The sequence below is a fragment of the Muntiacus reevesi genome, chromosome 9, assembly GCF_963930625.1.
Source record: "Muntiacus reevesi chromosome 9, mMunRee1.1, whole genome shotgun sequence".
In the NCBI taxonomy this organism is placed as follows: Eukaryota; Metazoa; Chordata; class Mammalia; order Artiodactyla; family Cervidae; genus Muntiacus; species Muntiacus reevesi.
The window spans coordinates 49,338,943-49,409,348 of record NC_089257.1 but is presented as its reverse complement, the minus strand read 5'-3'; the positions used below and the strand labels follow the sequence as shown (position 1 = coordinate 49,409,348).

At 41.1% G+C, this 70,406-nt stretch overlaps 1 long non-coding RNA gene, 1 other non-coding gene and 1 pseudogene across 2 annotated transcripts; 1 reads left to right on the top strand and 2 right to left on the bottom strand.

The window, feature by feature from the left end:
- Positions 1–10,550: 10,550 nt before the first annotated feature.
- On the bottom strand, positions 10,551–63,805 carry LOC136175265 (uncharacterized). The gene is made up of 3 exons (XR_010664443.1): positions 63,652–63,805; positions 16,822–16,901; positions 10,551–10,582 (listed from the first exon to the last, which is right to left on the bottom strand). It is a non-coding gene; the product is annotated as an uncharacterized lncRNA (long non-coding RNA).
- On the top strand, positions 41,723–42,669 carry LOC136174061 (COMM domain-containing protein 8-like; annotated as a pseudogene).
- A 1,491-nt stretch (positions 63,806–65,296) lies between the features above and the next one.
- Positions 65,297–65,356, bottom strand: LOC136176118 (U7 small nuclear RNA). Its single transcript, XR_010664496.1, has one exon. It is a non-coding gene; the product is annotated as a U7 small nuclear RNA (small nuclear RNA).
- Between the last annotated feature and the right edge of the window lie 5,050 nt (positions 65,357–70,406).

Here is a 70,406-nt window from a genome sequence, read left to right as displayed (position 1 = left end):
TGCCCTCACTCTCTCCGAGTTCAATCCAAGTTGTTTTCCTGTTAGCTGTGATGACTATCAGTTTCAGGCCCATTTCTGGTTGCAGAGGCTACAGCCTTCCATAGACTTCACCAGCTTTCTTTTGTGATCCCTGGTTAGTTTCCTCTGGCCCTCATAGAGGATCCTCTAAGCATGGAGTCTTAACCACTGGACCACCAAGAAATTCCCCCTCATAACTTTTTGAAAGGACCAACCCTGCTGTTAGCTTGATCTTGTGTTTCTAGCCTCCAGAAACATGAGATAATAAATTTCTGTTATTTAAGCCACCAGTTTGTAGTACCTTACCATGGCACCGCTAGCAAACTAATAGTGTTGGACAAAAGGTTATAGCTGGCAAAAAGTTTGGCAACACTGTTAAATGGCACAATGTAAAACATAGAAAGAGTATCTAATGAAAAATAGTATGGATATTTAATGATCTTATGGATCTGGCTAAGGAGATTTTCAGTCATAATGCTGAAATTGCCAACTGGCTTCTTCAGTTTGTCTAAGATAAAATACATGAAGGGAGTTGAACTAAAGATGGAATTGTTCAATTTGGAAGCTGCATTTAGAGGGACTGTAACAAAGCCAAGATATGCTGGGTTCAAAGATAAAACTGTTTCTAATTCCCAGTTTCTCCTGGTAAAAGACCTTCAAAGCAGGACATAGCCTAAGAGCAAAGATTAAATCCAGCACACTTCAAGAAAAGTAGAGGTAAAAATCATCTCAGGATTTTTTTCAGTTCAAGGATCCAATGCAAGATTGAAAGGTATGCTTCACAGATACTCCCAATTAGACAAAAAAAAAAAAAAAGCTTTAAGACTTTAAAGAGCATTATCTCAGAGCATCTTGACTCTAAGACTAAGGAAGAGAGGGGATTATATTTAAGAGACTTCAATGCATTTAATGGGCTTCCCTGGTAGCTCAGACAGTAAAGCCTGCAATGCAGGAGACCTGGGTTTAATCCCTGGGTTGGGAAGATCCCCTGGAGAAGAAAATGGCAACCTATTCCAGTACTCTTGCCTGGAAAAGTCCATGGATGGAGGAGCCTGGTAGGCCACAGTCCATGGGATCCCAAAGAGTCTGACGTGACTGAGCAACTTCACTGGTGGTGGAATGCATTTAATAGAAAACCCACAATGTTGTTAAGAAAATGATATTGGTAGAAGCACCACCAACTTGGACAGAAAAAAACATAGTTCAGAATGAAAAGTGGCCTGGGGGAGGGACAGCAACGTTATAGGAACAGGAAGATGACTGAGAGAGCAACCCATTTGCAAACATAGGCTATTTCTTATGCAAAAGGAATAATGACTGACTACAGAGCCAAGAACCCAGAGGGAAAAGCCAAGAATTACAGAGAAACACTTCTAAGCAGGACCAGGCCTTAGTCAAGGAATTAAAACATATGCTTGAATGGATTTCAGAACTGCTATGAACCAGTGACTGCTACCCGCCTTTCATCCCTCTCCCCTCCACTTTTTTGAATGGGAGTAGTTGTTATAGTTTTTGTGTTCCTATATTACCATTGCATGTTGGCTAGTGTACAAAAAAGAGGTAACATAGCAGACCTGACTGCTTAACCTTATAAAAGTCTGCATATAAATTTGACCTTTGGGGAAAAAAAATGGTTGGTCTTTGGCTGGCAACTGGGAACCTAGATTTCAAGAAGGCTCCCACCATTACTTGATTAGAGTGGCTCTCTATGCCTACTAAACTGGTCAAACAATATGGTTCATGTTGAATATTCGTCTTCTATCTGGGTGTCTATGATTCAGGTACAGGTCAGAGAGAGGCTACCTACTTGATTAACCCTCAATAAAAAATCTGGGCATTGGGTCTCTAATGAATTTTCTTAGTTGGTGACATTTCACATGTGTCTTCACAATGCATTTCTGGGGAAATTAAGCACATCTTGTGTGACTCCATTGGGAGAGGACTCTGGAAGTTGCCCCTAGTTTTCTCTGAGCATTGCCCCATCTGCCTTTTCCCTTTGCTGATTTTGCTCTGAATTCTCTTGTTGTAATAAATCTTAGCCCTAAGTATGACTATATGCTGATTCCCCTAAGTCCTCTTAATGAATTACTGAAATTCACTGGGGGTGGTCTTGGGGATGCCCAACATAGGAAGTAATAGGACAGATAACTTGTCTGTTTCATTCACAATTCTTCAGATGGAGAGGAGTTGCAATTACCAGGATTTTTATGAGATCCTAGACTTTAAGCCAATTCCATCAAAGGCACATGAATTGTGGTAACTGGGATGGGGTGAGGGTTGTAGTGGATGGTCTCCAAGATGGCTGCTAGTAACTCTGTCCCTCCCTATAGAAGCATACTGCTCCTCATATCAGAAGGTGAAGTATGAGACTTCCCGGGTGGTCCAGTGGTTAAGACTCCACACTGCCAATGCAGGGGACCCAGGTTCAGTCCCTGGTGAGGGAACTAGATCCCACATGCCACAACTAAGTGTTCGCATACTGCAACTAAACATCCCACTTGCTGCAATGAAGATCCCGTGTGCCCAACTAACACCCTGTGTAGCCAAATAAATACGAAAAAGAAAAGAGATGCAGTCTAATTCCTCTCTGCTTGGATATGGGCTGGACTTAGTGACTTGTTTGACTTACATGTGCTCAGTCAGTCAATCGTGTCTGACTCTTTACGACCCTGTGAACTGTAGCCCTCCAGGCTCCTCTGTCCATGGAATTTTCCCAGGCAAGAATACTGGAGTAGGTTGCCATTTTCTTCTCTGGGGGATCTTCCTGACCCAGGGATTGAACCCATGTCTCTTGCATCTCCTGCATTGGCAGGTGGATTCTTTACTACTGAGCCACCTAGGAAGACCCTTTGATTTACAGAATGTGTTAAAAGTGGCAGCCTGGGACTTCTATGGTCATATCATTAAAAACCTACACCTTTCACCCAATTTCTTGGACTTTTACTCTTGAATATGCTATCTTGGGACTTACTGTTGTGCTATGAGAAGCTAAAGTCACATGGAAAGGCCACATGGAGAGAGGAAACAATGCCGGCCAAACCCCAACTGTTTCAACAATCCAAGCCCAGATATCAGACATGTCAATGAAGGAGCCATCTTGGACATTCTAGTCTCAGCAAATACAACGTGGAAAAGAACCAAAACCCCAAACATAGGACCCCAGGTAAGCTGTTCCTGCCATCTCCAGCCATTTGAGACAATGTAGCTTGAGGTCCCAGACACTGGGAAACAGAGCAAACGATCCCCTCTGTGCCCTGCCCAGACTTCTGACCCACTAAATCATGAGCATAATAAAATGGTTGGTGTTTCATGCTGCCATGAAATACCATGGTGGTTTGGGTGATTTTCTGGGTAGCATTAGATAACTGAACAGCAGGGACAAGATGATGTTCCCAAGATGTTTCCTTCCACTGCCCACTGATTAAGATTCTGGCTTGGCCTACTCAGGACGCTTCCCCTCCCCCTGCCTTTCAAGGAGAGTCCCACTTTCCCAGACCAGCTCCTGAGCTCTTTCTTATAATGGCAAATTAGGAAGAAAGGAAGAGGGAAAAGAGATCACAATGCAGAATTTGGGAGAAGGGGTAATGTTGAGAAGAAAAGAAAAGCAGTTGTACGTAAAGGCAGTGGGTGGGAAAAGGTGATTCTAAGAGATCTCAGGAAAGACTACATAGCCCCATTTGAAAGGTACAAATAAAGGACGTGAAAACTTTCAAAATTAGCTTTGGCTGGGTGGACTGTGTTCCTTCATTCAGGAATACCGTAGTCATGGTTAACACTTACCTTTCTAAGTGTTACAAATAGATGGCATTCCCTCTCTTTGGACTGTGTCCCAGGACATCCTGTCTTTTTTTTTTTTTTTTTTTTTTTTTGCTAACTGCGACAAAGGAGAAACACAGGATGGTCTGAGAGTGTAGAGAACACACTGCTCTGTTGGAAGCAGGGAAAGTGTCAAATGAAGAGTGACAGTGAGTTGAGTCCTGAAGGATGAGTTGCAGTGAGCTAGGCAAAAAATGGGAGAAGAAATTTCCAGACAGAATGAAGAGTGTAGATGGAGCATAGTTCAGTAATGAAACCCAAGTGAAGACCAGTGTGGCCTGAGTGTGAAGAACAGGGAGACAGTGCTGAGCTAAGAGGAGAAATTAGAGAGGCAACATTGGAAGAATAATAAGCCAAGAGAAGCAGCCCTGCCCATGAGCCCTGTCAAGCTCTTATCTTGGCCGAGACCTATGTTGAAGAAAAAATCAATCGACAGTCAATCTAAGAAAGAAATGGAAGTGACTTCCCTGGCATTCCAGGGGTTAAGACTCAGTTCTTCCCAATGTATATGTCCATTGACAGATGAATGGGTAAAGAAGTTGTGGTACATATATACAGTGGAATATTACTCAGCCATAAAAAGGAACAAATTTGACTCAGTTCTAATGAGGTAGATGAACCTAGAGCCTGTTAAACAGAGCAAAGTAAGTCAGAAAGAGAAAAACAAATATCATATGGAATCTAGAAAAATGGTACTGATATACCTATTTGCAGGGCAGGAATAAAGACACAGACATAGAGAACAGATTTGTGGACACAGCAGGGAAAGGAAGGGTAGGACGAATTGAGAGAGTAGCATTGAAACATATACATTTCCATATGTAAAACAGAGAGCTAATAGGAATTCGCTTTGTAACACAGGGAGCTCAGTCAGATTCTCTGTGACAGCCTAGAGGGGTGGCATAGAGTAGGATGTGGGAGGGAGGTTCAAGAGGGAGGGGACATATGTGTACTTATGGCTGATCCTCCTTGTTGTATGGCAGAAACCAACACACCATTGTAAAGCAATTATTCTCCAATTTAAAAATATTTTTTAAATGGTATCATCTCTCAAAAAAAATAAAAAGACTCCATGCTTTCAGGAGTGCCTCATGCAGGAGGCACAGGTTTGACCCCTGGTCAGGGAACGGTACAGCCCAAAAAAGCAAGAAAGAGGTGGAAGATTTTATTCAAGCTTCCCTGGTGGCTCAGAGGTTAAAGTGTCTGCCTCCAATGCGGGAGACCTGGGTTCGATCCCTGGGTCAGGAAGATCCCCTGGAGAAGGAAATGGTAACCCACTCCAGTATTCTTGCCTGGAGAATCCCATGGACGGAGGAGCCTGGTGGGCTACAGTCCACGGGGTCACAAAGAATCGGACACGACTGAGCGCCTTCACTTTCACCTGAAGATTATAATGTGGGAAGCAGTCATTTAGAAAGCTCTGAGGACTGCTCTGCCTGTTAGAGGTCAAAGCACAGCTATCTAAGTTTTTGAGACAAAGGGTTTTATATCAGAAGATATACTGACAGTGGCCACAGTCAGATCTGCACGTACAAAGTGAGTCATCATGACCCCTTATAAGATGAAGATGGAAAACATTCTCCTAGGAGGTCTGGGTAATGCAGATGCAAGGAGAAGGAGAAGGCCCAAACAGATGGAGAGAAATTTTATGTTTAAATTTTCCTTACCTTGCCATAAAATATGAATTTTACTTCATCACCTGAAATGCCCTGTAATCAGTGGACACAATCTAGAAGCAAAAAGCAGAAATGCTGAGCAACTGTGCCTGATGTTGGCAGATCTGGGAGTGGTGTCTGGCCCCAGCCACAAGGCCGCTGATAGCATCTTTGTGACTGCCGTCACCCCGCAGCTTCCTAAGACGAAGCTTCTGGTTCCATGGGAAGTTTCATAAACCGATGCCAGGATTTACATTCTCAGAACCAGGACAAATTACAGTCTCTTCAACTGGTAAAATCAGCTCTCAGGGGTTATTGTAAGGATCAAATAAAATTAACAGCTGTGAAAATGTGGCATAGTCACTAAAGTCTATCTAAATGGGATGGACAATCGTGATAAACAGGAAGGAGGAGAATAATGGAGTTCTGATGCCAGCAAGAACAAAATCCTCTGAGGCCTTAGGGTTGAGTGGCTTGCTCAAGGTGCAGAAGCAGCAAAATCTGATCTTTTAACTGTAAGAACTAAAAGCCTTCTCTGACATCACTAGCTGAAGCCTAGGCTGAACCCTGTGTTCCACAGAAAATCCTTATTTAATCATCTTTCACTGAGACCAAGACCGGATCTACTGCCCCATGGAATAGATCCATGTATGAAAAATCCATATCGGCCTAACCCATTAAGAATAGGGATGGAAAAAAAAAAAAAGAATAGGGATGAGGGCAGAGTCGAGAGAAGCTTCACAAACATGGAGATTGGGTCTTTTTTTTTAATTGACCTAGGGTTGATTTACAGTGTTGTGCCAATCTCTGCTATACAGCAAAGTGACTCAGTTATATACATATATAATTCTTCTTCTATAGTCTTTTCCATTATGGTTTATCACAGGATACTGAATATAGTTCCCTGTGCCATACATTAGGATCTTATTGTTTATCCATTCTAAATGTAGTAGTTTGCATCTGCCAACCGCAAACTCCCTGTGCACCCCTCTTCTTACCCGCATCCCCTCTCCCCTTTGACAACCACAGGGCTGTTCTCTATAAGTCTGTTTCTGCTTTGTAGATAGGTTCATTTGTGCCATAAATTTAGATTCCATATATGAGTGATATCATATGATATTTGTCTTTCTGACTTACTTCACTTACTTCACATCATACTATGTTGCTGTAAATGGCATTATTTCATTCTTTTTTATGGCTGGGTAGTATTCCATTGTGTATATGTACTACAGCTTCTTTATCCATTCATCTGTCGATGGCCATTTAGGTTGTCTCCATGTTTTGGCTACTGTGAATAGTGCTACTATGAACATAGGGGTGTACTCTTTAAATTATAGTTTTGTCTGGGTATATTCCCAGGGGTGGGATCACTGGATCATATGGTAACTCTATTTTTAGTTTTCTAAGGAACTTCCATACTGTTTTCCATAGTGGCTGTCCCAACTTACGTTCCCACCAACAGAGAGGGGGGTTTCCTTTTTCTCCACACCCTCTCCAGCATTTTTTATAGACTTTTTTTTTAAATGATGGCCATTCTGACTGGTGTGAAGTGGTACCTCACTATAGTTCTGATTTTCTTTTCTCTAATAATTAGTGATGTTGAGCAGCTTTTCATGTGTCTACTGGCCTTCTGTATGTCTTCCTTGGAGAAATGTCTATTAAGGTCCTCTGTCCATTTTTCCATGGGGGGTTTGGTTTTCTGTTGTTGAGTTGTATTAGCTGTTTGTGTATTTTGGAGATGCAGTCCTTGTCAGATGTGGAGACTAAGTCTTGGGAATTAGTGAAAGTTCATAGATAGCTAGAGAAGAGAAGGTAGGGCATTCCAGAAAAAGCTGCACGTGCAAAAATAGAAAAGCAAAAAAAAAAAAAGAAGAAGAAGGATGGTGCTTTGGCTATATGATATCATGATTTATAACAAATAGACATTTAATCTTGTCCCATTCTGGCATGTGGAGAAGGAAATGGCAACCCACTCCAGTATTCTTGCCTGGAGAATCCCAGGGACAGAGGAGCCTGGTGGGCTGCCGTCCAAGGGGTCGCACAGAGTTGGACACGACTGAAGTGACTTAGCAGCAGCAGCAGCATTCTGGCAGGAGCTCCTAAAACCCTTAGAATTTCCTAAGTGTCGAGAGCCGTAACAGTGTCTTTTGTTATGTTAATGAGGTAACTTTTATAAAGAACCTAAGGATATGGGCTCCTTGCCAGAGGAACCAACCATTTAATTGGAGAGTTGGAACTTGGAGTCCCACCCCTTTTGACCTCTGGGGACAGGAGAGGGGTTAGAGATTAAGCTCAATCACCAATGGACAATGGTTTAATCAGTTGTTCCTATGTAAGGGAACTTCCATAAAAACTCAAAAGGACACAGGATTTGGAGAGTTTCTTGGTTGGTAAACCAGAATGCATCCATATTACAGCTCCCAAACTCCACAGAAACAGAAACTCCTGTTTTCAGAAAACTCACCCTATGTTATCTCTTCATTTGACTCTTCATTCATAAGCTTTAATACCTTTTCTGATAAACTGGTAATCTAATAAGTAAACTGGTTTCCTGACTTCTGTGAGTCATTCTAGCAAATCAATCAAATCCCCAAGGAAGGGGTCATGGGAACCTTTGAGTTAGAGCCAGTGGGTCAGAAGCACAGGTAACAGCTTGTACTTGAAATTGGCATCTGAAGTCAAGAGTCTTGTGGGACTAAGTCTTTAACCTGTGAGATATGCTCTTATCTCCAGGTAGATAGTCTCGGAATTGACACCAGCTGGTGTTGGAGGATTGCTTGGTGTAGGGAAAACATTCACACATCAAAATTGAAATCAGTATCTTGAAGAGATATCTACATTCTCATGTTGCTGGCAGAATTATTCACAGCGGCCAAGATACGGAAACAACCTAAATGTCCATTGATGGGGCGTGGGTAAAGGATACAGCATATACGTATACATATAAATGAAATAGTATTCAGCCTTTACAAAGAAGGAGATCTTGACATTTGCAACAATACAGGAGAACCTGGAGGACATCATGGTAACTGGAATAAGGCAGACACAGAAAGTCAAATACTGCATTATCTCATTTATATGTGAATCTAATATAGTCAAATTCATAGACGATAGGAGTAGAATGATAGTTGCCAGGGGCTGCAGGGAGGGAGAAATAGGGAAATGTTGGTCAAAGGGAGAAAGTTTCAGTTTTGCAAGATGAATAAGTTCTGGAGATCTGATGTATAACAATGGGAATAGAGTTACCAATACTATAGTATATACTTAAAATTTGCTAAGAGGGTAGATCTTAATTGTTCTTACCACCACCAAAAACAAAATGGTAGCTAGTAATTATGTGAAGTGATGGATATGTCAGTTAGTTTGATTATAGCAATTAAAATTCGCAGTGTATACATATATCAAAACATCAAGTCATACCCCTTAAATATATACTACTTTTTAAGTATTTATTTGTCTGTGCTGGGTCTTCATTGTAGCACACCAGACCTTTAGTTGTGACTCTCAAGATCTTTAGTTTTGGCATGTGAACTCTTCATTGTGGCATGTGGGATCTAGTTCCCTGACCAGGGATTGAACCCAGCCCCCTCCATTGGAAACAATGAGTCTTACTTAGTACCATGTGCGTGCTGCTGAGCACCACTCTAGGATTGTTCACTGGGTCCTCAGAATAGCTTCCTGCTCCTTCTCATATTTTCAATCTTTCCCCATCTCTTCCATCATCTAACCTTTGATACCTTGGTAGAATCATCTGAAAACTTTACTTCCCTGAAACAAAGGACCGAGACAGTAGAGTCAACTTTCTTTATGATATTTGATTGACACACCATCTTGTAACATATTATCAAACTCCCTTTTTAGCTGGTTATTATGTGACCATCAGGTTAAGCTTATTTTCCTGTTCTTAGTACAGTTTCTGCCTTTTACATAATTCTTTGGCTTACTTTTGTTCACTATATACATTCTTCCCTCATTACACTGAAAGAAATAAATACTTATACTTTATACTGTTGGGGAAGTGGAAATTTGCGCCTTCAGTTCAGTTCAGTTGCTCAGTCGTGTCCAACTCTTTGGACCCCATGGACAGAAGCACACCAAGCTTCCCTGTCCATCATCAACTCCCAGAGCCTACTCAAACTCATGTCCATCAAGTTAGTGATGCCATCCAACCATCTCATCCTCTGTCATCCCCTTCTCTTCCCACCTTCAATCTTTCCCAGCATCAGGGTTTTTTCCAGTGAGTCAATTCTTCACATCAGTTCAGTTCAGTCACTCAGTCATGTCCAACTCTTTGCAACCCTATGGACTGCAGCATGCCAGGCCTCCCTGTCCATCATCAACTCTCGGAGTTTACTCAAACTCATGTCCATTGAGTTGGTGATGCCATCCAACCATCTCATCCTCTGTCATCCCCTTCTCCTCATACCTTCAATCCTTCCCAGCATCAGAATCTTTTTTAATGAGTCAGTTCTTCCCATCAGGTGGCCAAAATATTGGAGTTTCAGCTTCAGCATCAGTTCTTCCAATGAATATTCAGGACTGATTTCCTTTAGGATGGACTGGTTGGATCTCCCTAAAGTCCACGGGACTCAAGAGTCTTCTCCAACACCACAGTTCAGAAGCATCAATTCTTCAACACTTAGCTTTCTTTATAGTACAACTCTCACATCCATACATGACTACTGGAAAAACCAAAGCTTTGACTAGACGGACCCTTGTTGGCAAACTAATGTCTCTGCTTTTTAATATGCTGTCTAGGTTGGTCATAACTTTTCTTCCAAGGAGCAAGCATCTTTTAATTTCATGGCTGCAGTCACCATCTGCAGTGATTTTGGTGCCCAAAAAAATAAAGTCTGTCACTGCTTCCCCATCTATTTGCCATGAAGTGATGGAAGCAGATGCCATGATTTTAGTTTTTTGAGTGTTGAGTTTTAAGTCAGCTTTTTCACTCTCCTTTTTCACTTTCATCAAGAGGCTCCTCAGTTCCTCTTTGCTTTCTGCCATTAGGGTGGTGTCATCTGCATATCTGAGGTTATTGATATTTCTCCTGGAAACTGATATTTCCACCTTATCCCTCTTGAATTCCTGTGGGACTAATAATAAAAGTGAGATAAAATAGATTAACAGGCAAAATGAAACATTGTAATTCATGCACATGGAGATATGATAGAAAAGGAACCTAAGAATTGGCCAAGGCAAGCAACTTTTATACTTTTTAGATAAAAACAAAACAAAACAATAAATTTGTGCAGTGACAGGACAAAGAATTTTTGGTTTTGGATGCTCAGTTAGTGAAGAATCTAAACAGAGTTTGGGCTTGGGGTAGTAAATTAAAGAAGTAACAAGGTTTGTTTAGGATTTGTCTGTTCAGGATTCTTGGCCTGAATTCCTTATCTCTAGGGATAGGGTCTCCTTCTGCCTCCAGATGCAGGGAGGGCACCTTTCACATGAGAGATCTATTCCCTGCTTTCAGGGAGAATGATGGGGAGGTCAAAGTGTCCCTCTTATGTTGGCCATTTCTTATGTAACTTTATTCAAAATAACCTATATGCTATGAGGCACATTTTGGGGTGGCCTGCCCTAAGCCCCAGAAATACACAAAATGTACCTACCAGAAGAATCAAAGCAGCCAAAAATATTAACACCTACTTTGAAAATTAATAAGAATTTAAATGTATTTTATTATATTTAGCCTCCTTTGGCATTATAATTACCTTTTTATGTGCTTCTTTAAAATTTTCACTTTGAATCATGGACTTTAGAAATGTTAATTAACTATAATTATTATTCTTTTTTGATGGTCAAAGAGACAACATGGCCTTTGAGAGCCCTGTTATATTGGCTTCAATGTCCAGTCAGTACTATTTCAAGTTTTTTTGGAAGTATCATTTTCTCAGATATTATGAGCCCTCCTTGGTTTTTCCCTGTTCCAAGACATGGAATTAACTATGCTTTAAAAAGTCTTGGGAACTTCCCTGGTGGTTCAGAGGCTAAGACTCCATGTTCCCAATGCAAGCAGCCCGAGTTAAACACCCTGGTCAAGGAACCAGATCACATGCCACAACTAAGACCTGGAGCGCCAAATAAATCAATATATATGTATATATTTTAAAGTCTAGGCTTTTTTAAAGGAGCATAGTAGAACCCAAAATCTGGATATTGGGTGTGCAAATCAATTTGGTAGTGAGTAAAGTTGTTTACAGGTGACAAACTTGATAAGTAATTTTCTTCCTGAGTCCCCATCAATTTGCATTAAATCTTTCCACTTTTATCCAACTCTTACTTATTCTAATATATGAATATAATAATTTAATATACATTCTACTTCCTTAATTTTTAACTCCTTACCAAATCTATGGTTGTAAGTTCTTCTCTTTTATAATCTTTATGTGAATCATCCATCACCACTCAGAAGTCTCCTCATGGATGCAAATTTGTTTGCATTCTTTTTTTGGTTCAAAATGATTTAGGGCTCAATTGTAAGAAAGATTTTCTTAGCTGTTAACATCTATACCTTGGTTATTTAGAAATGACGTGCTCTGCTTCAATTTTGATCCTTTTGGGGAATAATGTAGGTATAAATATGAAACAAAAATGAACAGCTTAGTGTTGTAATCAAATAAAATTTGGTAACAAAGCAAATCTGATACATATTTCATGAGTTGTTATTGTGATAATAAGATAATTAACCATGTATGGAAAAGTTTGCATAAATGGTGGTAAGTATACACCTGAAGATTGTATGTCAAAGCTTAGATGTTAGGAGAGCTAAGGGAAGATTGGACATATGAGAGAGATCAGGAAGCTATTCTGAGGACCCTGAACAGTTCTCAAGTGGTGCTCAGCAGCACCCACATGTCATGACCTTTTCAAGTCATCAGCAGAAAGGACAACTTTCTACCCAACTCTAAGTCCATGAGAGGAATGGTTTACCCACATGTTCTGTGTTGGACTTCAAGCGACTGCCATAATACCTGACACAGAGAAGATGCTCAATGCTTATTCGTGGAAGGAAGAAAAGGAAGGCAATGAAGGAAGAAAAGAAGGGACTGAATGCTTATATTTCCAGCCATTCCAAACAACTGTGTAAATATGTAACAAAGGCAGCACAACTAATTATATAATACAAGCATAACTCAGAGATACTGCGGGTTAAATTCACTTCTGGCTATCACAATAAACTATATACTGCAATAAAGCAAATATGCAATAAAGGAGAGTCTATGAGTGACTATGCAATAAAGCAAATCACATGAATTTTTTGGTTTTCCTAGTGCATAGAAAAGTTATGTTCACACTATACTGTAGTCTATTTGTGCAACAGCATTGCAAAAAAACCCCACTGTACCTACTTTAATTACAAAGTACTTTATTGCTATAAACTGCTGTCACCTAAGACTTCCGTGAGTCATAATCTTTATGCACTAGTAAAGAGTAAATAATATAAAAAAATCAGTGTTCACATATCACCATAAAAATATAATAATAATGAAAAAGTCTGAAATAATGTGAACCGATAGATTTGTTCAGTGTAAGGTCGCCACAAACCTTCAATTTATAAAAAGCACAGTATCTGTGAAGTGCAATAAGTAAAGCACAATAAAATGAGGTATACCTGCACTAACTAAGCAAAACTACATCATTTCAGGAAATCCCCCTATGAAAGTGATGTGTGTGTGCTAAGTCACTTCAGTTGTGTCTGATTCTTTATGACCTATGCACTATAGCCCACCAGGCTCCTCTGTCTATGGGAATCTTCAGGCAAAAATACTGGCGTGGCCTGCCATGCCCTCCTCCAGGGGATCTTCCCAACGCAGGAATCAAACCCACATCCCTTACATCTCACAAGAGGATTGGCAGGCGGATTCTTTACCACTAGTGCCACCTGGGAAGCATGTGAAACAGATAGACATGACAAATGTCACTGATGGAGCATGTGAAGTGTTTAATGATTAAAAGGGTCCCACCTCCACACAGTAGAGCCTCCACAAATGGTTCCATTTGAACAAAGTGTCCAAAATAGTCAAATCCATAGAGACAGAAAATGCCGTCTCTGCTGGTTGCCTGAGGTTTGGAAGAGGAGGGAAGTGGGGAGTGACTCCTAATGAATTTCCCATCGCCATGATGAAAATGCTCTAAAATTGATTGCATGATGGTAGCACAACTCTGTGAGTATACTAAAAGCTATCAAATTGTATACTTTAAATGGTGAATGATATGGTACGTAAATCTTAATAAAGCTGTTACAATAAAAGGGAGGAGGGCAGACTCATGCACACTAGCTCAAGTTTAGAAGATGTCACCAAATCCTCTGCTCCAGCCAAGAATCAATTATAAGTAACCCCAAGACTTCCCTGCTAGTCCAGTGGTTAAGATTCTGCACTGCACTTCCAATGCAGGGGGCCCAGATTTGATCCCTGGTCAGGGAACTGGATCCCACATGCCTCAACTAAAGGTCCTGCATGTTGCAATGAAGATCGAAGAGCCCATGTGCCATACTGAGACCTGGCACTGCCAAATAAATGAACTTTTTTTATTTATTATTTTTTTAAACTTTTTTTTATTTTAAATAACCCCAACCTACATAAATAACCTACCACCTGGCCAGTATGAAATAGTATTATTTTAATTTGAGGTCTAGTAAAATCACTGTAACCTAAAAAAAGTATCTAAAGTATTATATCCATGAATAAGTATAGAAGTAATGAAAAAAAATTAAATCCATAGTTCTAACAATTCAGACTTAAATGTGGTAATAGCCTTTGTGAGTATTTTGTTTTCACGTTTCTGTCTGCTATTTGGTGTATTGGGATGTTTCAAATGTTTGAGGAATTAGTCTTACTGGATTTGTGATTATTACTCAGATTGGTTAAGGGAATTTAAGTAAGTGACATGGTGATCGATAGAATGGACTTCTCAACAGTCATTCCACTCTGGGATAATTAGTAAAAGCCAACTGGCCATCCCATTCTCCTCACCAGTGACTGGTTTAGGAACAGGCATGTGACACAACTCTGGCCAATGAGATGGGAGTTAAAGTACCCAGAGAGCTTCTGGAGTTTTCCACAGTTACAAATAAGGGAAGTAAGAGTCTTGCTTTCTCTGAATTGTTGTGTCTGGATATGACAGTGTCATCGCAGCAGCCGCAATGCTACAAGCCTGTGGGTGGTGCCAGCACACGGAGAAGGGCAGAACCAAGAGGATCGTAACACAGTGGAGCTGCAGCCCAGGGGCACCATGCCCGCAGCCCACCCCCCTTCAGGGATTTCTGTTATTTCCAGCCAAAACAAACATTTTATAATAGGATTTAAATGTAAAACTTTATTTTGAGAAGCTTTAAAAATTTATTAGTTTTGTCCATTGATTAGGCATATAAATTTGATAAACTGAGCATCAATTAGACTGGAAGTTGTAGAAAATGTTTCTCTGCACAGAAAGAAATCCCCTGGACTCTGAAGAACCTAGAAATAGTGTGGCAAGGCAAATTGCAAAGAGAGCTTCATACCCTTGATCCTTAAGAGGACCTACTGGTAACATGACACATGTCTTCACCTGTAACATTTATTATAAACTCAGGGAAGGAATCACAAACAACTGATTTCTGCTGGTATCTATAGGAATCACAAACACTGGTTTCTGGTGTAGGGCAAGAAGTTTGAGAGCCCAAAGGAACAGATCACTAGCAGCTATGCTCTTTTATCAACAACCAAAGGGGACTTCACAGACCAGGAGTCCCCAGTTCAAATGCCTTTAGGGCCCAGAGAGGGTCCATACATGAAGGAAAATGAGTGGAAATGAAGCAGTAGGGAATGGTGCTCCCATCTACAGGAAGCATCGCTACTCAAACGCAGGTGATGCTACAGTGAGGAAATGCAGCCTTATTGTTGCCAAATCTTCCTTTTTTTCAAGAAAAGCCAAAAAACTGAATCATGTGAATCATATGAAGTTTTAGATTAGGGCAACCAATTCAATTTTTTAAATATTTATTTGTCTGTGTTGAGTCTTACTTGTGGCATGCAGGATCTTCATTGCATCATTTGGAATCTTCTCGATGTGGCACGTGGATTCTCTAGCTGTGGCTCTCAGGCTTGGTAGTTGTGGCATGCAGCATGTGGGATCTTAGTTCCCCAACCAGGAATTGAACTCACATCCCCTGCATTGCATGGTGGATTCTTTATCATGGGGCCACCAGGGAAGTCTCCAAGCAATTCAATTTTAAAAACAAAACACTGTGGGGCCAAATAGAATACATCTACAAGCTATCTGTGGTGCATAGAGTATCAGTTTGCAACCTCAGCTGGTAGGTTTAGAGCACATGCATAGGATGGATATATGTGGAACTGTGCAAACATTTCCTTCTCACAGGAACCACTCATATACTGAGATTTGGGGCCACATAGCTGAAAAGATGTAATTCGTAATAATAGCCCAGCAAGTATGAGCTGCAAAATGCACATGCACAGTTGAACAAAATAATCTGTTGCATGCGGCTGGTCAGTGTCATCTGCTTAAATATCAAACACGAAGACAAAATTTTTATTTCTATCCTTGCCAGAGTCAAATTGGGTATTTATGATTAGTTACCAACATGATCAGTCCTACTAAATTCCTTTATTGTGTTCCCAGATTTTATAAATCAGGATCAGTCATTCACTTGCAACCGAAAAATTAAAAGGGAGAGAGAAAGACTTTGACCACTGGCCCAAATGGCACATGAGTCTCAAGAAAGTCTTGTCATACCTCTCTGGAGCTTCCAGCATAGCCCAGCACAGTCCCTGGTCTGCAGGAGTCACACAACAAGCATTCCCTGGTTTCTTGAAGATAAGAGTAAATCCAAGGCCCGTGAATGCCTCTGACTCATAGAAAACTCTGCTCACTTTCATGAGTCTATATGTGTGTCATTTTTTAAAAACTGTGATATGACACATGGTAGTAGGAGGAACTTAGATATTAAGAACAATTTCCGGACCAACAGACTGTGAAACATTAGAGCAGGTTACAAATGAGGAAGTGGAGGCTCCATCTATGCAGGAAGTTTCCCCCCGTGTACACGCCTGATTCTGTTGGTCAGATGCTATCACTGGTGAGACAGAGGTGATGTTTGTGCAGTGCGTCCCTGCCAGTCTGCTCTTCCCTTTTAGTAACAGCGGCCACTGACCAAGGGTCAACCTGCTCACTATCCTAGGTCTTTAACTTATCCAATCCTCACAGAAACCCAGTAAGATAAATTATCCCCATTTCACAGATGAGGAAATTGAGACTTCAGAGAAATGAAATATCTTGCTCAAGTTCATCCTGTTAAATAAATGGCAGAACCAGGATTAGAACCCACCTCTGTGTAGCTTCCAGGTCTAGGCCATTTCTCTCAGGCCATGCTGCTACAGGTCCCGTGGGCCGAACACCTGGGGCTACCTGTGGGAAGGACAGACCAAGCAGCAGGTTCAAGCAAGAAGACCATTATGCAAAAAAGTCATGAGAACTCTGCCGGGACCAAAGAGGAAGCCAGTGTCAGGAAAAGAGAGAAAATGCCAACTGGGGAAGTGACAGAGACATGAAGGGGTGGTAAGGTCAAGGGATATCCTTCTAGAAATGAATGTGTAGTGACTTGGAGAGTCCAGGAAGTGAAGAGGGAGTTCCTTTTAAGCTACACCTAGCCTGTGAACTCAAGCTTGCCAAGCAGCAGACTGGGAGCTACTGACTCATCTGCTCAGATTTTCCTTTGGTGACTCCTAACCTACTAACAGCGCCCACGGACAATTTTCATTCCCACTCCCCCACCAACCAGCAACTTTCTTTGATATAGAGGAGCGACAACACTATTTCCAATAATGATTCTACAATTTAGTCAAGTGCTTATGTCCATATTCAATATACATGTAATCCTGTAGCTTTCCTTCTCTAAAAAACTGTCCCTGTTGTTTCTGCCATGATAGGGCCCAAGTTCTTGGATTAGCATTATTGCTACAGTAGAAGAGGGCCAGCTTGAAAATTAGTGGGTCCCTACAGCTTCCATATATTTATATGTTAAGCCATATCAAGATTCAAGGGATTAGATCTGATAGACAGAGGGCCTAAAGAACTATGGATGGAGGTTCGTAACACTGTACAGGAGGCGGACCAAAACCATCCCTAAGAAAAAGAAATGCAAAAAGGCAAAACGATTGTCTGAGGAGGCTTACAAATAGCTGAGAAAAGAAGAGAAGCAAAAGGCAGAGGAGAAAAGGAAAGATATGCCCATCTGAATGCAGGGTTTCAAAGAATAGCAAGGAGAGATAAGAAAGCCTTCCTAACCGAACAATGAAAAGAAATAGAGAAAAACAACAGAATGGGAAAGACTAGAGATCTCTTCAATAAAATTAGAGATACCAAGGGAATATTTTATGCAAAGATGGGCACAATAAAGGACAGAAACAGTATGAACCTAACAGAAGCAGAAAATATCAAGAAGAGGTGGCAAGAATACACAGAAGAACTATACAAAAAAGATCTTCATGACCCAGATAATCACAATGGTGTGATCACTCATCTAGAGCCAGATATCTTGGAGTGCAAAGTCAAGTGGGCCTTAGGAATCATCACTACGAACAAAGCTAGTGGAGGTGATGGAATCCCAGCTGAGCTATTTCAAATCCTAAAAGATGATGCTGTGAAAGTGTGGCATTCAATAAGCCAGCAGATTTGGAAAACTCAGCAGTGGCCACAGGATTGGAAAAGGTCAGTCTTCATTCCAGTCCCAAAGAAGGGCAAGGCCAAAGAATGTTCAAACTACCACACAATTGCACTCATTCCACATGCTAACAAAGTAATGCTCAAAATTCTACAAAGTAGGCTTCAACAGTACATGAATCGAGAACTCCCAGATGTTCAAGTTGGATTTAGAAAAGGCAGAGGAACCAGAAATCAAATTGCCAACATCTGTTGGATCATAGAAAAAGCAAGAGAATTCCAAAAAACATCTACTTCCACTTCATTAACTATGCTAAAGTCTTTGACTATGTAGATCACAACAAACTGTGGAAAATTCTTAAAGAGATCGGAATACCAAACCACCTGATCTGCCTCCTGAGAAATCTGTATGCAAGTTAAGAAGCAAAAGTTAGAACCGGACATGGAACAATGGACTGGTTCCAAATTGGGAGAGGAGTATGTCAAGGCTGTATATTGACACCCTGGTTATTTAACTTATATGCAGAGTACATCATGAGAAACGCCAGCCTGGATGAAGAACAAGCTGGAATCAAGATTTCAGGAAGAAATATCAAAAATCTCAGATATGCAGATGACACCACCTTAATGGCAGAAAGCAAAGAGGAACTAAAGAGCTTCTTGATGAAGGTGAAAGAGGAGAGTGAAAGAGCTGGCTTAAAACTCAACATTCAAAAACTAAGATCATGGCATCCGGTCCCATCACTTCATGGCAAATAAATGGGGAAACAACGGAAACAGTGACAGACTTTATTTTTGGGGGGCTCCAAAATCACTGCAGATGGTGACTGCAGCCATGAAAATAAAAGACACTTGCTTCTTGGAAGAAAAGCTATGACAAACACAGACAGGGTATTAAAAAACAGAGACATTACTTTGCCAACAAAGTTCTGTCTAGTCAAAACTATGGTTTTTCCAGCAATCATGTATGGATGTGAGCGTTGGACCATAAAGAAGGCTGAGTGCCAAAGAATTGATGCTTTTGAACTATGGTGTTGGAGAAGACTCTTGAAAGTCCCTTGGACTGTAAGGAGATCCAGTCAGTCAGTCCTAAAGGAAATCAGTCCTGAATATTCATTGGAAGGACTGATGCTAAGCTTCAATACTTTGGTGACCTGATGTGAACAGCCAACTCACTAAAACAGACCCTGATGCTGGGAAAGATTGAAGGCACGAGAAGTGGACAACAGAGGATGAGATGGTTGGATGGCATCACCGACTCAATGGACATGAGTTCGAGCAAGCTCCAGGAGATGGTGAAGGACAGGGAAGCCTGGTGTGCTGCAGTCCACGGGGACGCAAAGAGTCGGACACAACTGAGTGACTGAACAACAATAAACCATATCACCTTTCCTACTTAACAACTGTGACTGAAGAATTGGTATTTTTATTGCAAAATCAATCAAAAAACGAGGTCCAGGCCAACTTTGGAGCAGGAGTCCCCTGTAAACTATTTTAAGAGGTGCTGTGGGGGACTTCCTTGGTGGTCCAGCAGCTTAAGATTCCATGTTCCCAATGTAGGAGGCCTGGGTTTGATCCCTGATCAAGGAACTAGATCCCACATGTCACAACTAAGAGTTCGCATGTCACAACTAAAAGTTCCTGTGTGCTGCAACTAAGACCCAGCGCAGTCAAATAAATAAATAAAATTACCAAAAAACATACAAAAAAAATATGTGATTTGAAGAATTTCCCTGATGGCCCAGTGGTTAAAGAATCCCCCCTGCAATGCAGCGGCCACGGGTTCAATCCTTGGTGGGGGAACTAAGATCCCACAAGCCATGGAGCAGCTAAGTCCGCCAGCCACAATTACTGAGCTTGCGCTCTGTAGCCCATGTGCTATAACTAGAGTCTGTGCCCTGCAATGGAAGACTGTGCATGATGCAGTGAAGATCCCACTGCAGCTAAGATCCAATGCAGTCAAATAAATAAACAGTAAAAAATTTTGAAAAGATGTGCTTTGGATCCTTCATCCCCTCTGTTGAGAGTTCATTTCCTAAACTCCAGTATGGTCCCAGTAGCTCCAGTCTCTATGTTCAGATAGAAAGTCCAAGGAAATGAATACAATCTCAGAGACACAGAAGAGAATCACTGGGCTGGGCTTCCAGCTGCTCAACTAGATCTGATATCCAGTTCCTTTAATTAAACTAGAAAATTCCTGGACACACAGGTCTCAAGAAGCAGGAGGGATGGGGAATACGTGTAACTCAATGGCTGATTCGTGTCAATGTATGACAAAACCCACTGAAATGTTGTGAAGTAATTGGCCTCCAACTAATAAAATAAAATTTAAAAAAAGAAAAAAAAGAAAAAAAAGAAGCAGGAGGGAGCCCCAAACCTGTCCTGCTGATCAGTACCTTTGGGAAATTCTTTCATTCAGTTCGTACTTTCCTGAAGCCCATTCCCCCCTAATTGTGAGGGCAGGAAGAGAAAAATAAACCAGAAATCAAATAAGTAAACAAACCAGAAGGACTTTTCTTTTCTTTCAATGGCCTTAGGTTGGGCAGGTCAACAAATCAACATAAGGACACATCTTCCTAAAGTTATTTCTCACCCTACTCTCCCAGGGGTTTCCCAGTGGGTAAAGAATCTGCCTGCAATGCAAGAGACATGTGTTCGATCCCTGGGTTGGGAAGATCCCCTGGAGAAGAGCATGGCAATCCACTCCAATATTCTTGCCTGGAGAATCCCATAAGGTTAGAGTAGCTCCTCTCCTGCAAAGAGTCAGCACCACTGAAGCAAATGAGCATGTACCCACCTACCCCTCCAGGCACTATGAAGAAAGTTAGAGCTGACTTGCCTATGACTGCACTGAAAGCATAAAGTTCCCCAGTCCTTCAAGAGTTTGGCCTAGGCATTAGCACAATTCTGGGAAATGTTTGGGATTTTAGGCTCATTCAGTTAACCCATAATCAATTTTTGAGTACTTTCTATTTTCTTTGTGCTGAGTCAGAAATAATGAAATACCCGCCAGGATCTGCCCAGGACAGATTCTGCTCTTTAGCTGCTCAGGGTGCAGTAAAGGAGATAAAGCATGAATTTGATGACTGTAATTGAAGGAAGAAAGTGATACATGCCACAGAGAGAGATAACCAAAGAATAATCATCATTTATATTTGAATGGGGATTTCTGAAGTCAGTTTCCTTATATTATCTCACTTGCTCCTTGACACAGCTTGTGGTGGACATCTGCCATGACTCTCATTCAGCATCGCTTCCCCCTTTGGGTTAAGTGCACCCTAACTTCTCAGGGAAGAATACTCCACCCACCTACTCGGATCCTGTGTCCTACTGCCAGAACAAGTTTCCCGGGCCCCAGCCAATCCAAGCATGGAGTTCTAGCCATTGGTGACCACCTCAGGGACTCACTCACTGAGGGCAATGAAATTTCAATTGGGATTTCTTTGTTTTTGGTCACACTGCAAGTTTTGTGAGATCTTAGTCCCTTGACCAGGGATCCAACCCGGGCCTCACCAGTGAAAGCACAGGGTCCTAACCCACTGGTCATCCAGGGAAACTTCTAGTTAGGACTTCTGAGAAAGAGATTCCAAATTAGTCTGCTAGATTTAGAGCACAAAGACTGTGTGTTCTGGGACTGCTGCCACTCTTTGAACCTGAGTCTGGAGGTGACAGAGCAAAAAGCAGAACTGAAAGGAGAGATACCAACTCTTGATTATATCATTTGAGCCTGAACTTCACCCATGCCTGAAGCTATCTCTGCCCCTCAACTTTTCACTTATATAAACCAATAAATACTGTTTCATCAGAAGCCAATTTGGTTCAGCTATATAAACCAATAAATACTGTTTCATCAGAAGCCAATTTGGTTTGGGTTTTTCTGTCACTCAAAAGCAAGAGTCACAAAAGAAACTTTAACTCCATGGGGTAGATATTTGTACCTCCATTTTATATAAGAAAAATTGAAGAATTTCCCTAGTGGGCCAGTGGCTAAGACTCTGCACTCCCAATGCAAGGGGCCCAGGTTCAATCCCTGGTCAGGGAACTAGATCCTACATGCCACAACTCAGAGTTTGTATGCTACACTTAAAGATCCAGCATGCCACAACTAAGACCCAGCACAGCCTAAGTAAACAAATATTTTTTAAAAAAGAAAGAAAGAAGAGAAGAATTGAGGCTAAAGAGTAGAAGAACCAGGTCCTGACAGCAATTCACAGATTCAGTCCTTCATACCATAGCTGCTTCCCTCAGTGACAGAAACTCAGAGGAAGCATAGGTAACTTGAGGCCAGAAGGATCAGCCAGTCTTTGCAGGAGCACCAGCAGAGCCGGACTTTGAAACGCAGCTTGCATTGGGCCTGAAGTGATGGCAAAAGTATTCTGAGTAGTGGGAGGGAGGCTCGTGAGGGAGGGGACATATATATACTACATATATATACTAATGGCTGATATAGCATTAGTATAGCAATCACATTGCTACATGGCAGAAACCAACACAACATTGTAAAGCAATTATCCTCCAATTAAAAACAATTTAAGTATTTTGGATGAGGGATAATATGAAAGGTGATGGATGTGAGAAACTTCAGGGGCACTTGGAAAATAGCAGGTACTTGGGTGTATCAAAAGATTGGGTGTACAGGAGAAGATAATAAGAAGTAGAGTTAGGAACATATTTAGGATCAGAATATTTGGAGAAGAATCTATAAAAATACTAAATCACTAGGCTGTACACTTGAAACTAATTAATACTGTAAATCGACTACACTTCAATTTTTAAAAATGTTTGGGGAACTTGACCTCTATCCTGAAGGTCAGAAATTCCCAAACCCCACTGTAATAAACATTGATTTTAATTGACCAAAACTCAATCTTCACCAGCTTAGTTGTACTAGATCTTAAAGATGAGCTCTACTGACACAGGAAATAAGACTCAAAAGAACCCAGTGAGGAGAAAGAGTTAAATACTTGGTTTTGTATTCCAAAACAGTGTCTGGAAACCAAGACAAGCTGACGGAACTGAAGCAGAACTCACTGCTCACATAAAGAAAAATGCTGGATAATTTTTTCTTAAGATGTATCTGACATTGAAACGAGAAAGGGAAATTCTCAGGGGCCAGAAATCAATAGGAACCCAAAGCCATCACGGTAAGCAGAATGCAAACCTGAGACAGGACAGGTCTTAGGGATTAGGGGTGAGATTTTAATGTTGCTATGGAAGCAGAAGATGAGGCCTTGAGCCCTGACAAGACCTGAAATTGGAATAAAAGTCCTATCTACTCCCCACAGAAGGATAGAAAAGCTCTGCTTACTACCCTGGGGAAGGAGCAAGAATGTTCTCCACTGGCCTGGGTCACAGGCAGAAAAGGAATCACAAATGATAATTTGGGGCCCCAAGACTGTTCTGCACCAGTGTGGGACCCAAATTCACATTATCCATCAGGTTCAGGTGACAAATATTAAGCAAAATACAAATAAATTCAACCCTAGACATCATGGTAAAATTGAAGAACATCAAATATAAGAGACAAAATTTAAAAACAATCTATGGAAAAAGAATACCTACAGAAGTTGAATAGTCTTTAGCAGGCCATCATCAACAATAAATGACAGAAAACAAAGGAATATCTTAAACCCGCTGATCTATTGAGATGCTAAAGGGCAATGAGAATGAGAATCAGGAGAATGTTGGCTACCCAAGCAGAGGGATGTTTTGAGAACTGAGCAAGTAGTAACATCAAAGCTGCCAAACAGTCAGGTACGATGGGGACAGGGAAACGTACACTGCATTTGGCAACCTGGACATTATCATCAGTGGCTTTGACTTAGTGGTTTCAGTAGAGGGATGGGGGACAGAAAACAGGTGTGAGGAGACCAAATTCAACACAAGGAAGTGAGTTTTTATCTCCCCAAACCCCTTACTTCAAACACATAGCCAGCCATGACATTTAAAAATATAAAAATGATTTTTTTAAAAAAGATATAGCTGGGGACTTCCCTGGTGGTCCAGTGGTTAAGACTGCATGCTCCCAAGGCAGGGGGCTCAGATTCCATCCCTGGTCAGGCAACTAGACCCCACATACCACAGCTAAAGCTCAGATGCCACAACTTAAGATCCTGCATGCCGTAACTAAGGCCCAGTGCAGCCAAATAAATTAAAAGTAAAAAAAATATAGCTGTACCCTCATATACGTCCATGAGCCAGAAATGAAACACAGTAAAATCAGTGGGGCCCGTGTCTCAGGCTTATGGGCTCCAAGTCTGGAAGCTGGAACTGCCAACCCAATTGGCAGTTGGGTACACATTCAGTGACTATGGGGATCAAGTGCTCCCCTTAATGGGGGTTCTGAAACTCATGGCTTGATACCAGAGGCTTATGTCTGCTCCATTGTTTGTGAAAACAACCCAAACAAAACAGCTGGACTCTGGCTTTATTAGTGTCTGGGGAGGTAAGGGCACCTTCCTACCAAAGACCAAGTCACCTCCTGGCCCTTGACCAGATATGACATTCCTAACCTCTGGGGATGGAGCATCATAATCCTCCTGGCTCTATCTAGGTTGAGGGCCAGAGGGCCAGACAGTGGCATCTTGAGAAGGGATGAGAGGAAAGTCAGAAAAAGAGAGAAATCAAACAAAAACAAATATTCTCTTACTCAAACTATAATTCCAAAACATATGAAAGAACCTACTTGGTGAGAGAGATGGCCTTTGAAATTAACCATCAGATCAGAAATTTTCTCAAATTTCCACTGGAAATTTGTGAAAGAGTGTAAACAGACTTTAAAATAGGATGTTGAAAATGTTCAGAGATGAATGCACACCTTCCATTTCAAGAGGAAATTATTAAGCAAAAACAGACTGAAATGAAACAATATGAACAATAACCAATCAGAAATCCTTGAAATGAAAAATACCCTAATTGAAATCTAAAAGTCACCAATGGGGCAATCCTCAGTCTTTAGGACACTGCACTTGGACTGCGGAGAGCCTGGGTTCAATCCCTGATTAAGATCTGATCCTGCAAGTCACTCAGTGCAGCCAAAGATAAAAAGCTTTAAAAGGCCATAACAGGAGAAACTCTAGATTGAACACACTCATAGAGTGAATTAGAGAACTGCAAGAGAGAACTCAGGAACTCACTTACAGTATAACATGAGGTGAATGGAAAGTAACAGTAGTTAAAACATGGAGAACAGATTAAAAAGTTGAAATATTCATATAACAAGAGCTTCAGAGAAAGAGAATTGAAAGAAATAGCAGAAAGAGCAATATTTGAAAAGCACTGAGTATTTTTTTCCCAGAATTGAAGAAAAAGCCTTAGGAATGAAAGAAATTTATTTCATTTATTTATTTTTAGTCAAAGCAAGCATGATGTTTAGTTGCAGCATGTGAACCCTTCATTGCAGCACATGGGATCTAGTTCCCTGACCAGGGATCAAACCCAGGCCCCCTGCATTGACAGCGCCAAGTCTTAGCCACTGGACCACTAGTGAAGTCCCTGAAAGAGATTTAGACTCAGCAAAATTATTATTCAAGAGTGTTAGGGGAGTTGAATCTCATCATATAAAAACTAACAAATTCTTACCCCTCATAGGCCCTTCCTAATGAACTAGTGGATTTTGATTCTAATATGCACATTTGTTCACATTTTAACATCTCTGAAGTCACGATGCATATTACAATCAACTGGCAACTTTTAGTTTTGTTTCCCCTTTTTTAAAAAGCCTAGATTTTTATTTTCTTTAGTCTTCTATGTCCTTATCCTAATGTATCTTCAAACATTCCATCAGCTGTGTGAATCTCCTTTCAAGCATACTTTTTCCCTTTAGTCATGCTATCTATCACATCTCCTTGAAATCTTCCCTGGAGCCTTCTGACTGGTTCCAGTGTGAGCTGGTTGTCCTCTAAGCCTGCAGCATCATCGTCATCTTGGCTTTTTCATTCACCATTGTTTCGGGGACTTCCTTTCCCTCCCTTTCGAGACAAAGACCTGGTCCCCTAGTTCCCATTCTTCCTCCCTTTTGGTTTATCCTCTTGTTTTCCTGGAGCAAATTCTCCTGTTTTGTCCCAAGAATGCACTGGAAGCAAAATTTTTTGAGACTTTGAATGTCTGAAGAATTTTTTCTACCATCACTTGATAGCTTGGTAGGGTTAGAATTCTACTTAAAAAATATTTTTTTTTCTCAGTATTTGAAGGCATTTTTCCATTGCCTCCTAGCTTTCCATGAGAAAGGTGAGAATTCCAATGTCTTATCTTTAAGGCTTTGTAGAAAATGGTTCTCTCTGAAAGGTTTTGGGAACACCTCCTTGTTCACACTGTTCTGAAACTTCTCCATGGAGTACTAATTTTGATTCACTCTGCAAGACTTTCAGCAGACTCTTTCATGTTATGATGGGACCTTCATCCCAGGTCCAAGTCTTAGCAAGTCCAAAGCCTCATCTCCTGTTGCCATAACAACATGAAGTCCCATCCTTAGTGCCTGAGACCCATCCAGTCCCAGCTTTGAATTCTGCTCAGCATACTAGCTTTGGGCTACATTTTGATTTCTGCCTCCTGGAAATTTCCCTTTCTTGCTTTCAAGCTGCCTTGGTGACGTCATCCTGTCTCATGGTCTTAAAATACCATCTATACCCTGAAACAACTTGAAAATTATATATCCACAGCAGACCTCTCCAAACCTGCTTATTCAGCTGTTCCGTGATATCTCACTTGTATGTCCAACAGAAATCTCAAGCTTAACATTCCAAAGTGGAATTACTAACAGTTCTACTAACCCTGCCCCTCCCCTAGTCTTCTGCTTCTCAGTAAACAATATTCTTCCAGGTGCTCAATTTGAAAACCCGAGTCACCCTGAAGTGTCTGTCTCACACCTGCATACAATGCCACCAGCAAATCCTCTCAACTCTACTTTCAAAACACATCCAGAAACCAGTGAATTCCTCCCATCTCTGTTGCTAACACCTAGGTCCAAACCACCCTGTTGTCTTGCCTCAATTACTGAAATAGCTTTCAATTCAGTGGTGTTGGACTTTCACTTTGGTGCCCTCAGAGAACTTCAGCTCCTATATTCATGTCCTTGAATGGTTCCTCCCTTCAAATCAAAACTGGCCCTGTACCTGCTTTAAATAAAGAGAATGTGGCAAAACTGACGCTGAGCCAAAGTTTTTAGAAGGCTTTCCAGCTTGTACTCCTACACTTCTGGAAGCCCTGCACCACCACGTAAGAAGTCTGGCTACCCTGTTAGAGAGGCCACATGAAAAGAGGGAGAGGCTACCAGACCATCTGGAGGTGAACCAAGGAATCCAGCCAACAGCAGGAGCCAAGCTGCCCCAGACCTGTGGCCCCAAATGTTGTTGCAGCCAGACCCTGACTGTGAGCTCACGTGAGTGAAGGAACCACATGGGACATTTCAGGCCCAGCAGAAATTGGTAGTCCCGCTGTGCTTTGTCCAAATTCCTGGCCCACAGAACCATGAGTGACAATAAAAGTTTGTTGCTTCAGTCTCTAAGTGATGGGGTGGTTTATTTTGCCCCACATGCAATCTAAAGTCTAGCATCCCTGCTTCCTCCTTCACATGGCACCCCTCCCCGCTCCTTCGGCTGTTCTCCACAAAACAGCAGCAGAGATCCATCCAAAATCTAAACGAGGCACTGTCACTCCTCTGCTCAGAACCCTCCAGTGCCTCTCATCTCACTCAGAGTAAAAACAAAATCTTTAAAACAGTCTACAAGGTCTCAGAGGGTGGCAGACTAGGGCCAGTGGGCCAGACCCTTGTACTACAGAAAAAAAAAGACTTCGATACTTTTTAAAGGTTGTTTAACATTTTTAAAGGAAAAATGTGTGATAGAAACCATATGTGGCCTGCAAAGCTTCACATATTTACTATCTGGCTCTTTACAGGAAAGTCTGCCAGACCCTGCTTGTCACAGCCTGGCTCCTTGATGACTCTTGGTCACTCCCTTGGCTCATCTAGCTCCAGGCCAACTCCTTGATAAATCTGCAGTTTCTCGCAGTTACTCCACAGCCAGGCATGCTCACTCCCTGCGGCCTTTGCTCCTGCTCTCTCCTTTGACCCTTTCTTCCCCAGCTAACTCTTCTATCTTCCTCAGGTCTTTACTCAAATGACCTTCTCAGAGGGGCCTTATCTGACCATGTTATTTAAAGTTACAATCCCCTGCATACATGCTCTAACTCTCTCAGCTTTATTTTCCCTTATATCACATATCACCAACATATACTTTTAACTTTTTGGTGTCATTGCTTATTTCTTATATTCTCCAAAAGAAGAGTAAACAGCATGTGGACAGAAACCTCTGCTTTTCACTGATACATTCTCAGTGCCTAAACCTATTCCTGGTGCATTGTAGGTACTCAATATATATTTCATGAATGCCCTTATGAGTCACAAAAACCACCACTTTCTTCTGTTTTCTGTGTAACACTTGCTGTAAATGCCATATTTAGGGGTTTACCCACCAACTCATGACAGTGGGAACTGCAGAATAAAACTCAACAGATATCAACTATCCAATGTAATATTTTAATCAATAAATAAATATACCTCCCATGCACCTTTCAAAAGAAGGAATGGGAATTGAGGAGGTAGAAACACAGTAAGTTGACAATCTTCTCAAGAATTTTTGCTGTGAATAGAAATGGAGAAATGGGATGACTGACAGAGTAAATATGATCTAGGGAGGGTTAAAAATGGGGATCCGAGGCATAATCAGATTAACACAATCAGTAGCATAGTAGAAAGTTCAGTTCAGTTCAGTCGCTCAGTCTTGTCAGACTCTTTGCAACCCCATGGACTGCAGCATAGGAGAAAGGAGGGGATTAAAGAAGTAGATTTCTTGATGAGATGAGGGCAAAAAGATGTAGAGCGTGGAGAAGAGGCTGACTGGTTATGGGCAAGATCTATCTTTTCTAGAACAGAAGGGAAGAAGGAGCAGACTGCAGCAGAGCTTAAAGCCTTGTGGATGGGAAGATGAGGTAGTTCACATCTCCTGGCTTCACCTTCGTGAATGAAGTGTGGGAGGTGAGGCTATCAGCTGAAACTAAGGGGTGAGCAGGATACTGGAAGTTTGAGAAGAGAGAAAAGTTAGAGACCTTACTAGAGAAATGTGAAAGGACAGCCAGGCAGTTGTTGAAGGACCATCTGGAGTCTGTAATCATATATTTAAACAAAGCAGTCAGCCCAATTGGTGATTTCTCTTAAGCAATATCCAGCTAGTTGGTTGCAGGTGCAGAAAAGACAATTGTTGTTGTTCAATCGCTAAGTTGGTCTGACTCTTTGCGACCCCGTGGATTGCAGCACGCCAGGCTTCCCTGTCCTTCACTATCTCCTGAGCTTGCCCAAGCTCATGTCCATTGAGTCAGTGATGCCATCCAGCCATCTCATCCTTTGTTGACCCGTTCTCCTGCCTTCAATCTTTCCCAGCATCAAGGTCCCTTCGAATGAGTTGGCTATTTGCATCAGGTAGCCAAAGTAATGGAGTTTCAGCTTCAGCATCAGTCTTTCCAATGAATATTCAGGATTGGTTTCCTTTAGGATTGACTAGTTTGATCTCCTTGCTGTCCAAGGGACCCTCAAGAGTCCCAAACTCATGTCCATTGAGTCGGTGATGCCATCCAACCATCTCATTCTCTGTCGCCCCTTTCTCCCCCTGCCTTCAATCTGTTGAGTTCAATTAGAGTGACCATAGTAAGGCAGGGGTTATGATTGTGTGGTCTTCAGACCAGGAGCATCAGAATTATTGAAAACTGGTAAGAAATGTAAAGTCTCAGTCTTCATTCCAGATGTCCTAAATCAGAAACTCAGAAGGTAGGGCCCAGCAACCCTTCAGGTGACCCTGATGCTACACCCAGTCAAGTTTGAGCAGCACTGCAATAAAGGGAAAGAACAAGTGACTTCTCTGATGGTCCAGCGGCTAACACTCTGTACTCCCAATCCAGGGAACCCAGGTTTGATCCTTGGTCAGGGAACTAGATCCCTCATGCTGCAACTAAGAGTTAGCATGCCGCAACTAAAAGATTCACATGCCACAATTAAGATGCTGTGTGCCCCAGCTAAGACCTGGTGTAGCCAATAGATTTTTTTTTGAAAAAGGGAAAGAACAAAGAGATCTGACAGTGTTTATAAGGGAATAATTAAATGGCAGACTAGAGAGTCTAAACTGGAAAAGAAAGGAAGTAAAGGCATGAGGAACTGACCAATAATGATAAAGTAATGGGGCTCAATGACTTAGAATATAATGTAAATAACCATAGTATGGTATATTCATTTTCTATTGCTGCCATTACAAACTACCATAAACTAAGTGGCTTGGAAGGTTTCCATGGCAGCTCTGCGGTAAAGAACCCGCCTGCCAATACATGAGACATGTGTTGGATCTATGGGTCAGGAAGATCCCCTAGAAAAGGAAATAGCAACCCACTCCAGTATTCTTGCCTGGGAAATCCTATGCACAGAGGAGCCTGGCAGGCTACAATCAATGGGGTCACGAAGAGTCAGACACTACTTAGCAACTAAACAACAATAAAGTGGCTTGAAATAGCACCCATTGATTATCTCATAGTTCTGTGGGTCAGAAGTACTAGTACAATATGGCTCAGCTGGGTCCTCTGGTCAAAGTATCAAAAAGGCTGCAATCAATGTGTTGCTTGGACTGCATTCCTCACAGGAGATTCTAAGGAAAGATCTTCTGAGATTATACAGGTTGCTGACTAAATTTAGTTCCTTGAGGTAGGAGGTATGCAAGGCAAAATAGGAAAACTTTTGAAGTCACCTCCTCCTGCAGGCACACAACTATTTACAGAGCAACTATCTGTGAGAACGTGCTGACAATCAGCAGAAAAGATTTTTCACCACTAAAAGTGGTGGGCTTCCTTGGTGGCTCAGATGGTAAAGAGTCTGTCTGCAATGCAGGAGACCTGGATCCAATCCCTGGGTCAGGAAGATCCCCTGGAGAAGCAAATGGCAACCCACCCCAGTACTCTTTCCTGGAGAATTCCATGGACAGAGGAGCCTGGCAGACCATAGTCCATGGAGTCCATGGAAAGAGTTGGACATGATTGAGCAACTAACACTTTCACTTTCTTTCAAAGATATAAAGAAAGAACTATGATGAGATAGGTAGGAGGGATAGAGGCACAGTATAGTCGAGACCCACACCCCCAGGGAAGTGACCCACAAAGGGAAGGATCATCACAATTACAGAAGTTCTCCCCAGGGAGTGAAAGGTTCAAGCCACACACATCAGGCTCCAGAGGTCCTGCACCAGAAAGATGCAGGGCTTGTGTACAAAGAACCAGAGAACTGTGGGCACCAGAAACTCTGTTCTCAAAGGGCACTTGCCAATTCTCACAAGCTTCAAGCTCCCAGGCGGAGACAATAATTTTAAAGGATCTTGAGTCAGATCCACTTGCGAACCTCGGAGAGCCTCCTGGAGAGACAGGAGGCAACTAGGACTCCCCCTGGGGACACAGATTCTGACCACCACCAATTCTGAGAGATTGTTCCATCATACAGACACTAGTCTGGCAAGTGATTTTTTGGCATACTCTCTCTAGTTTATTAGCCCTGCGAAATTACCCACCCACCAGCTGGCCAGCACCAGTCCTTGGGACCGCCCCACCCTCCCACCTGAGACCACATAGCCTGCCCACCGGGTCCTACCCCCACAGTCAGCAGGCTGGCACCAGCCCCGTGCCACCCCAGGCCGTGCCGCCAGTCACACAGCACTCATCCCTCCCACCACCGAGATTATACAGCCCCCACAGTGGGTACCCCTAGAGCATTCAGTTCTGGTGACCAGAGGGGAGTGTGCTGCTGGGCCCCATAGGACGTCTACATAAGGACAGTTCCCCAAGAATGGAAAATGTTACCAGCCTACCCAATACATAGAAATAAACACAGAGAGTCAGGCAAAATGAGGAACAGAGGAATAAATTTCAAACCAAGGAATAAAACAAAATTCTAGAAGAACCAAGTGAAATGGAGATAAGCAATCTGGGTAGATAAAGAATTCAAGATAGGGATCTCCCTGGTGGTTCAATGGCTGAGACTCTGAGCTCCCAATGCAGGGGGCCAGGGTTCCATCCCTAGTCAGGAAACTAGATCCCACATGCTGCAACTAAGAGTCCACATGCCACAACTAAAGATCCTGCGTTCTGCAAAGAAGAATGAAGGTTCCCAGGCACTGCAACTAAGACACCATGGAACCAAATAAATAAATATTAAAAAAAAAAAAAGAATTCAAGATAATGATCATAAAGATGCTCAGTGAACATGATGAGAAGTATAACAAAGACTCAGAAAATATAAAGGAACAAACAATAACTGAATAAAAAATACACTAGAGAAAATCAACAGTAGATTAGATGATACGGAGAGAGAGATCAACAAACTAGAAGAGGAACAGAAATTACCCAAGCCAAAGAGAAAAAAAAATTTTTTTAAATGAGGATAGTTTAGGAGACCTCTGAGACAACATCAAGTGTATGAACATTTGCTTTCAGGGTTCCCAGAAGAAGACAGAAAGGGGGCAGAAAATTTATTTGAAGAAATAATACCTGGAAATTTTCTTAACCTAGGGAAGAAAACAGGTCCAGGAAGCACAGGAAGTCCCAAACAAGATGAACCCAAAGAGGGTCACCATGTCACATTATAACTAAAATGGCAAAAATTAAAGATAAAGAAAGAATTTTTAAAGTAGCAAGAGAAAAAGCAACTAGTTACATAAGAACTATCATAAAGCTATCAGCTGACTTTTCTTTTTTTTTTTTTTTTTTATCAGCTGACTTTTCAACAGAAACTTTGCAGGCCAGAAGGGAGCTGCCAGACATATTCAAAGTGATGAAAGATAAAAACTACAAGAATACTCTAGCCAGCAAGGCTGTCATTCAGATTTGCAGGAGAGATAAAAGAGTTTTACAGACAAGCAAAAGCTAAAAAAAGAGTTCAGCAGCACTTAACTGGCTTCACAAGAAATATAAAAGGGACTTCTCTAAGCAGAAAAGATCACAAACAGAATTATGAAAATTACAAAAGGAAAAATCTCATTGGAAAAGGTAATTATAAGTAACGGTGGTAGATCAAAACTTACAAAGCTAGTAAGAAGGTTAAAAGATAAAAGTAGTAAAATCACCTATATCCACAATAAGTAATTAGAGAAAAGGATATGCAAAACAAAAAGATATAAAATATGATGTCAAAACAGGGGGGTATAAAATGCAGGGTTGTTAGAATGTGCTCAAACTTAGATTAGCAACTTAAAATAATCATGTATATTTAAAGGTGGTTATATATTAATATGAACCTCATGGTAACCATAAATCAAAAACTTATAACAGATACACATACACAAAAGAAAATGGAATCCAAACATAACGCTAAAGATGGTCATCAAATCAGAAGGGAGGAGAGCAAAAGAAGGAAGTTACAAAAAAGAACTATAAAAACAATCAGAAAACAATTAACAAAATGTCAGTAAGTATATAACCTTTTACTATGTGGATCACAACAAACTTTGAAAAATTCTTAAAGAGATGGGAATACCAGACCCCTTACCTGTCTCCTGAGAAATCTGTATGCAGGTCAAGAAGCAACAGTTAAAATTGCACATGGAACAAAGTATTAGTTCAAAATTGGGAAAGGAGTACAGCAAGATTGAATACTGTCACCCTACTTATTTAATTTATATGCATAGCACATCATGTGAAATGCTGGGCTGGATGAATCACAAGCTAGAATCAAGATTGCTGGGAGAAATATCAATAACGTCAGATGAGGTTACATGCAGACAACACCGCCCTGATGGCAGAAAGTGAAGAACTAAAGAGCCTCTTGATGAAGGTGAAAGAAGACAGTGAAAAAGTTGGCTTAAAACTCAACATTCAAAAACTAAGATCATGGCATCCAGTCCCATCACTTCATGGCAAATAGAAGGGGAAAATGTAGAAGCAGTAATAGATTTTATTTTCTTGGGCTCCAAAATCAATGGACAGTGAATGCATCCATGAAATTTAAAGATGCTTGCTCCTCAGAAGAAAAGCTATGATAAACCTAGGCAGTGTATTAAAAAGCAGAGACATCACTTTGCCAGCAAAGAGCTATCTAATCAAAGCTATGGTTTTTCCAGTAGTCATGTACAGATGTGAGAGTTGGACCATAAAGAAGACTGAGTGCCAAAGAAATGATGCTTTCTAATTGCAGGGCTAGAGAAGATTCTTGAGAGTCCCTTGGACTGAAACAAGATCAAACCAGTCAATCCTAGGAAATCAACCCTGAATACTCACTGGAAGGACAGTTGCTAAAGCTGAGGTTTCAATACCATGACCACCTGATGAGAAGAACCAACTCATTGGAAAAGACCCTGATGCCGGGAAAGATTGAAGGCAGGAGAAGGGGATGACAGAGGATGAGATGGTTAGATAGCATCACCAACTCAATGGACATGAATTTGAGCAAACTCTGGAAGATAGTAGAGGACAGAGGAGCCTGGCACGCTACAGTCCATGGGGTCACAGAGTTGGACATAAGATGGCAACTGAACAACCACCACCACATACCTATCAATAATTACTTTAAATGTAAATGGACCATATACTCCAGTCAAAAGACAGTGTGACTAGATAGATAAAACACAAGACCCTATACATATTGCCTACAAAAGACTAACCTCAGATCTAAAAACGCACACAGAAAGAAAGAGAGATGATTGGGTAAAGATACTCCATGCAAACAGAAACAAAACAAAAAATCTACAGTAGCAATACTTAAACAAAATAAACTTTAAAACAAAGACTGTAACAAGAGACAAACAAGCACATTATATTATGATAAAGGGATAGATCCAAGAAGAAGACACAACCATTGTAAACACATGTGCCCAACATAGGTGCACCAAATATATACAGCAAATATCAACAAGAATAAAAGGAAATTTTGATAGTAACACAGTAATAATAGGAAACTTTAACATCCCACTTACATCAATAGATTATCCACAAAGTAAATTATTAAGGAAACTGTCACTGTTTGCAGATGATATAATACTATGTATGGAAAATTCTAGATGCCACCAAAAAACTTTAGAACTAATAAATGAATTCAGTAAGATAGAAGGATACAAAATTAATATACAGAAATCAGTTACATTTCTATACAATAACAACAAAATCTAAGAAAGACAAATTAATAAAACAATCCCATTTACAATTGCATCAGAAAGAAGAAAATACCTAAGAATAAATCTAACCAAGGAGGTAAAAGATCTTTACTTGGAAGACTGTAAGACACTGATGAAAAAAATCAAGCATGACATAAACAAATGCAAAAATATACTACGCTCATGGATTGGAAAAATTAATATTATTAAAATGACCATACTTAGACCACACTCTCTAAGGCAATATATAGATTTAATGTAATTCCTATCAAAATACTAATGGCATTTTTCACAGAACTAGAACAAATAATTACAAAATCTGTATGGAAACACAAAAGGCCCCAAAGAGCCAAAACAATCTTGAGAAAGAGGAACAACGCTGGGGGTATCATACTCCCTGCTTTCAAACTATACTACAAAACTACAGTCATCAAAACAGTGTGATTCTGGCAAAAAAGAGACAAATAGATCAACAGAACAAAATAGAGAGCCCAAATATAAACTCACACTTACATGGGCAGGTAATCTACAACATTCCCAGGTGGCGCTAGTGTAAAGAATCTGAATACCAATGTAGGAGACCTAAGAGATGGAGGTTTGGTCCATGGGTTGGAAAGATCCCCTGTAGAAGGAAATGGCAACCCATTCCAGCATTTTTGCCTAGAAAATTCCAAGGACAGAGGAGACGGGCAGGCTACAGCCCATGGGGTCACAAGGAGTCAGACACGATTGAAGCAACTTAGCACAGGACAATATACAACAAAGGAGGCAAGAATATACAATGGCAGAGAGACAGTTTCTTCAATAAATGCTGCTGGGAAAACTGGACTGCTACATGCAAAAGTATCAAACTGGACTACTCTCTTATACCATGCACAAAAATAAATTCAAAATGAACGAAACATTTAGATATAAGAACTGAAACTTTTATAAAACTCAGAGAAGAAAATACAACCAATATATTCTTTGATATAAACAGTAGCAATAATTTTTCAGATATATCACTTCCAATAGGAGAAACAAAAGCAAAGATAAATGAGATTACATCAAACTAAAAAGCTTGTACACTGAGGAGGAAATGATCAACAAAATTAAAAGACAGAAGGAATTCCCTGGTAGTCCAGAGGTTAGGATTCTGTGCTTTCACTGCCATGGCCCTGGGTTCAATTCCTGGTCAGGAAACTAAGATTCTGCAAGCTACATGGCACAGCCAGAAACAAAAAAATGAAAAAAGACAGACTCTTAAGTAGGAAAACATGCTTGTAAAAGATATATCCTATAATGGATTCATATCCAAAGTAAAGAACTCCTGCAACTCAATATAAATAAAACCAAACAACCCAATTAAAAAATGGACAGGGGCTTCCCTGGTGACTCAGCAGTGAAGAATCCACTTGCCAGTGCAGGAGATACAGGTTTGAGCCCTGTGCTGGGAAGATCCCACATGCCTTGGAGCAAGGTGGCCATGCACCACAACTACTGAGCCTGTACTCTGGAGTCAGCAAGTTGCAACCACTGAGTCCACGTGCCCTACAGCCTGTGCTCCACAAGAAAAGCCACTGCAATGAGAAGCCCAAGCACCACAACTAGAAAGTGGCCCCCATCTCTGCAACTAGAGAAAAGCCCTCAGAGCAACAAAAAACCAGCACAGCCAAAGGAAAAAAAAACAAGCAGAGGACCTGAACATTTCTCCAAAGAAGACATACAGATGGCCAACAGACACATGTGAGGATGCTCAGTATCACTAATCATCAGGGAAATGCAAATAAAAGCTATGAAATATCACTTCACACCTTTCAGAATGGCTACTGTCAAAAAGATAACAAGTGTTGGTGCGGATGCTGAGAAAAGGTGGACTGCTGGTAGGAATGTAAACTGGTGCAGTCCTATGGAAAACAGTATGACATTTCCTTCAAAAATTAAAAATAGAACTACTATGCTTGTGTGCTAAGTCACTTCAATCATGTCCAACTCTTTGCAACCCCATGAACTGTAGCCCACCAGGCTCTTCTGTTCATGGGACTCTCCAGGCAAGAATACTGGAGTGGGTTACCATGCCCTCTCCCACAGGATCTTCCTGACCCAGGGATCAATCTCCTGTCTCTTACATCTCCTGCACTGGCAGGCGGTTCTTTACCACGAGCACCACCTGGAAAGCCCAGAACAACCATACAAGACAGCAATTCCATTTCTGGGTATTTTTTTCAAAGAAAATTAAAACACTAATATGAAATGATATATGTACCCTTATGTTCACTGCAGCCTTATTAACAATAATCAACATAATGAAAGCAACTTAAGTGTTCACTGATTGATAAGTGGATAAGTAAGATGTGATATATATATTATGTATATCACATATATTAATACATATATATATATATATATATACACACACACACACACACACACACTCACCATAAAAAAGAATGAAACTTTCCCTCTGTGACAGCAGGGATGAATCTAGAGGGTATGATCCTAAGTAAAATCTCAGAGAAAGACAAATACCATATGATTTCACTTATATGTAGAATCTAATCAACAAAACAAAGGAGTAAACATACAACAGAAACAGACTCATAGATATGAGAACACACTGGTGGTTGCCAGTGACTAGGTGGGGTAGGGGTAGCATGAAATAGGTGAGGAAGATTAAGAGGCACAAACTTGCAGTTATAAGATAAACAGGTCATAGGGATGTAATATTCAGCATAAATATCAATATTTTAATAACTCTGTAGAGTGACACAGTAATTAGATTTATCATAGCGATCATCTTGTATAAAAATATCATATCACTATGCTCTACACCTGAAGCTGATATAATATTGTAAGTCAATTACACTTCAGTGTTAAAAAAACAAAAAAAAAAACCACCTCAGGGACTTCCTGGTAGTCCACGCTTCCACTGCAGGGGCCATAGCTTCAATCCCTGCTCAGGAAAGTTCTGCATGCCACAGAGTGCAGCCAAAAAAACCAAAACAACAACAACAAAGAACTCAGTTCCATATGGTTGAAGGACTCAGGTCCCCATCCCTTACTAGCTGTCAAGCAGGAGCCTCTATAACTTCTTAAAACTCCTGCATTCCTTCTGTTACGTTGTCTCTTCCATCCTCCAACCAGCAACAGCACATGGAGTCCTCCTTAAATCGCAAATATCACTGACTGCCCCTTTGGCCACATCTCTTCTGCTTTACACTTTTGGTTTTAACTCCCTCTCTCCATCCAGGGAAAGTTTTCTGCTTTAAGGGCATCATGTGATTAGGTTGGGCCTACCTAGACAATCCAGGATAACCTATCTTAAATTTCATATCTTTTCTACATCTGCAAAGTCCATTTTGCCCTGTAAAGTATAATATTCACAGGTTCCAGGTATAGAATGTGAACATTTCTGGGGGACCTCTATCCTGCCCACAACAGCATGGAGTAAGCAGAACAGCGAGCTGGAGAACTGGAAGGGGGAGATTTTACAGGTGGTAAAGATTTTCGTGGTAAGACCTCAGGTGAATCCACAAGAGTAGTAGGAATAGAAGAAATGTCACTGATGACAAGAAAGTCACAGAATTGAGGGACTTCCCTAATGTTCCAGTTGCTAAGACTCTGGGCTCTCAATGTAGGGGGCTACCCAAATTCAAATGGTTGGGAAGCTACATCCCACATGCCACAAATAAAAAGATTCTGCATGCCCCAACTAAAGGTCCCATGTCCCCATATCTTGGGTCACAAATCAAACCTCAGTAAATTCAAGAAAACTGAAATCATATCAAGCATCTTTTCTGACCACAATGCTATGAGACTAGATATCAATTACAAAAAAAAAAAAAAACTGTAAAAAACACAAACACATGGAGATTAAACAATACATTTCTAAATAACGAACAGGTTACTGAAGAAATCAAAAGGGAAATCAAAATATTCCTAGAAACAAATGACAACAAAAACATAACAACTCAAAACCTATGGGATGCAGCAAAAGCAGTTCTAAGAGCAAAGTTTATAGCAATACAAACCTACCTCAAGAAACAGACAACCTAATGTTACACCTAAAACAACTAGAAAAAAAGAACAAAAAAAGAAATCCCCAAAATTATCAGAAGGAAAGAAATCATAAAGATCAGAGCTAAAATAAATGAAAAATAAATGAAAGTAAGGTTAATAAAACTAAAAGCTGGTTCTTTGAGAAGGTAAACAAAATTGACAGATCTTTAGCCAGACTTATCAAGAAAAAAAGAAGAATCAAATCAACAAAACTAGAAATGAAAAAGGAGAGGGTACAATAGACAATGCAGAGATACAAAGGATAATAAGAGGCTATTGTGAACAACTAGATGGCAATAAAATAGATAACCTGGAAGAAATGGACAGATTAAATAGAAAAGTTCAATCTTCCAAGACTGAACAAGGAGGGAATAGAAATTATGAACAATCCAATTATAAGCACTGAAATCGAAACTGTGATGAAAAATCTCCCAAAAAACAAAAGCCCAGGACAAGATAGCTTCACAGGTGAATTCTATCAAACATTTAAAGAAGAGCTAATGCCTATCCTTCTAAAACTCTTTTAAAAAATTGCAGAGGAAGGAACACTTCCAAACTCATTCTTTGAGGCCTGATACCAAAACCAGACAAAGACAACACCAAAAAAGAAAACTACAGTCTAATATTACTGATGAACATAGATGCAAAAATCCTCAACAAAATTCTAGCCAACAGAATTCAGCAACACATTAAAAAGCTCATACACCATGATCAAGTTGGGTTTATTCCAGGGATGCAAGGATTCTTCAATATACACAAGTCAATCAATGTGATATACCATATTAAAAAATTGAAAGATAAAAACCATAGGATATTCTCAACAGATGCAGAAAAAGCCTTGGACAAAACTCAGCACCCATTTATGATTAAAACTCTTCCAAAAATGGGCACAGAAGGAATCTAACTCAACACAGTAAAGGCCATATATGATAAGTCCACAGCAAATATTATTCTCAATGGTGAAAAACTGGAAGTATTTACCCTAAGCTCAGGAATAAGACAAAGGTGTCCACTCTCATCACTATTATTCAACATAGTTTTGGAAGTCCTAACTATAGCAATCAGAGAAGAAAAAGAAATAAAAGGAATCCAGATCAGAAAAGAAGTAAAGCTCTCACTGTTTGCAGATGACATGATACTATACATAGAAAAGCTAAAGATACTATCAGAAAATTACTAGAGCTAATAAGTGAATTTAGCAAAGTTGCAGGATACAAAATCAGTACACAGAAATCACTTGCATTCTTATATACTAACAATGAAAAATCAGAAAGAGAAATTAAGGAATCAATCCCATTCACCACTGCAACAAAAAGAATAAAATATCTAGGAATAAACCTACCTAAGGAGACAAAAGAACTGTATACAGAAAATTTTAAGACACTGATGAAAGAAATCAAAGATGACATAAACAGATGGAGAGATATTACATGTTTCTGGGTAGGAAGACTCAATATTGTGAAAATGACTATACTACAAAATGCAATATACCGATTTCAATGTGATCCCTATCAATTACCAATTGCATTTTTCACAGAGACAGAATAAAATATTTCATAATTCATATGGAAACACAAACGACCTCAAATAGTTTGTAAAGCACTCTTGAAAAAGAAGAATGGAGCTGAAAGAATCAACAGTCCTGACTTCAGGACTGTTATACTACAGAGCTACAGTCATCAAGACAGTGTGGTACTGGCACAAACACATAAATACAGACCAATGGAACAAGATAGAAAGCCCAGAAATAAACCCATGCACCCATGGGTACCTTATTTTTGACCAAGGAGGCAAGAATATACAATGGGGCAAAAGCAGGTTCTTTGATAAATGGTGCTGGGAAAACTTGGAGGTACATATATAAGAATGAAATTAGAACACTTCCTAACACCATACACAAAGATAAACTCAAAATGGATTAAAAACCTTACATTTGTAAGACCAGAAACTATAAAACTCTTAGAGGAAAACATAGGCAGAACACTCGATGACATAAATCAAAGCAATATCCTCTATGACCCACCTCTCAGAATAATGAAAATAAAAACAAAAGTAAACAAGTGAGACCTGATTAAACTTAAAAGCTTTTGCACAGCAAAGGAAACTATAGGCAAGGCAAAAATATCACCCTCAGAATGGGAGAAAATAAGTGCAAATGAAACAACTGACAAAGGATTAATTTCCAAAATATATAAGCAGCTCATACAACTCAATACCAGAAAAACAAACAGCCCAATCAAAAAGTGGGAAAAAGACCTTTAGAGAAATGTGAATCAAAATTACAATGAGAAATCACCTCACACTGGTCAGAATGGCCAACATCAAAAAGTCTACAAACAGAACCCCTAGCTTCTCACAGGGATGGAGCCGGAAGAAGGGACACCCTTGTGGCAGCTGCAGAAGCTTCCCACAGAGCAAGGCCTGCAGCTTCTTCACAAAATAATTGATGGCATTTGTGGCTGAATTTATCCTCTCTACCAGGATTTCACAGTGTTTGGGATTCAACAGAATGGATGCATGTTCTAGAAGACCTTACCACCTTTTTCAAAGCTGTAGTTGGTAAAAATTTATCTGACAAAGAGATATCTCAGCAGTTGAGTCAGCTGAATCCATCTCACCAAGAAGCTATCATGAAATGCTTAAAAAGTAGGAAAGATGAAATCAAGCAAACTCTGTCGGAAGAAATAGTTGATATTTCCTCCGCACAGCTACAGGATTTTGATTGACAGTTAAAGCTTGCACTTTCTAGTGACAAGATTCAGTTCAGTTTAGTTCAGTCGCTCAGTTGTGTCCGACTCTTTGTGACCCCATGAATGGCAGCACGCCAGGCCTCCCTGTCCATCACCAACTCCCAGAGTTTACTCAAACTCATGCCCATCAAGTCGGTGATGCCATCCAACCATCTCATCCTCTGTCGTCCCCTCCTCCTCCTGCCCCCAATCCCTCCCAGCATCAGGGTCTTTTCCAATGAGTCAGCTCTTCGCGTGAGATGGCCCAAGTACTGGAGTTTCAGCTTCAGCATCAGTCCTTCCAGTGAACACCCAGGACTGATCTCCTTTAGGATGGACTGGTTGGATCTCCTTGCAGTCCAAGGGACTCTCAACAGTCTTCTCCAACACCATAGTTCAAAAGCATCAATTTTTCGGCAAGGTTGCTAAATTACAAATGCCACTTTTAAACCTTCAGATAGATGTAAAAAAAAAAATGGTGAAGTCAAGCCATATTCTGTTGAAATGAGTAAAGAAGAGCTGAAGAATCTAATAAATACCTGACAAACAGCTAATAACGTGGTCTTGCAATTGAAATAACTGGAAATGATGAATAGCAACATTATCAGATTCCACTGATACAACTGACACACAAAGAGAATACCATGTGTTCAGAAAATCTGAATGGCCGGTTGAGAAAGCAGCAGTGTTGAGATTACAAATACAATAATTTATCAACTTCCCTAAGGAAAAGGAAATTATATGGTTGACAGGAAATGCATAAAAACATGAAAGATGAAAAGGCTGTAAACACAGTTTATATTTTCATAATGACTGTTTTGCTTCATTTATTAAATATTTGAATAATTTTTATATATACAGTTTTATGGAAAGTTAAAAATAGGCTCTAAAGTAATGTAAACATACAAGCACAAATATACTTGAATATTGTTTAAAAAACTATGTGAATAGCGAGGATGCTTATTACGGATATATATGGTGGTTAATCTGTGATATTTTTTAAAAATAACTTTTAAAGTATGTATAAGTTGCATGTAACTTAGGAGATTCCACGTTTTTCTCATATTTCAAAGGAAAAGTTATAAAATGTAAAATTTTATAGAGAAGCTCTCTAGACTTGAACAAGAAGGAAAAAAAACTAAATCTGGGTGAAAAATTTTGAGTTTTGAATTCTGGAACTAAAATCCTATACTCAAGCATAGATAAAAGTGAAAATAACACTGTTACTTACTTCTGCATTTTTGTGTCTGTTCAGGAGACTATGCTCTGATAAAAAGAATATGTGTCACCGTATAATGTATACCTTACTATTCAGATATCAGCTAAGATTACATAGGTCCCTATTTGTTGTAAATTCTTAACTTAATGAAGTTCTGGATGTTAACAACTTCATTGGAAAGTAAACCATCTTTAATTTCAGTGACCTTTAAAAACAAGCATTCTGAGCAAATAAAAATATATTATCTTTAAAAAAAAACTCTACAAACAATAAATGCTGGAGAGGGTATGGAGAAAAGGGAAACTTCTTGCACTGTTGGTGCGAATGTAGATTGATACAGCCACTATGGAAGATGATATGGAGACTCCTTAAAAAACTAGGAATAAAACCATGATGTGACCCAGCAATCCCACTCCTAGGCATATATCCTGAGGAAACCAAAATTGAAAAAGACATATGTACCCCAATGTTCATTGCAGCACTATTTACAATAGCTGGAACATGGAAACAACCTAGATGTCTACCAACAGATGAATGGATAAAGAAGTTGTGGTACATACACACAATGAAATATTACTCAGCCTTAAAAGGAACACATTTGAGTCAGTTCTAATGAGGTTAATGAACCTAGAACCTATTATACAGAGGGAAGTAAGTCAGAAAGAGAAAGATAAGCATTGGCTATTAAAGCATATATATGGAATCTAGAAAGATGGTACCAAAGAATTCATTTGTAGGGCAGCAATGGAGAAACAGACATAGAGAACAGACTTACGGACACGGGGAGGGGGAGGAAAAGGTGAGATGTGTGGAGAGAGTAACATGGAAACTTTCATTACCATATGTAAAATAGATAGCCAACAGGAATTTGCTGCATGTCTCAGGAAACTCAAACAGGGGTTCTGTATCAACCTAGAGGGGTGGGATGGGGAGGGAGATGGGAGGGAGGTTCAAAAGGGAGGGGACATATGTATACCTATGGCTGATTCATGCTAAGGTTTGACAGAAAACAACAAAATTCTGTAAAGCAATTATCCTTCAATTAAAAATAAATTTACAAAATAAAAATAAAGATCCCACATCCTGCAGTAAAGATGGAAGATCCCTGCGTGCCACAACTAAGATCTGACTCAACCAAACAAATAAATAAATAGAATTGAGGTCTGGGTGTTGGATGCTGGAGTCACTGAGAATAATCATCCAGGAGGGATGGAGGCAAACGCTGTAAACCCAGAACTCATGTTCTCATTAGAACGCTTTAGTATCATTGAAGCCATCAGAATTACTTAAGGAACACTGTAAACATGAATGTTCTGGAGTTATACTCTAACAATCCTGTATCATAATCATAATCTTTGGGGGGTAGGACCCATGCTTCTGATGATAATTAGAATAGAAGCTACCACCACAGGCAATAAGCCATTCAAAATTTTAGTTGGGAAGCTGAGGATCAGAACTGTACTTTCAGATAATGGTCTTTAAACTAGGCTTTCAACAGCTATGCAGGTATGGACAGTTTAAGGGCATCAGTTTAAGGGGATCTTTGACTTCCATATGCATTGTTGCCTCAAATTGAAGTAAGGATGCACCTTCCATGTACACCATCATGCCTATTGTCTATCCCCACTACAGCTTTCACAACTGTCCTTCTCTTTATGAAAAACAAAAAAGTGTATTACCCACCCATCCTAAAAGACAGAGATACCTTAAAATGTCATCTTTCAAAAGAGGTCACCCAGAGTAGGCTTAACTCTTGCCATCTCCTGTTTCACCACTTCTAATTTACCTTGACTCATGGACCTAACATTCCAGGTTCCTATGCAATATTGCTCTTTATAGCATCAGACTTTACTTCCATCACCAGTGACATCCACACCTGGGCGTTGTTTTTGCTTTGGATCCATCTCTTCATTCTTTCTGGAGTTATTTCTCCACTGATCTCCAGTAGCATACTGGGCACCTAACAACCAGTGCAGTTCATCTTTCAGTGTCATATCTTTTTGCCTTTTCATACTGTTCATGGGGTTCTCAAGGCAACAATATTGAAGTGATTTGCCATTCCCTTCTCCAGTGGACCACGTTTTGTCAGAAGGTTCCACCATGACCCATCCGTCTTTGATGGCCCTACACGGCAGGGCTCATAGTTTCACTGAGTTAGACAAGGTTGTGGTTCATGTGATCAGTTTGATTAGCTTTCTGTGACTGTGGATTTTCATTCTGTCTGAATCAATAAATTAACATGGACTGGAGTGGGCGAATTTAATTCAGATGACCATTATATCTACTACTGTGGCAAGAATCCCTTAGAAGAAATGGAGTAGCCCTCATAGTCAACAAAAGAGTCTGAAATGAGTACTTTGGTGCAATCTCAAAAATGGCAGAAGATCTCTGTTCGTTTCCAAGTCAAGCTATTCAATATCACAGTAGTCCAAGTGCCCCAATCAGTAATGCTGAAGAAGTTTGAAGTCAAATGTGCTATGAAGACCTACAAGACCTTCTAGAACTAACACCCAAAAAAGATGTCCTTTTTATCACAGGGGATTAGAATGCAAAAGTAAAAAGTCAAGAGATACCTGGAGTAACAGGCAAAGGTGGCCTTGGAGTACAAAATGAAGCAAGGCAAAGCATGACAGAGTTTTGCCAAGAGAACGCACCAACATAGAAAACACCCTCTTCCAATAACACAAGAGAAGATATCTATGGATATCACCAGATGGTGAACACCAAAATCAGACTGATTAAATTCTTTGCAGCCAAAGATGGAGAAACTCTATACAGTCAGTAAAAACAAGACCAGGAACTGACTGTGGCTCAGATCATGAACTCCTGATTGCCAAATTCAGACTTAAATTGAAGAAAGTAGGGAAAACCACTAGACCATTCAGGTATAACATAAATCAAATCCCTTACAATTATACTGTGGAAGTAACAAATAGATTCAAGGAATTAGATCTGCTAGACAGAGTGCCTGAAGAACTAGGGATGGAGGTTTGTGACACTGCACAGGAAGCAGTGATCAAGACCATCCCTAAGAAAAATAAAGGCAAAATGGTTGTCTGAGGAGGCCTTACAAGTAGCAAAGAAAAGAAGAGAAGCTAAAGGCAAAGGAGAAAAGGAAAAATATACCCATCTGAATGCAGAATTCCAAACAATAGCAAGGAGGGATAAGAAAGCCTTCCTCAGTGATCAGTGCAAAGAAATAGAGGAAAACAACAGAAGGGAAAGACTAGAGATCTCTTCAAGAAAATTAGAGATACCAAGAGAACATTTCATGCAAAGATGGGCTCAATAAAGGACAGAAATGGTATGGACACAACAGAAGCAGAAAATATTAAGAAGAGGTGGCAAGAATACACAGAAGAACTGTACAAAAAAGATCTTCATGACCCAGATAATCACAATGGTATGATCACTCACCTAGAGCCAGACATCCTGGAATGTGAAGTCAGGTGGGCCTTAGGAAGCATCACAATGAACAAAGCTAGTGGAGGTGATAGAATTCCAGTTGAGCTATTTCAAATTCTGAAAGATGATGCTGTGAAAGTGCCATACTCAATACGCCAGCAAATTTGGAAAACTCAGCAGTGGCCAAAGGACTGGAAAAGGTCAGTTTTCATTCCAGTCCCAAAGAAAGGCAATGCCAAAGAATGTTCAAACCATCACACAATTGCACTCATCTCACACCTAGTAAAGTGATGCTCAAAATTCTCCAAGCTAGGCTTCAACAGTATGTGAACCGTGAACTTCCAGATGTTCAAGCTGATTTTAGAAAAGGCATAGGAACAATAAATCAAATTGCCAACATCCACTGGATCATTGAAAAACCAAAAGAATACCAGAAAAACATCTACTTCCACTTTATTGTACTCCAAAGTCTTTGATCGTGTAGATCACAACAAACTGTGGAAAATTTTTTAAGAGATGGGAATACCAGACCACCTTACCTGCCTCCTGAGAAATCTGTATGCAGGTCAAGAAGCAACAGTTAGAACTGGACATGGAACAACAGACTGGTCCCAAATTAGGAAAGGAGTACATCAAGGCTGTATATTGTCACCCTGCTTATTTAACTCATATGCAGAGTACATCATACAAAATGCCAGGCTGGATGAAGCACAAGCTGGAATCAAGGTTGCAGGGAGAAATATCAATAACCTCAGATATGTAGATGATACTACCCTTATGGCAGAAAGTGAAGCAGAACTAAAAAGCCTCTTGATGAAAGTGAAAGAGGAGAGTGCAAAAGTTGGCTTAAAACTCAACATTCAAACAACGAAGGTCATGGCATCCTGTCCCATCACTTTGTGGCAAACAGTTAGGGAAACAATGGAAACAGTGAGAGACTTTGGGGGGGGGGGCTCCAAAATCACTGCAGATGGTGACTGCAGCCATGAAATGAAAAGACGCTTGCTCCTTGGAAGAAAAGCTATGACCAAACCAGACAGCATATTAAAAAGCAGAGACATTACTTTGCCAACAAAAGTCCATCTATTCAAAGCTATGGTTTTTCCAGTAGTCATGTATAGATGTGAGAGTTGGACTATAAAGAAAGCTGAGCGCCAAAGAACTGATGGTTTTGAACAGTGGTGTTGGAGAAGACTCTTGAGAGTCCTTTGGATTGCAAGGAGATCCAACCAGTCAGTCCTAAAGGAAATCAGTCCTGAATATTCATTGGAAGGACTGATGCTAAAGCTGAAACTCCAATACTTCGGCCACCTGATGCAAAGAACTGACTCATTAGAAAAGATCCTGATGCTGGAAAAGATTGAAGGCAGGAGGAGAAGGGGATGACAGAGGATGAGATGGTTGGATGGTATCACCAACCTGGTAGACGTGAGTTTGAGCAAGCTCTGGGAATTGGTGATGGACAGGGAAGCCTGGCGTACTGTAGTCCATGGGGTCGCAAAGAGTTGGACACAACTGAGCAACTGAACTGATCGTAGGCTTCATGTCTTACCCTTTTTAACACATATTTCTGCTAAGTTTGAAGCATCACATTTTAAATGAAGTGATTTGGCACATGTTGAAATGTTCTAATTCAGATATAATATAGAACTGGCCCAAATAATGATGGCCAGCTTTATTCCTTCTTACATCTCCAGGCAGCGGTGAAAGAATGTATTTCTTCAAAGATAGAATCCTGTGAGAACGAAGCAAAGAGAAGTTCAGCAGCAAATACCTGAGAATAGCAGCACCTTACGTCATCCATGTGCAGGATCAGGGCAGGGCTCTCTGCTTTATCTAACTATTTGATATGGACCTAGAATTCAGATATGTTTACCACAGGGAAATACTACAGGTTTATTGCAATTGAAAAGTTCAGACTGTTGGAATAATTAAATTGATAATATCTGGGTTTGCTGATATTTTTTATATGACAGACATTTCCCTTAAATTGAATGAGCCATATCTGCAGTTCTAAGGTTTTAACAAATTATACTCAAAGCCCATAAGAAAAAAAATCACATCTTAATTTTTTTAATTATATAGTTGACCCTTGAACAAGATTAGGTGAACCAACTCCCACCCCTCCCACATAGTCAAAAATCACATTGTATAGTTGTGACTCCCTCAAAACTTAACCACAGCTTACTATTGACCAGAACCTTGACACATAATGGCCAATTAACACATATTTTGCATGTTATATGTATTATATATTGTATTCTTAAAGTGAGCTAGAGCAAAGAAAATGCAAAGAAAATTTAAGAAATCGTAAGGAAGGACTTTCCCAGTGGTACAGTGGTTATGCCTATGTGAGGATAGGCACAGTTTAATACCAGTTTTACACATGATGTTCTACATGACGAATACTTACATGATGATGATGACACAAAGACATCTGATACAGTTCTTACTGAGCAATTGTTAGACTTTCATATAAAGACACTCATACACAAAAGCAACAGATAAGTTTATTAGCTAAACTGAATGAAGATTATTTACTATTTATGAAGCGGAAGTGTATCATCATTAAGGTTTCCATCCTTGTCATTTTCACATTGAGTAGGATGAGCAGGAGGAAGAAGAGGGGCCTTGCTGTCTCAGGGTGGCACAGGTGGAAGAGGTGGAGGAAATGGAGGGGAGAGGAAAGGAGGCACACTCTGTAAATTATTCTGGAAATACAAAGTAATTTCTATCTGATGCTTTTGCCTTTTCGTTTCTCAAAAAATGTTTCTGTGCAGGACCATTCTTTCTGCCACCATTTTCTTTATTTTTGTTTTTTTATTTGTCTTTGTCAGATTTTCATTGTATCATGTGGGATCTTTCGTTGCATTACACAGCCTCTCTAGTCTTGGAGCTAGGGCTTAGTTGCTCCGGGGCATCTGAGATCTTTAATTCCCTTGTGGTGGTTTAGTCACTAAGTCATGGCCAACTCTTGTGACCCCATGGACTGCAGCCAGCCAGGCTCCTCTGGCCATGTAATTCTCCAGACAAGAATACTAGAGTGGGTTGCCATTTCCTTCTCCAGGGGATCTTCCTGACCGAGGAACTGAACCTGGGTCTCCTGCATTGCAGGCAGATTCTTTACCAACTGAGCTACGAGGGAAACCCCTTTAGCTCCCTTACCAAGGATCGAACCCACAACCCCTGCATTATAAGGCAGAATCTTAACCACTAGACCATGAAGAAAGTACCAAAAGCAGTCTTAATTAATCGGAACCCTTCTGCCAGACTGTCTAATGTCAATTTGTTTTCTGACACTGCTTCTTCTGCGTCTTCTTCCACTTCGTCTGACACTGGTTCAGAAGCATTCATCTCCATCAACTCATCTTCTGTGAATTCCTCTGGCGTGGTGTCTATTAGCTCTTTCATCTCTCCAAGATCCATATCTTGAAACCCTTCACTCCTCTACCTTTCCTGTCATATCCACAATGTCTTTCATGATTTCCTCGATTGGCTCTGTCATATATCCTGAGAAGTCATGCACAACATCTGAACACAGTTTTCTCCAGCAGGAATTTACTGTTTGGGGATTGATGGCTTTCACAGCTTTTTCTGTAACAATGATGGTGTCTCTGATGGTATAACCCTTCCAGACTCATGATGCTCTTTATCAGTCCTTTCCAGAATACCATGTGTAATGAGCCTTAAAAGTTCTTATGACCCCTTGCTCCAGAGGCTGAATTACAGAGGCTGTGTTTGGGGGCAAGTAGACCACACTGACACCATTAGTGTGGAACTTGTAGTGTTCTGGGTGGCCATTTTCCCATATCAAAGGAATTTTAAATGGCAGTCTCTTACTGGCGAGGTGTTTCCTGACTTCAGGGACAAAGCACCCATGGACCAAATCCAGGAAAAGGGCTCTCATTGGTCAGATCTTTTTGTCATACAATCAAAAGGCTGGCAGCTGGTGTTCATCTTTTATCTTTGAGAGTCAGGGGTGAGCAGGTCTATAGATAAGGACCACTCTAGTCACAAACTGCACTGCATTTGTATAAAACAGTAGTTAGCCTTTCCCTGCCTGCTTTAAATTCTGGTGCTCTACTTGTATTCCTTACTTATAAATGTCCTCTGTGGCATTTTTTTTTTCCAGAAGAGGGCACTTTCATCTGCATTAAAAATCTGTTCAGATGGATATCCTTTCTCTTTAATGATTTTCTTAATGGCTTCTGGGAACCTGTCTGATGCCTCTGATCAGCAGAAGCTGCTTCTCCCATTGTCTTAATAGTTTTAAAGCTAAGCATGAATGCCCATCACTCCGTCCTATCCAACTCTTTGCGATGTTGTGGACTGCAGCCCTCCAGGCGTCTCTATCCATGGAATGTTCCAGGCAAGAATACCTGAGTAGGCTGCCACTTCTTCCTCCAGGGGATTTTCCCGACCCAGACCTCAAAAACCCTTGCCTCCAGCATCTCCTGCATTGGCAGGTGGATTCTTTACCACTGAGCCCCCTGGGAAGTCTTTTCAAGCCAAACCTCTTTCTAAAATTCTCAGACTATCCTTTGTTGGCATTAAATTCTCTAGCCTTCTCTTCACCTTCCCTTCACTTCACTTTGTCATGTAATGACCACTTTTTTTGAATAGTTTATAGGTATGCCTTTCTTACAGCAATCCGGCACCCACATAAAAGCTGCATTTTCAATACAAGATAAAAAGGTATTTCACAAAAAGTGCAAGGTTTTCATTCCTGCAAGCATAGCTGCCGCAAACGGGCTTCATGAATTTCCTCTTCTTTCTTTTTGCAATGGTCCTTACACTGGACTCATTTGTCTTGAAATGGTGGGCAACCGCAGCTGCAGATTTCAATTTACAGTACATATCAAGCAATTCAACTTTTTCTTATAATGTCATGACTTCTCTCTGCTTCTAGGGAGCACTTCCAACATCACTAGCAACACTTTGTATGGGTCCTACAATGTTACTTAAGGTTTACGGTACTGCTTTAAACACAATGAAAAATATGTAAGAACCACGACAGATCGCTTACTGTAACATGCTCTTTATTGGAGAGAGCACTTAAGTAACTGCTCATGTGGAGATGATTAGCCTCACAAAGCCTTTTAAGCAGATACAACACTTGAGCTCACTGCAACAGCAACAGGATGTGGCTATGAAATTATTACAGTAGTACAGTATGTACCACAGTTAATTTATGCAGCTATGATTTAATACTGCATCTTTATGTTTGTTTACACCTCTCTGGCCTTCCAGTGGTGCCATGGATGGTCTCTGTTTGTGTACCTAAGTTTTGATAAATTTTAACTTTTCATAATAGATCTGTGTAAATTTTATGGTAATAAATGGCAAAACAGACTAGTAACTACATATATTTTATGCATTCATGACATACTGAACTTTCTAAAAATGTTTCACTGTTTCTGAGCTATGTGTTTTGTCTGAGGGTTTTCTCAAATTATCACAAATATCAAAAAATTTCCAATACATTTATTTTAAAAAATCTGCATATAACTGGACCCACACAGTTCAAACTCATGTTGTTCAAGGGGGAGCTGTATTGCAAGGTATATTAAAATTAATTTTTTATGTTCCCAATTCTTTCTGAGGGTTTGGGGTCAAATAAAATGCTGCTATCTGAAGAATAAAATACATAAGTAATATTAATATTAATTTGTTAAGTATTGGTAAAACCTTTCTTGATATGTTTCCCAGGAATTAAGTGAATGAAACTAAGTGGGCAACAGTTCTTTTGAAAGTTAGGTGGTTTCCAACTCTTTTGCTTTCAACAAAACTGAAAATTGAGGTGTCAGCTGATAGATTGTTAAAAATAATTTTGATAATAAATTGCTATGTGATTTCTGGCATTTAATTCAGAAGGGGCTCAAATAATTGAGAAAGTCTACAATATCAAAACTCATTTCCCCCCACACACCAACAGTCAATTAATCATTGACAAAGGAGGTAAGAATATACAATGGCAAAAAGATAGTCTCTTCAGCAAGTGATGATGGGAAAGCTGGATGGCTGCATGTCAATCAGTGAATTTAGAACACACCCTTACACCATACACAAAAATAAACTCAAAATGGCTTAACAACTTAAACATAAGACGTGACACCATAAAACTCTTAAAAGAGAACACGGGTGAAACATTCTCTGACATAAATCATACCAGTTTTTTAGGTCAGTCTCCCAAGGCAATAGAAATAAAAGCAAAAAATTTAAAAATGAGACCTAGTCAAAAATCACAAATTTTTGTATAGCAAGTGAAAATTGCTCAGTCGTGTCCAACTTTTTGTGACCCCAGGGACTATACAACCTATGGAATTTTCCAGGTCAGAATACTGGAGTGGGTAGCCTTTCCCTTCTCCAGGGGAATCTTCCCTACCCAGGGATCAAACCCAGCTCTCCCACATTGCAGGCGGATTCTTTACCAGCTGAGCCATAAGAGAAGACCAAGAATACTGGAGTGGGTAGCCTATCCCTTCTCCAGCAGATTTTCCCGATCCAGGAATCGAACCGGGGTCTCCTGCATTGCAGGCAGATTCTTTACCAATTGAGCTATGAAGTAAGCTCCTTTGTATAGCAAAGGAAACCATTAAAAAAAAAAAAAAAATGAAAAGACAATCTACGGACTAGGAGAAAATATTTATAAACGATGCAACCAACAAAGACTTAATCTCCAAAATATACAAACAGCTCACACAACTCAATAACAAAAAGCAAACAACCCAACCAAAAAGTGGGCAGAAGACCTAAGTAGCTATTTCTCCAAAAAAGACACACAGATGGACAGTAGGCACATGAAAAAATGCTCAACATTGCTAATCATTAGAGAAATGCAAATCAAAACTATGAGATACCACCTTCACCAGCCACAGCGGCCACCATTGTCTCCAAATAATAAATGCTGTAGAGAAAAGGGATACCTCCACATTATTGTGGGAATGTAAATTGGTGCAGCCACTAAGGAGAACAGTATGGAAGTTATTCAGAAAACTAAAAATTGAGTTGCCATATGATCCAGCAATCCCACTCCTGGACACATATCTGGAGAAAACTATAATTCAAAAAGATACATGCAAAAAAAAAAAAAAGATACATGCACCCTTATGTTCATAGCAGCACTTACAATAGCCAAGACATGGAAACGACTTAAATGTTCATTGATGGGTGAATGGATAAAGAAGACTTGGTACATATATACAATGAGATACTACTCAGTCATTGAAAAAAAGAAATAAAGCCATTTCAGGCATTACTTCTCTTTCTTGTTGCCCTTGTCTTTTTTTCTCCACCAGCGCCAGGCGAACAGGCCCACCAGCATCACAATGAGGAGCAACAGGAGGACGAGGCCTGTGACAGCACCCACCCAGTGCCGCCCTGAACCCAGGGCTGGGCGGATCTTGGAATAGGGATTCAGCTCTCCATCAAGAGGGCAGCTGCGGGTGGAGGCAGGGGCTGAGCCAGGGAAGGCCCACTTGCTCTTCAAATCGCCTCACCCTGGGGCCTAGATTCCTCTCATCTTAGGAGACCTGGGTTCTGATCTTGACCCTGTTCCTCAATCCCTTTAACCTCACCTGTGTGTGTCTAGATATTATCATTCTAAATGAAAGTAGGTCAGAAAGAGAAAGACAAATACCATATGATATCGCTTCTATGTGGAATGTAAAATATGACGCAAATGAACCTATCTACAAAACAGAAATAGGCTCACAGATATCGAAAACAGACTGTGGTTGCCAAAGGAGAGGGTAGGTTGGGAGGGAGGGAGGGTGGGACTGGAAGTTTGGAATTAGTAGATGTAAACTGCTACATATAGAATGGATAAACAACAAGGTTCCACTGTACAGCACAGGAAACTACATTCAATATCCTGTGACAAACCATAATGGAAAAGAATACACATATATAACTGAGTCAGTTTGCTGTATGGTAGAAATTAACACAATATCATAAATCGACTATCAGTTCAGTTCAGTCACTCAGTCGTGTCCGACTCTTTGTGACCTCATGCACTGCAGCAAGTCAGGCCTCCCTGTCCATCACCAACTCCCGGAGTTTACTCAAACTCATGTCCATTGAGTTGGTAATGCCATCCAATCATCTCATCCTCTGCTGTCCCCTCCTCTTCCTGCCTTCAATCTTTCCAACATCAGGGTCTTTACAAATGAGTAAGCTCTTCGCATCAGGTGGCCAAAGTATTGGAGTTTCAGCTTCAACATCAGTCCTTCCAATGAACACCCAGGACTGATCTCCTTTAGGATGGACTGGTTCGATCTCCCTGAAGTCCAAGGGACTCTCAAGAGTCTTCTCCAACACCACAGTTCAAAAGCATCAATTCTTTGGCGCTCAGCTTTCTTTATAGTTTAATTCTCACATCCATACATGACCACTGGAAAAACCATAGCCTTGACTAGACGGACCTTTGTTGGCAAAGTAATGTCTCTGCTTTTTAATATGCTCTCCAGGTTGGTCATAACTTTTCTTCCAAGGAGCAAGCATCTTTTAATTTCATGGCTGCAGTCACCATCTGCAGTGATTTTGGAGCCCAGAAAAATAATGTCAGCCAATTTCCACTGTTTCCCCATCTATTTGCCATGAAGTGATGGAGCCAGATGCCAAGATCTTAGTTTTCTGAATGCTTAGTTTTAAGCCAACTTTTTCACTCTCCTCTTTCACTTTGATCAAGAGGCTCTTTACTTCTTCACTTTCTGCCATAAGGGTGGTGTCATCTTTATATCTGAGGTTATTGATATTTCTCCTGGCAATCTTGATTCCAGCTTGTGCTTCTTTCAGCCCAGTGTTTCTCATGATGTACTCTGCTTATATGTTAAATAAGCACGGTGACAATATACAGCCTTGACTTACTCCTTTTCCTATTTGGAACCAGTCAGTTGTTCCACGTCGAGTTCTAACTGTTGCTTCCTGATGTGCATACAGATTTCTCAAGAGGCAGGTCAGGTGGTCTGGTATTCCCATCTCTTGAAGAATTTTCCAGAGTTTGTGATCCACACAAAGGCTTTGGCATAGTCAATAAAGCAGAAATAGATGTTTTTCTGGAATACTCTTGCTTTTTTGACGATCCAGTGGATGTTGGCGACTTGATCTCTGGTGCCTCTGCCTTTTCTAAAACCAGCTTGAACATCTGGAAGTTCACGGTTCACATACAGTTGAAGCCTAGCTTGGAGAATTTTGAGCATTACTTTACTAGCGTGTGAGATAAGTACATTGTGTGGTAGTTTGAACATTCTTTGGCATTGCCTTCCTTTGGGATCGGAATGAAAATTGACCTTTTCCAGTCCCATGGCCATTGGTGAGTTTTCCAAATTTGCTGGCCTATTGAGTGCAGCACTTTCACAGCTTCATCTTTCTGGATTTGAAATAGCTCAACTGGAATTCTATCACCTCCACTAGCTTTGTTCATTGTGATGCTTCCTAAGGCCCACCTGACTTCACATTCCAGGATGTCTGGCTCTAGGTGAGTGATCACACCACTGTGATTATCTGGGTCATGAAGATCTTTTTTGTATAGTTCTTCTGTGTATTCTTGCTACTTCTGTTATGTCCTGATATTTCTGTCCTTTATTGAACCCCTCTTTGTATGAAATGTTCCCTTGGTGTATCAAATTTTCTTCAAGAGCTCTCTAGTCTTTCCCATTCTATTGTTTTCCTCTATTTCTTTGCACTGATCACTGAGGAAGGCTTTCGTCTCTCTCCTTGCTATTCTTTGGAACTCTGCATTCAAATGGGTATATCTTTCCTTTTCTCCTTTGCTTTTGGCTTCTCTTCTTTTCACAGTAAGGCCTCCTCAGACACCCATTTTGCTTTTTTGCATTTATTTTTCTTGGGGATGGTCTCGACCCCTGTCTCCTACACAATGTCACGAACCTCCATCCCTAGTTCTTCAGGCACTCTGTCTATCAGATCCAGTCCCTTAAATCTATTTCTCACTTCCACTGTTTAATCGTTAGGGATTTGATTTAGGTCATACCTGAATGGTCTAGTGGTTTTCCCTACTTTCTTCAATTTAAGTCTGAATTTGGCAATGAGGAATTCATGATCTGAGCCACAGTCAGCTCCCAGTCTTGTTTCTGCTAACTGTATAGAGGTTCTCCATCTTTGACTGCAAAGAATATAATCAACCTGATTTCAGTGTTGACCATCTAGTGATGTCCATGTGTGGAGTCTTCTCTTGTGTTGTTGGATTAGGGTGTTTGCTATGACCAGTGTGTTCTCTTGGCAAAACTCTATTAGCCAATAAAACAAATTTTTTAAAAACTCCTATTCTCATTTACTTATTTTTGTGAAAAATGTAACATTTAACCACCAATACACAGACAAAAGCATAGGGCCACCCATCTCATTAACAAAGACATTTTTACTAAAATTTTTTTCATGTTTAATAATCATTTATCATAATTTATAAAACATTTATATTGCTCTGACCAATTATGTACTACTAATAATTATGATGCTAATTCACCCCAGAAGAAATTTAATTTCTGTTATCTGATCTTCTTAGGAAATACTTTTAAAATTTCAATTCATATTTTTTTTCTTGTTGCAGAAAATAATAATAATCAATAAAAGACTATCAAGGATAAAAATATGTTATATCAGGATAAAATTCCATAGAGAGAAGTACAATGGATTTTTCAAGTTTAAGGAAAAGACGCAACATAAAATTCCAACTTTAAAGGACTTTTTTTAAAATTAATAATACTGAGCATCAAACTGCCATGGTATTTAAGTCCTATTGACACACTTTTAAGGTTTTATACCAGTTTTAAATGTCAATATATGCAATAAGCCATAAATTACATCCTTTGAAATCATTTAAACTTATAATACAAATTCAAAACATGATTGTGGGAAATACAGAAGCTCAAACGTCTGAAGACTGCTGGCTGAAGACAACATCAGGAAATACTTGCCGATAGTAGGTGTATCCTCTACCTGGTGGTTCAGTCGGTCACAAATCTGCCTGCAATGTGGAAGACCTGAGTTCAACCTCTGTGCTGGGAAGATCCCCTGGAGGAGGGCATGCCAACCCACTCCAGTACTCTTGCCTGGAGAATCCCCATGGATAGAGGAGCCTGATGGGTTGTAGTCCATGGGGTCGCAAAGAGTCAGACAGGACTGAGCAACTAAGATTAGCACAACACAGCAGGTGTATAAATGAATCTTTGCTGAATTAGCAGCAAATTTAAGACCAGAGGCAGAGAGACCAAGAGGAGATTGCTACCATAATTCATTCACTTCTTACATTTATTGATGGACTGGCCTCTCTGTTCTGGGACTGTACTATGAACTGGAGATCAAACAGCACCCATGGTCCTGCCCTTGTGAAGTTGACAGGCCTGGAGAAATGCAATGAGGCCTAAACCAAGATAGTAGGATCAAGGGTGGAGGTAAGGGAACAGATGTCAGTATTACTGAAAACTTGTTGATTTATCTATATGTCTGTGTCTTTATTGAATATCTTCCTTTTTTTAAAAAAAATAAGACCAGCTTGCTGAAAGTCTAAGTCCAAATATTGAAGGTGCAGATGGAGGGCCTCCTTGAAACTGAGTGCTTTTATGACCCAAGTCCCACCAAAGTTTTAAATAACAAAAATAATTCCTGCTCATTTTAAGAATTCAAGTAAAGTCAAATGTTAAGAGTGAACAGTTAGACAGCATATTAAAAAGCAGAGACATTACTTTGCCAACAAAGGTCCATTTAGTCAAGGCTATAGTTTTTCCAGTAGTCATGTACGGATGTGAGAGTTGGACTATAAAGAAAGCTGAGCACCGAAGAATTGATGCTTTTGAACTGTGATGTTGGAGAAGACTCTTGAGAATCCCTTGGACTGCAAGGAGATCCAACCAGTCCATCCTAAAGGAGATCAGTCCTGAGCGTTCATTGGAAGGACTGATGTTGAAGCTGAAACTCCAATACTTTGGCCACCTGATGCAAAGAGCTTACTCATTTGAAAAGACACTGATGCTGGAAAAAACTGAGGGCAGGAGGAGAAGCGGACAACAGAGGATGAGATGGTTAGATGGCATCACTGACTCAATGGACATGAGTTTGGGTAGGCTCCAGGAGTTGGTGATGGACAGGGAGGCCTGGCGTGCTGCAGTTATGGGGTCGCAAAGATTCAGACTCGACTGACCAATTGAACTGAACTGAACTGAGCCTCTTTGTCCCATTCAATCTCATTTCTGTAAAAAGATAGCTGTTACAAAATGGGATCAGTTCTATGATGCCAGACGCCAAGTGGAGGAGGATGTAGACCGGATCAAAGACGAGTGGGTCAGACTCCTGTGTCGTGCTGTCCTGGATCCAAATCTTTGCTTGCCCTGAAGGTCTAAATCAACATGGCAAGTTATGCACACATGGACACACTCAGGATTGTAAAAGATGAAACTGTGGCATGGTTTATGTTTGCAGCTGGCTCTGACTCCAGGGCCCCAGGGTATCTGTCTGTGTGTAGCCCCTGCAGGCCAAAGCCTAGTCCCCATCCATATCAGTCCTTTCAGGGACTTGCATGTTTGAAAATTCCGCTCAGTCTCAAAATTGGTCTCAGCACTGCTTCCACTGGTCAACATGTCCTGCCCCAGGAGTTGACCTGCTGCAGACAGTTACAGGGGGCAGGGTAGGTGGCAATAAGCAGAGTCTCAGCCTACACAGCTTCCCTGAACAGCTATTTGGGAAACTTTGGAGTTCTGATCCTGTATCTGTGCCTCCTTGACTTAAGGCAGGCCCAGACGTCCCCAGCAGCAAAAAAACAAGCAGATTTGCCAAAGCAGTACCAGCCAGTTCAGTTCATTCTGCTTTCATTTTTCCCACCTATGAGGTGTTTGGCAGCTCATGTAAGTGTTGGTAACCCTATGAGACTGAGACAAATGCCCTGCTCAAGGGATACACTAGCTCTTTCATTTACTTGGACACTTCACCTTTTAACTTAGGAAAGCTCTGGCAGGACACAGCACTGCTTTTCTCCACATTTTCCGTATTGCAGGAACGGAGAGAGCATTTGATGAAAGACTGAGCAAATGAATGAATGAATAAATAACTACATGATTTCTGTAAGTTTCAGTTTTTTAAGTCTGTCACTTTTAAAATATGTTTCCATTCCCTGTCTTGATTCAGGACCTCATAATCTCTTACCTGTACCCTGCACCCAGCCCAGAAAGAGTCTCAGCATTATCCCTATACCTGCTCTTGGCATCTTCCATCACTCCATTTCAGCTTTACCGTCACAGTCTGCCTTGGAAACCACCTGACTCATTTCATTATGCTCTAAATTCAACCATTCATTCATTCAACAAACAGGTATTGACGGACATTCCTGGTGGTCCAGTGGCTAAAATTTCATGCTCCCAATGCAGGGGGCCCAGATTCAATCCCTGGTTGAGGAACTAGAGCCCACATACCCCAACTAAAAGTTTGCAAGCCACAACTAAGACCCAGTGCAGCCAAATAAATAAATAAAAATTTTTAAAAATATGTATTGAGCATCCACTATGTTCGAGGTACTGCTCTGGCTCCTTGGGACACATCAATAAATTTAAAAAGACAAAACAAAGATCAGTGCTCTGCAAGGGCTCATATTTGAATAAATATGTTATATCATACGTTATACTATAAAAAGTTAGATAAAAAAGAAAAAAAAAGCAAGGAAGCCAGCATAAGAGCACAGGGTAAATGATGCTGCCAGGAGCTGTCCCACTGAGAAAGTGAGCTAAGTGAGCTGAGCAAAATCTTAAGAAAGTGGGGAAATAAGACAAGGAGAATAGCTGAGAGAAGGATGTTCTAAGTAGAGAGAACTGAGGCAGGGTATGTCTGACATGGCTGAGGAACGACAAGAAAACCCTGATGCTGAAGCAAAGTGAATGATGACGGGAACAGTAGGAGCCAGAGAGGCAGTCCTCTAGGTCGGATCACACAGGACTTTGTCGGAGGGTCTTGATCAGAGGGACTTGCTCTGACATGTTTGAAAAGAATTCCTCTGGCTTCTGAATGGAGGACAGACTCCTGGAGGTGGGGGTGGATTTAGAAGCAGAGGAAATTGTAGGAGCTACTGCAGTAACCCAGGCAAGAAATAACTAAAAGTGCCTCTGACCAGAACGGCAACAGTGCAGGTGGTGAGCAGTGTATGGATTCGATTCTGGATATATTTTGAAGACAGAGCCGTAGGGATTTCCTGACAGGTTGGAGGTAGGAGGTGAGAGAAAAAGTAAAGAATGACTCTCAGGTTTTATTTAGTCTGAGCGATGGAAGAAGAGCACCCTCACCAACTGAGGAAGGGCAGGCTGTGTGTAGAGCAGTGTAGGGGGTAAGATTAGATGTTTGTGTGTGGGCACATTGTCCTTGGGTTGTCTTTTAAACTTTTAAGTGGAGATGTCAAGTAGACAACTGGATAAATGACTAGGGAGAGAGATCTGGGCTGGCTCTCTCCTGGCTTCCCATGCTTTAAATATGGAGTTCACTGACATCTCCAAAATCAGCTGACTTGTCCCTTAAGCTGCAATTTCTTAAATTTCATTGCCTACTTGATTTATTCATTTAGCTTTCTAACAGGCATCTCAGATTTAACATGTCCAAAACTAAGTTCCTAATTCCCTGACTCCCTCTATAAAACACAAACAGGAAAACAAACAATAAAAATGTTTAAATATGGCAGTTCCATTCTTCCTAAAACTTTAAGCCATCACCGACTCTTCCTTTCAAACTTCACATTCAAACTATCAACAAATGTTGCTGGATCCATGCCCAGGCTATCTGTACCACCTTTACCAATGCACCCTGGTTCAAAGCACCATATCATCACTTGCCTGAATTATTAACAACCTCCAAACTATGACAGTCTGACAATCAAATTGATTCTTTTAAAAGGTAAATCAGAGCATTTCATTCCTCTCCTCAAAACCCTCAAATGGCTCCACTATCACAGTATGTGGTACAATCCACCGCTCTGCTTGCATCCCCTTCATTTCCCACTTACTCCACTTCCATCACACAGGCTTCCTCCCACAGGCCAAGCACATGCCCCTGCCTCAGAACCTTTGCACTGGTGTTTCTTCTGCCATGAAAGCCCCCTCCCCAGAGTTGCAAAATGGCTGCTCTTTCACCTCCTTCATATCTCTGCTTAAATGTTACATCAGAAAAAAATCTTCCCCAACAACTCTACACAAAAACAGTACACCTAATCTCCCTCACCTGGCTTCATTTCTCCCTGTTGCACTTATGATTATTGGACAATGTAACACATAGTACTTAATATTTAATATATATGTTTATTGTATGCTTCCCCTAACTAGAATGTGAGCTTCGCAGTAGCACAGACTTTGTTTTGTTCACTTCTTTATCCTCAGTGCTTCGACCAGTGCCTGGCAGGTAGTAGACATTCACTAAATATTTGCGAGAGGAAAGAAAGAGGGAAGGAAGAAAGGAAGGCTGGCTTCTTTGGGGCTTAAGTGTTCATCAAGACACCAGAAATTGGCTGGAGAAAAAAGACCTCAGCACAAACTCTTGAACATGGCATAACCACCCCCCGCCCCACCCCACCACACACAGACTCTCAATAACTTGAAACCCATGAAAACGTACAACAAAGGGAGATGGTGACATACGCTTGTGGGGTGGAAAAGTATACAGCCATTAAAAACACTAATTATGAAGACAGTAAAATGTTTATAGTATGTTAAAAGTAGCAGACTGTGAAATAGAACAGTTCTCAACATATAATTACTGTGCTGCTATAATTACAGCAATGCAAATGTGTGCACACAGGAGAGCTGACATTTAAAACAAAATAAATTAGTTAGGCCTATCAGTGGGATTGTGGGTGGTTTTGTAATCTTTCTTTTTTTCCTTTACAATTAAAAAAAAAAAAAAAAAAAAACTCTTGTATTCTTTCTTCCTTAAAAGGAGCACGTTTTAACTCCCTGGGCACACTGGCTGAGGAAAATCCCAGCCTAGTGAAGTCAGCACCCAAGTTCCCCCAGAGACTCCCCTGCGTGGAGGAGGGGTCCTGGGCCGCCCCTGCACTGAGGGCTGCCCCAGAGGCCGAAACCCAGGGGTAAGTGAGGCATAGAGCGTTTGCATGACTAATCCAGGAAAAAAAAACCCACCGGAGACTTATTTCTATTTAAGCACAGAGAAATGCAGAAGTAGATCTACGTGAACCTAATTTGTCCTTAAAACGAAACCAATTGTGCCCCTGAGGCTTTTTGGGGGGTGGTGGGAGGGGCTTCTGTAAGGAGAGAAAGTCAAGTCCAGGCTGTAATGACCCTCACTGGAGAACCAAACACTTCCACTGGGGTCCAGATTCGTGGGCCTGGAGTCGCTCCTCAGGGGAACCTCCGTGTTAGTGCCAAGAGGTCTGAATCTGGAAACCCAATGAATGTTAAGCTTTTCATAACCAAACTAAGGTTATGTACATTGGTCATCATAAAAGCTACCGAATTCTTAACTAGAAAAAGGCACATCACCCCCTAAGTTGGAAACAATTTCAGGGTTGTCATGGACTCCTTAAATCTTAGACAATCTTACTTGGCCCTGTACCCCAGATTAAAAACTCCTGCTGCATCTGCTACATATATTGTGTATGACGTGAACATTCTTTTTCATCTGTTAATACGTTTGTGATTAATAAATATAAATATATAAGTACAGATTAATTTAAAAGAAATACTGAATTCAGAGACGCTGTTGTCGTTATGTATGTTCTCCAAAGAGACAGTAAACGCCCCTACAGGTCCAGAAGCACGTTAAAGGGGGTCTTCCATCCCAGGGGTCCCCTATCCCTGCAGCAAGGCTGAACCCCCAATGTCCCTTCTAAGAGTAGGTCCTGCTGTCTCTCGCTGGTCCCGGGGCCCAGGCATTGGAAGGCGCCTGTGCTTTTCGGGGTTTTTTCACGGAAATGCTGCAACCGCTGGTTGGCTCACCTGTATTTTAAGTTTTACTCTCCAATTATCACTGGGTTTTCCGGACGTAGACTGTCAGCCAGTGTCTAAAAAAATAACCAGCACGGTCCTGAGCGCGTGGCGCAGCCCTCGAGGGCGCTGCGGGTGAGCGCCCTGGGGAGCAGCCCTGACGCGCCCGGGCGTAGGCGGCCTGCCCGGCCGCGGCCAACCGCGGATTGTCCTGCCCGCGAGCTCCCCCGCCTGGGCGCGCCGGGAGGCCCGGCCGAGACCAGGGAGCGCGCGGCGTTCCCGCGCCGAGGGGCGCGCCGTCCGGCCCCGGCTCCCGACAGGCCTCGGCGTCGGGCTGAGCGGCGCCAGGCCCGAGACGCTGCGGTTCCGGGACACCCTCCTCCCCGGCGGCTCGCTGACCGAAGGGAGCCCGGGAGCAGAGGGGCGCACGCGCCAGCCTGTTCCTCATCGCTGACGACTCCAGGACGACCCCCTCCCGGCTCTCTCCTCATTCCCTGAGATGCCCCGAAACCTGATTTCCACTTTGGCAACCAAACTTGGCCGATTCGAGAATCTCCGGCCTGACTCAGTCCGGGACTCATCCGACAATAGCATCTGGCACACGTTCTGTATGGATGCGTCTGCTGAATAAATAAAATATTTTATTTTTCATGTTTGAACGGTGTCTGCTTCAACAACACTTCAACAGTGAGCTCCTTGTTAGGAGTGGGTACAGCCCGTGATCTGCTGAGCAGGATGGGGGGCGGCCGAGGAAGTGGGGGGCGGGGAACGCAGGAAGCTGCTGCCTGGAAAGTCAGCTCCTAGAGCCTCTGCGGGCGCAGCGCCTGGTGCGGCGGAATTCCGCACAGAGGGCGAGAACCACGCGCCCTGAGGTCACGGAACTGGAAAGACAGATGCTAAAGGGAGAGCCCGAAGGGGACAGTTACTACTCGGCAGCCGGGTACAGGCCCAGCTCTTAGAGGCACTAAAGACGTGGGATTGGGGAAACCTGAGACTCCAGGAGACCTGGACAGGAGGAGAGGAGGAGGCCGGTCAAAAGCGCCCCAAATCCTGCAGAGACAGAGCGACACATAGCAGCCCCCACCCCACCCCACCCCCCACACACACCCCCGGGCTGCGGGCTCAGGGCAGATTCTAGGCCCGGCCCCAGGCTTCTCGGTTCTGTGGGACCAAGGCAGCCTGCAGGGGGCAAAATGTTCGTTTCTACTGCTCGGCTGGGACTGAAACCAGAGCCAAAAATAGAAGCTGAGATCACCTGAAAGGAATGAGGCTGAACAAACGTGTGAATGTCTAAAACCCTGATGTGGCACATAGTAAATTAATATTCCCAAACACGGGTGTAAAACGGGATTACTTAGTGAGGAATGCTCGCATACGTGAATGAATATTTGGAGGGAAAAAAAAAGGAAGTTCTACATTATACATTAAAATAAACCCTATGTGGATTAAAATTCTAAATATTTTAAAGAACGTCATAGAAACACTATATTAAGTAGGATACGTAAAAGAAATAATAAATAGGATAAAATAGATTTATGGGTAAATGTCAGCATTCCTAAAGCTTTGAAACAAGAGAAGAAACTGCAAAGGAAGACTAACATTCAAAAACTGGACAGGATTTTTATTTTATTTTATTTTTTATTTTTTTTTTGGGGGGGGGGGCTTTCCGACGAACCGGAAAACCTGCTAGACAAATTCTAAAAGAGCTGTAGCACTTGGACAGGATTTTTAAAAGAAAAATGTTTACACAAAACAACAAACAGAAAATCCCTCAAGCGTATAAAATTTTGTTTAAATATATATCTAAAAGAAGAAAGATTCCAGTAACTCAATTTACAAAGAAGTACGTAATTCAAGAGGAGAAATAAAATTAGTATACAAGTATAGGAGGAAATTTTCATTGTTCCAGATAATCAAATACTATAAACTTCAAACAACTTTGAAAAATATTGCATCACTATATTGTACACCTGAAACTAACACGATATTGTAAATCAATTATACTTAAAAAAAAACTTTGAAATAGCACCATACATCTACTAAAGTTGCAGAAATGCTGTAAAATTATAATGCATGATGTTAGCAAAGCAATATAATAATGCTCACAATAATACATTGAATACTTTAAAAATTGATTTGTTTTATATACATCTTATGACAATGATAAATTCATTAAGCTGAAGTAATATGGTCAAATATATGTTATTTTATCTTCACCCAACTAACAAAACCCTTAACTTCAGTGGAAAGTGACTGCAAAAAGATTGCTTCACCCCATCCTTTTCCCAGTTGGAGTTAGCCAGACATAAAATGCCACTTCTTCATCTTCAGTACACTCAGTCTGTTGCAAAAAATAAAGTATCTAATGATATGAATTAAAGTACTGCCACAGTTTAGGGAAAGGATCTTCAAAGTAAAAGCAAAAAAAGGTCTTGAGTTAGTTTATTTACTTTTGTGGTTTTAAATGCCATCACTATGTTAATGATTCTCAAAACAGATCCTTAACCCCAACCTCTCCCCTGAACTTCAGACTCAAATATTTGTCTGTCCTTCTGACCTCTTCAAATGGATATCAAACATAAATGTCCAAATCTGACCACTTGTTCTCCATCTCTCCTTCTCCAGATACACACACACACACCACGCACATGGCTGTTTTTCTAACAGTCTTTATCTCAGTTAATAGCAAGTCAATTCTTTCATTTGCTCAGGCCCCAGACTTGGAGTCATCCTTGAGTCCTTCTCTTCCCTTTAAGTCTGAGTCAGATCATGCCAATTCTCTATTTAAAACTTACCCAAATCTCTCCATCTATCATCATCTGTAAAAACTGAGGTGTTCACTGTCCCTTAAAGCCCTCCCCCACATCTCTGGCCTTTTCTCTTCCTCCTCTCCCTTCCCATGACTCCTTTTGGTTAGACTGGCCTCCTTGCTGTTCCTCAAACACATCAGGCACATGCCCACCTGAGGGACCTATTTCCTCAGCCAGGAAGGTATTCCCCTCCATAGTCTCACATGATACATGCCCCACTTCCTTCAGATCTTTACTCAGAAGCAAAAACATCTTTCTCAGTGAGGCAAACAGAAAAAAACCTCCCTGCTTTGGATTTTTCTACTTTATCACTATCTAAAGGTATGTAGGGAATTCCCTAGTTAGGACTCTGTGCTCTCACTGCCAACAGCCCCAGTTCAGTCCCTGGTTGGGGGGACTAAAGTCCCATAAGCCTCATGGGGTGGCTAAAAGTAAAGTATATATGTGTATATGTATATACACATATATGTGTGTGTGTGTGATTCACTTGTGTATTTTGTTTGTATATGTGTCTCTCACTTGTGTATTTGATTTATTATCTATATTTCCTTAGAACATAAACCTCTGAGGGCAGAGATGATTGTTTTGTTCACTATGTATACACAGTGCCTGCCACATAATGAACACTGGATAAATGTTCTCTGCATAAATGAGAGAGGGAAGGGGAAGCAGGCAATATTGTACAATGTGGTAAAGATCAGAAATGGGAGGGAATATTCTCATTAAGAGAACACTAAAAACAAACCAAAAAACCAGAAAGCTAGCTTAGGGGGATTATTAAGAATACAGATGTAACAGTGCAAAAGGTTCAGCGTGTATGTGTGCTTAGTCACTCAGTCGTGTCCGACTCTTTGCGATCACATGGAATGTAGCCCGCCAGGCTCCTCTGTCCATGGGGATTCTCCAGGCAAGAATTCTGAAGTGTGTTGCCATGCCCTCCTCCAGGGGATCTTACCAACTCAGGGATCCAACCCAGGTCTCCCGCATTGCAGGTAGATTCTTTACCATCTGAGCCACAAGGGAAACCCACAAAAGGTTCTACAAAATATAAATAGGTGTCTGTAGATATAAAGAACAGACTTGCAGAGACAGGGTGGAAAGCAAAGGTGGGACAAATTGAGGGAGTGGCATTGACATATATATACAACCATGTGTCAAACAGATAGCTAGAGGGAAGCTGCCGTATAACCCAGGAAGCTTAACTCAGTGCAAGAATACTAGAATGGGTTGCCATGCCTCCAGGGGATCTTCCCGACCCAGGGATTGAACCTGGGTCTCCTGAATTGCAGGCGGTTTCTTTACTGCTGAGTCACCAGGGAAGTCCCAAAGCAACCCCTGCGTCTGGGGAGTGGGGGTAGCTGCCTTAGGCCCTTCCCCTGAATCAGTCACTGGGCTGGAAGACGGGCTTTCTCTAACTGGTTGACAACACACTGCTGGGGCTGGAAATGAAGTCAATCCTGACTGAAGAGCATGGCTTCCCTTCAGAAAAGAGAGTGGCATGAATGGGGCGTGGGGACCTGTCACAGGATCCATGACAAAGGAATAGCCGCTGAGGGCTGGGATGCGGGAGACTATTGCCTGCTTCTATTCTGATGCAGTCTAATTACCCATCCCTTCACCAGGGCCAGGTCTTGCAGAGACTCCCAAACAACACCCACATATTTCTGTTGGGAACCTGGTACAAAGCCGTAAATTGTACATCAAGTTGCCTTGGGTCTTGGTCTGTACATCATGGAGACCCCTCCAATCATGGTCTCCTTTGGTCCTGGTCAATCAGTCTCACTGTGCCTCACTCCCTCCTTGTCATCCCAGGCTAACTCCCATGAAATGAAATATTCCCTGCCATATGGTGGGCAAGAAGTGTCACAGCCATCCGCAATTCCAGCCCTCCAAATGTGAATTTCTGAGCCATGCCGACAAGCCCCACCACTCCACATTCTAGGAACTTAAGGATGTCATAATCATCAGTGATTACAACCCTCCAGTGTGACCTAAGGGAATTCGAGAAGAGAAGAATATCTCTGTAAAAATGCAGGGTGCTGGCCCCAGATAGTTGAGATGCATATGAAAGGAATGACTTCAATAATCCCAGACTCCTGCATCTTGCACAGAAGAACGCTAAAAGCTTCAACTTGATATCTGGTTTACCTTGCTTAACAATAATCTTTGATGTTCAGACTGTCGGCCCCCTCTGTTGCAAACATATAGCCTGATGCCCTTTCCCACCTCCTTGGAGCAGTCTCTTAGGGCTACTGAGATGCTGTCTCCTGGGTTTGGAGTCCTAAACATTCCCACCATATAAAGCACTCTCTACTTTCAGGTTGTGACTAATTTTTAAGTTAATACACCCAGAATACAAGTCAATCCAGCTACCTGGCTCTTCCCATAGTCTTGTTTGATGCTGCCCTCTGACCTTCCTGCCACTGCTCCTGCTGTCTCCTGAGCCTGTATCACCTGCAACCTTTTTTTTTCTTCACCTGCAATCTTTGTTCACCTACAGAAAGGAGCTCCCTTCACTTTCTACCTTAACTGAAATCTGACTGGGGACATGGCTTCCCTTGCTGATCTCTTGAGAGATGCTGACTCAATCCCGTTGCCCATCTACGACAGGACAAGGAAGAGGGTGGTCAGCATCTTTCCACCTCCCACCACCTCTTTTGGACCTTCACTCTGCTTTGAGTCTCCCCTCACTGGCAACACCATTTTCCTGTCTCCCAACATTCACTGAGAAATACTGTCATCATCATAAATACCTTAGTATCTCTGTGGATAATACATTCTCTATCTTAATAACCTTTGTTCTTCCTCCTGCTTGAGCCACTGATCCCCTTGGTCATACTCTAAGTCTTGTTGTTACTTAGAAGGGCTACACTCTATGATAAAACCCCATTCTCCAAACACAGCCATACTTGTAACTCTCCTCTTATCTCACTACCACCTTTGTCTCCTTATCCTTCTATCTTCTTGTCAACACCGACTACTAAGCAGTGACAGGGAAAATTCCATTGCCCTGTGGACTGGGGCCAGGGTCTCCAGTTTCAGCCCCTTGATGTCTGGATTCTCTACCCCGTGTCTGAAGTTGCTCTCTCCAATGTCACGAGACTTCTGTATTGCTAAACCAGAGGGACACTTTAGTCCTTATCTAATTAATCCCCTTCTCTACATTCCTTATTCTTGACATTCTCTTCTACTGGGGCTACTGATACACCTGTCACCCCTCATTTTCTTCCGTCTCCTTGGATGCTCTCACTAACACCTTTTCCTCCCTCAATCCCATAAATATTGTTCTTTGGGTTTACTTCTCTCATTTTATAAATTCTTCTTAGATTCTCTCTCTTGAGGCCCAAGGTTTCAATGACCATGGAAATGCCAGTGATGCCCAAATCTAAAATTTTGACATGAACAGATAGGTGATCTCCCATTGGATATTGCCACCAGTATGCCCCCCAGGGACTTCCAACTTAACATGGTCAAAATTGAACTTTCTGTTCTGTAATTTGAACCCTCTTTCTCTTCACTAAAGCATCATACTCTGTGTGAAATGGCAGAGTCAAAATTAAGATCAGCAAATGCTCCCACTCAACAAGGGAACATAGTGTACAGAGGGGAATCGTGTGCAGGAGCAAGGGGACCTTGATCTATAACTGCAGCACGCCCACTTCCTCATCTCAAGTGAGATGTTGATTATTATTTCTGAGCAACTTCTCATGGGAGAGACCAAATTTCTTTTCATATATTACATATGTAGTCTCACACTCATGCAAAATATATGTGCTTTGAGGGGATCTATTTATGTTCCATTGAGAATCATTCTTTCCAATTAGGAATCTCACCTGCTGCTTTGTCTGTGTGGCCAGATTCCTGGCACATTTTGTTTGTGTAAAGGTGCTTTTTCAGAGGGTGAAGTGGGAAGACCCACGAGTCATGCAGTACAGAGCAGGGTCTAGGTGAGTAGAT